General features: G+C 51.8%; 1 protein-coding gene, 1 long non-coding RNA gene and 1 other non-coding gene across 8 annotated transcripts; 2 read left to right on the forward strand and 1 right to left on the reverse strand.

Moving 5' to 3' along the window:
* Window positions 1-13,192: 13,192 nt before the first annotated feature.
* GPRC5C (G protein-coupled receptor class C group 5 member C) lies at window positions 13,193-32,502 on the reverse strand. Of its 5 annotated transcripts, none has more exons than XM_057536448.1 (4): window positions 32,415-32,502; window positions 18,656-19,741; window positions 15,791-15,885; window positions 13,193-13,801 (listed from the first exon to the last, which is right to left on the reverse strand). In XM_057536448.1, the coding sequence occupies exons 1-4, from the start codon at window positions 32,455-32,457 to the stop codon at window positions 13,622-13,624; spliced, it is 1,404 nt and encodes a 467-aa protein (XP_057392431.1). In that variant the 5' UTR covers window positions 32,458-32,502; the 3' UTR covers window positions 13,193-13,621. The 5 variants fall into 5 exon arrangements, with proteins under 5 accessions (XP_057392431.1, XP_007185682.2, XP_007185681.2 ...); XM_007185620.2 differs by lacking the exon at window positions 32,415-32,502 and adding an exon at window positions 26,879-27,023; XM_007185619.2 differs by lacking the exon at window positions 32,415-32,502 and adding an exon at window positions 26,466-26,605.
* On the forward strand, window positions 18,492-18,563 carry TRNAE-UUC (transfer RNA glutamic acid (anticodon UUC)). The gene has a single exon. It is a non-coding gene; the product is annotated as a tRNA-Glu (tRNA).
* LOC102997900 (uncharacterized) lies at window positions 25,595-58,704 on the forward strand. 2 transcript variants are annotated; one of them, XR_009006354.1, is made up of 4 exons: window positions 25,595-25,724; window positions 56,217-56,328; window positions 57,807-57,917; window positions 58,299-58,704. It is a non-coding gene; the product is annotated as an uncharacterized LOC102997900 (long non-coding RNA). The 2 variants fall into 2 exon arrangements; XR_009006355.1 differs by lacking the exon at window positions 25,595-25,724 and adding an exon at window positions 26,101-26,170.
* Window positions 58,705-70,014: the final 11,310 nt, after the last annotated feature.

A 70,014-nucleotide genomic window follows, 5' to 3' on the forward strand; every position in this document is an offset into this window, starting at 1 on the left:
CAGCCAAAAATAAATAAATAAATAAATAATTAATTTTAAAAAAAAATTAAAAAATAAAAAAAAAAAAGATCTACTTACTGCCTTGGCCTGGCCTCGACCCTCCGTGCACCCAAACCAGGCCTATCCGCTCCATCACACTCTGAATTCCAGTGCCTTCTGTGCTTCAACTCCTGTCTGTCCACCTGACTCCATCTCTGCTTGTCTGTCCCATCTCTGGTTGGTCCCAAGGGGACACACGAGGGCCCCCGGAGACTCAGTGTGACGGGGAGGGGAGTGAGCAGGGGCTGGACAGTGGAACTGGGGTGGACCAGATGACCAAACCTAGCCTTGGAACAGGCAGGTTATGGGGCGGTGCTGGGAGGTCCAACAGGCCTGGTCCTGATTCCCAAGGTGGCCGGAACCAAGGAATACCAGTCAGGCAGCCAAGAAGCAGTGCAACAGGGACTAGAGAAGTTGCTTTCTTTAGAACCTCGGCGAAGACGCAACTGGCCAGCCATGAGCAGCCTCTATCGCCATCTGTCGGTGATTGCCAGAACTGCCGGCTTTCTGCGGCAGGTAACTTTGCTCCCGTCTCTGCAAGTCAGGAAGTAGAGAGGCTTCTGTCCGGGTACCCAGGTGTGTGGCACTGATCCTTCCAGATCCCCCAGCCAGTAGACCAGGAACAAGAGGAAGGCTCCAGTCCCTTAGAAAGAAGATGTAGGGGCTTCAGAGAGGCAGGCTGGCCCTCCGTGGTGGAGAAGGAGGGGATGAAAGGAGAAGGGGTGGAAGGGATGGAGAAGGAAACGGGGCGGTGCCCAGCTCGCAGACCAGGAGGGATGGCAGATGCCAGAGCTCAGGCTCTGGGGTCTCTCGGGCTCCTGGTTCGCAGCCAGTGAGACCAGGAGGGGCTGAGATGCCCAACTAGACCACCAGCTCTCAGGCCAGCCTGGGACGGTCCAGCTGCCCCATTAATGTGGGCACGTTGTTGCTCCAATTCCTGCCTCCTTTGGATTATTCTAGAAGAAGGGTGGGGCTGAGGCTGCAGGTGTGGGGGAGGAGCAGCCTCACCTCTGGTTGGGAAGCAGAGACAAGGAAGTGGGTCTCACACACCCCTGCCCTCCCCTGCTGGTAACGTTCTCCACTATAAGGATCTGGGTTCAAGGCTGCACCACCCCAAGGCTCCCTGCTGACAGGAAGCCCTTTCTGCGTATGTATTTTGGCCACAGGGACCCGAGGATGAAATCTTAAACGCTGCTGAGGTTTCCAGGTTAGAGAACAGGAGGCTCAGCTCTTGTCATGGGCAGAGTGCATGTTTGTATGTACGTGGGGGAGAGGGCAGGAGAAATAGCACAGCACTGCAGAGGCCTGATGGGGTGAAGAAGAAAGAGGCATAATCCTGGTACGGCTTCCCAATCCTGTTCACCACGTTTGTTTACACAGAAGCTGGCAGGGGTCTTAACCCTGGATGCATATTAGAATCTCTCGGGGAGCTTTTTTAAAATTTTTTTATTTTTATAATGTTCTATGTCAATTATACCTCAAGCCTTCTTTTTTTTAATTAACCAATTTATTTATTTTTGGCTGCGTTGTGTCTTCACTGCTGTGCGCGGGCTTTCTCTAGTTGCGGCGAGCGGGGGTTACTCTTCGTTGTGGTGCGTGGGCTTCTCATCGCGGTGGCTTCTCTTGTTGCAGAGCACGGGCTCTAGGTGTGCAGGCTTCGGTAGTTGTGTCATGAGAGCTCAGTAGTTGTGGCGCATGGGCTTACTTGCTCCACGGCATGTGGGATCTTCCCGGACCAGGGCTCGAACCCATATCCCCTGCATTGGCAGGCGGATTGTTAACCACTGCACCACCAAGGAAGTCCCTTGGGGAGCTTTTTAAAAACACCCTTGCCTAAGCCACCTCCTCCATCTCCCTCCCCCTTTTCCCTACCCAACTGCCCATCGAGATTCACACTCAGCTGGTTTGGGTGGAGCCCTGGCATGGCATCATGCTCTGAGGAAGAGGGAGGAGGGAGGATGCTGCAGGGGGAGAAAAGAGGTTTCAGACAGACCCTGGACACATCCAGGAGCAGGTGGAGGGAGCACAGAAGTCTGCCGGGGAACTCAATTCAGGGAGCCACTCTCTAACCCCTAGACCACCAAAACTCTCCCGAGAAGGAGAGGGCTCAAACAGGGGGACTTGACGTGACTGGGTGATTTGGTGTCCCATCCGCAGTCCTTCCACAGGGTCAGATCCATAAAGGTCGCTCTGAAAATGAATGGGTGGATGGATGGATGGATGGATGGATGGATGGATAGATGGATGGATGGATGGATGGATGGATGGATGGATGAACGGATGGATGGATGGATGGATGGATAGATGGATGAATGGATGGATGGATGGATGGATGGATGGATGGATGGATAGATGGATGCTGAGAGTGATTAAGAGTGTAGACTCTGGGTCTCACTGTTTGGCCAGCCCTGCCTATCCTAGGAGAGCCACATCTTTCAAAGGCCCAGCCCATCCCTTCCCCTCAGACTTTGTCCAGGGACCCCTACCCCAGCCCCACGTGACATCACACTTGGATGGGCTGCTCTGAACCCGAGGGCCAGGACATGTCTCTCCAGGTTGACTGTTCCAGCCAAGATCCAAGATCCTGCCATACTCTCTGGCTCCACCAGGGGGCACTCTATGCCCAGGCACCATTTATTCATTTATTTGACAAATATTTAATGGAGATCTGGGTTGTACCAAGAACTGGGCCCAAAGACGGGAACATGAAGATAAAAATACAACAATTCTCCTTTCCAGGAGTTTGCGGTTCAGGGGCAAACACGGAAACAAAGACAGGAAAACAAAAGATTACCCTTAAAAGGTAGAAGTGATACTCAGGTCAAGGCAGAAACCCAAGTGGCCTGCATGAGGAGGGGCCACAGAAGATCAGACACAGGGGTCAGCACAGACAGGCGGCCCAGGGCCCTGAACCCTCCTTCTCAGTCCCACTTGATCTCTGCCCCCCTGGAGATATTCTGGGAGATGGATGGACAGAGCCCTTGAAAATTCCAGAAGGACGTTTGTCCTGTTCCCAGCTGGTTGTGAACACAGATCCCAGGTCTGCCTCAGACCTCCCGCATCAGGATTCTCCAGGGCTGGGGACCGGGAATCTGTCTTTTTTATTTTGGGGATTTTTTTTGGCCTCACCACGGCTTGTGGTATCTTAGCTCCCCAACCAGGGATTGAACCCAGGCCACGGCAGTGAAAATGCCAAGTCCTAACCACTGCACCGCCAGGGAATTCCTGAACCTTTCATTTTTAACAAGACCCCGCAGATGATGCCTACAATCAGATAAGTTTAGGAAATTACTGTGCAGCATTTGTGGGATGCCTGGGACTCTACTTGTGCTCAGAGGTGGCAGAGAGGATAGGACAGGATACGACTGTGCCTTACACATGGTGGCCAACTCAACAGATATTTATTGAATGAGATGAAATCAGTGGGAGTGGCTTAAAGAGCTCTCTGGTACCTGCACAGGGGAATGGAGATCAGCAGCTCCCCAGCTTTCCCCAGACAGTGTCAGGATTCCCATTGGGTTCCCAGAGGTCTGGGGCATTAGGGTGAGTGTCCCATCTAGACGGAGGGCCCTAGAGTCCTAGTAAAGAGTTTAATGCCACCGCACTCACATGCCCCTGCATCCCGGAGCATCAGAAATATTTGTTAAAGCATTGTACAAGCAACAGAAAGATAACTGTGCCTGTGGTGCTCCAGATTCTCCCAAAGCTGTGTTAAGATTAGACTAACAGGGGCAGGGTAAGGTGGCTCGGACCATCTTTTGGTCACTGGTGAGGTTGTGACCAGCAGCATCTTCGTTTACAGACTGTACAGCAAGGATGAGCTTGCCCAGGGGCGCTTGGAAGACTGGGTCCTGGTGGATTTGGAGGAAGAACGATGCTGGGAGATGGGAGACCCCAGTGAGGGGAAGTAAGTCCAAGGAAAGGGTGGGAGGGAAGGTGGAAGGTAAATAGGTTATGGCAGCAGAAAGGATTTCAGGATTTGAAACTTGGAAGAGGAAAGAGTTTGTAAAGAACGATCCTTAGAAAGATAAAACCTGGAACTTCCAAGGTCAGCATCAAACCAAACAAGATTCCTCCAGGAGGTCCTGACTCTGCCCCTGGAGTCCCCCTTCCCTGCTGCCCCGTCCAAGGATGGCCAGAAAACCTTCCCCTGGTCACCACTAGGACAGCAGGGGCAGGATGGCCATCTGAAAAGACCCCTCCTCAGCGCCTTGCACCCCGGGAATGCCAGGGTAGGGGCTTTCCCTCCTACCGGGCAAGGCTGAACTTCCTTTGTAATCTCAGTGAGTCCGAAACTGGCCAAGAGGACTGTGGTCCTTTGTGCCCTCCAGTTGGAATACAACACTGTGTTCCAGTGTTACCTGCAGCTTCTGTTCCTTGGAAGATGGATTCTTTAACCACCTGCCCAGGTGGCCTTGGGGGTCAGAGCTGGTGGGCGGTGCTCACTCCTGGGGTGGCCGACACTTACGGTGGTGCTCTGGACCCAAGATGGGGAGATGCCCATGGCTTTTATGGCTTTCCTCCGGGGCAACTGTGGGCCCACTGTGATAGCCAATCACAGCTCTCTCACCTCACTTGGGATGCTGGGGTGGGGGGGGGGCACAGCTCCTTCCCTCTTCTTTTATTGACACATGAAAGATGAGGAGGCACGTTTTCTAAACAGAGGGACTTTACATGTGGGGCTTGCTCAGTGCCGGCCCTCCCTTGACCCAGATCTGCAGCCCTTATCTGGGAAGGGGCACAAGGAACTCAACATTCTTGGCTTATGGACAAGGGAGATAATTGTCTCCGTTTATTTATTAATGCCACCTGCTTTCCTGGAGGAGAAAAAAAAATGTCAGCCTGGTGGTGTCAGGGAGTCTCAGCCCCCATGCAGGGGTGTCCCACCCCAGAGAGAATCAAACGAAGTCTGCACGGGGGTGCTTGAAACATAACAACAGCCATGCGTGCAAGACTGCACTTCTCAAGGCGGTCCTTTCCTGGGGTCCCTTTCCTCAAGCCGCCCCAGGGTACTGCCCACTCGCCTCAACTTTGCCCAAGACTAGCCCAGGGGTTATGGGAGAGTTTCATCCCCCCATCCCAGATTCATATGGTGAAGTCCTAGTACCTCAGAATGAGAATGATTTGGAGAGAGGGTCTTTATAGGAGTAATCAAGTTAAAATGAGGTCATGAGGGTGATCCCCAATCCAATATGACAGGAGTTCTTATGAAAAGGGGAAATTTGGACTCATAGACATGCCCAGAGGAAACGATGTGAAGAGACACAGGGAGAAGATGGCCATCCGCCCGTCAAGGAGAGAGCCTGGAACAGACCCTTCCCTCGCAGATTCAGAAGGAACCAACCCTGCCAACACCTTGAGTTTGGACTTCCAGCCTCCAGAAACGTGAGATGATGCACTTCTGTTGTTTAAGTTGCCCAGTCTGTGGTACCTTGGCAGATGGCAAAGTAGCAAATGAATATACCAGATTCTCTACTCATTGGTGCCCTTGGAGAATGGACCTTCTGATGACTCACAAACTCCCCTGTTGGCCTTCGTGATTCTGACCAAGGGAGAGACTCCCTCACCCCTGCCCAGGGGTCATGGGCTCCACTTTCTAATCTGGCAACCTCTCCCAGGTCAGCCCTCACCCCCAACACAGGTACTTAGACACACGCACACTTATGGGTGACTCTGTCCTCGCAGCCCAAGAGTATGGCAGCACCTTCTCGATGCGGTAAGGTAGCTGTAGAAATCACACAGACGGTGGGTGGTAACTCCCAGAGACATCTGACATGTGGCTGAAGTGACACGCAGAGATGGAGGTCACAGATTTGAGGCGTTAGGAAAATTGTGTGCCCGACAGAGTTCAGTGTGGAAACCGATGTCAATGAGCATGACGGCAGGGAACAGCCTTTAATAAATATTGATGAAGAGGTAAAGAATGAATGAAACGAACGAGCCAAATGTTATTCCCAGGTCTGAACTGTCTGCCCTGCGGGACACGGCATGCTTTATAAGGATGAGCTACATGCAGAAAAACTGAAAACTGCAGGAGAACACCAGTCTGCGGCCTGAATATCTAATTCAGAGTCCTCAGAATTGCAATTATTTAGCAAGGTAGGGGTGGGGTGGGCATGGGGTTCCCATGTCCCTGCATGCAATGAACACACTCTGCCTTCTCCAGGCCCCCATCCTCAGCCTCCTCAGAAACCTCCCCAGGGGAGAAGGCACTGGACAAACTAGGCAGGGTGAGAGCTGCCTATCTTTCTTAGGGGATGAGGAGTGAGAGGTGTGGCCGAGGATCGCTGGGTCTGGCCTCTGCAAAGGGCAGGGTAGTGACCACACAGGCCCGTGGGAAGGGGGCTGCTACAGGGCGAGTTCACTTTGGGGGCACCTTTTCTTTCTTTCAGATCAGTTGTTTTTAAATACGTAACTTTTTTTTTTTTTAATCTGAGCTGCGAGGCATGTGGGATCTTAATTCCCTGACCAGGGATCAGACCCGAGTCCCCTGCATTGGAAGGGTGGAGCCTTAACCACTGGACTGCCAGGAAGGTCCCAAAGATATGTAATTTGTTTTTATAGAGAAGGAAGGAATGAGGGGAAGGAAGCAAGGAGGGAAAGGTGGGGGTGGGAAACAGTGAAAAACCTTCTTGTCCCTCATCTGCCTGGTCCTGGGGACCCGCCCCCTACTCTTTAACCTGTTATGATGTCTTCTGTCTCTTTATGCAGATACTGGAAAATATGAATATGGGGAAAGATGGGACTAGTAAAACCTCCCCACTTCCGGCTGGGATTGGATCCTTTTGAAAATTCTGCTTTGCATATGGGGGGGGTACCCCACCCTCTCTCTACCCCCGACCTGGCTGTGAGGGCCAGCCCCAAGCGGGCCTGGTTAAGGGGCTGAACTGAATCTTCCCCAGCCGGGACCTATAGTTTTTGTGCTCCGAAAACCCCATTCCCCTACCCTCTAACTCCACGTGTGTACGTGTGTGTATGTGTGATGTGTATGCATATGTGTGTGTGTGCACGCTCGTGTGTAAGAGGCTGCCCTTCTGGTTGCCCAACTACACTGTTAGTGGCAGAAAAGCATCTGAGTCTCCCACATCCCCGGCCCCAGGGCCCTGCTCAGCACCCACCTCAGGGGAGGAGCTGAGAAGGGGTTTGCACAGTGAGAGGAGCTGGCTGGTCACGTGCTGCCTGAATGTCGCCAGGCTGAGGGGTCATAGTCCCCAGGCTGGCCTGAGGCTCCTGCAAACCAGCTCGGGGAGGGGAAGCCCATCAGAGTCCTGGACTTGGAACGGAGTGGGGAGGTGGGGAGCCGGGGGGGGTGCCCCCAGCTCCAGACCCAGGGCCCTGTGTGCCCTGGCTGGACGCCCACTGCAATACCCCCAGGAGCGGTTCTCAACCCAGGCGTTTGCCCCCAGGGGACACCGGGCAGTGTTCGGAGACATTTTTGGTTGTCGCAACTAAGGGGGATGGTGGCCTACTGGCATCTAGAAGGTGGAGGCCAGAGACGCTACCCAGTGTCCTGCACTGCATCGGACGGCCCACACCACGGAGAATGATCTGGGCCCAAACGTCAGTAGCGCCAGTCTGAGAAATCCCGCCCTAGAGGCAAGGCAGGCAGGAGGCAGTGGGGCTCCCCGGGCCCCATCACACCCACCCATCCAAACTTTATGAGCGCAGCGAGCCTCCCAGAGGGGATTTCTTCTCAAGGGAACAAGGACCCGCTTCCCTGGCCCCCGCTTTGTGCTGGGCCCAGAGATACAAGGATGAACGCTGTAGGTATCGGCCCGGGTCCGGGGCTCGCAGCCTGGGAGGGGGAGGAAAAAAGGTCCCCAGAGGAGAAGCTGAGTGGAAGGACCGGGTCTTGGCCGGGCCGGGCCCTGAAGGCGGAGAAGGGGCAGGACTCGGCGGCCCCGGGCAGGCCGCAGCCCAGACGGCTACACAAGTGGAGACAACCGGTCCGGGCCAGCTGCCCCGGCGGCGGGGATCAGGTTGCAGGGGTGTCGGGGCGGGGCCGGGGGAGGGGAGCAGCAGGCGGACCCGGGTTGGCTGGGGGCTGGGGGGGCGGGTCCTCGCTGGCCAGTGACGTCCGGGCGCCCGGGGCTCGGTCCTCAGCCCCACCTCCTGCCACCCCAGGTGCGTGGGAGACAGTGGGGCGTCTGCCGCCTTCGGGGGCCCGCTCCCCCCCGCCCCCCGGGGGCCCGCCCCCCTCCGCCCCCCTCCGCCCCCCTCCTCAGGGCAGGGCCGGAGAGGCGGGGCAAGGAGCACAGAGCTGGCTGGGATTCGCCGCTCCCCGACCCCGCCCCTCGGCCCCCCGCCCCCAGAGCCTCTGCTCCAGGCACCGCCAGGGGGGGGTGGCCCCGCGTCCGCCCAGCTCTTCTCCAGACCCGGAGTCGAGGCCCCTGGGGTCACCCTCAGCACAGCCCTAAGGTTTCGGGGCCCCTCTCAATCAACTGCTGGGGGCTCCAGATCCAGGGCTTAGGCAGAGCTGGAGGCTGGGGTCTGTTTTACAAATGAGGAAACCCTGTATGGCAGGGTGAGGGAAGCTGCCCAAAATCCGGGAGTTAGTAAGAACCGGGTGGCACCCGAGGAGCCCTGTTGACAGCAGAGGTGCCACTCGGAGGGACGGGGGCGGGAGGGGCCTGGTGGAAGTGTGATCCGCCTGCTTAATGCCAGCATGGATCCGGGATGGAACCCACCATCACCACGTCCACTTCAGCCCCTGGGTCTGACCCGGTGAAGGAGGAGTTAGGCTGTGAGCCCCCAGCGGGCAGGGATCAGCTCTTGCTAGGTCCCCAGAGTAGGGGCTTAATAAGCATCTGCTTACGGACTGAAAGCAGTTCAACCTTAAGCTCTTCAACCTGCCTTCTTGACTTCTTGTGCCCAGGTGACCCTCTTAAAATCTTGGTTGCCGACCCCTGCCAGTCAGGGCTCTGCCAAGGGTCTGTCCCTCTCCTTGGTGTCTCCCTCCAATCCCAGCAACCTGCTGTCCCACCCACTGGGCACCCGTGAGGGACGGCAGAGGGAAGGGAAGATGTGGCACTTCCAGAGGGCAGAAGGTGGTGGAACCTGGCCTGGAGGGCAGCCTGCCTGGGCAGGAAACAGGAGGCAGCCAGCTCCTGGATGCTTATCCTTGGCCGTGACTTCCACGGAGCGACTGTGAGGAGCTCAGCACTAAATATGAACTCAGAGTGTTAGCACTTCCATTTTACAAATGAGGAAACTGAGGGAGAGTCAAGAGGGCTGCCCCGAGTCACAAAGTTAGTAAGCCAGAGCCTGGATCCGAACCCGTGGCCATCTGATTCTTGGGGTGCGTTCTCTCCTCTGCAGAGTTGCCTCCTGCTACAAGGGCAGTTGGGCTCTGGCCCCCACCCACTTCTCTGAGGGTACTGATGTCCCCTCGGTCACCCACATCCCATAGGGACCCACGTCCCAGCCTCTGCCCTTCAGCAGCCTTTCCTCAAGGAGACCGAGGTCAGAGCCCCGCCCTGAGACCTAGGAGGATGAGGTCAGAGCATTACCGGGGCTGGTGCACATGCTAAATAATTCATGCGGCTGCTGTGAGCGGGGGCTGCAGCATCCAAGAGGGCCCAGAGTGCAGACGGCAGACAGGAAACAAAGTCTGGTCACTTGCACCTGTGCCTGAGCACCGCAGGTCCCCCTGGAGCTAGAAGTGCTAGACCTGGTGAGAATGGATTGGAAGGCTGACAGACCCTAACTAGCTGCGTGACCATGGGCAAGTCACTTAACCTGTTTCTTGCTCTTACAGGAACTGTGAGGTACCCTGAAAGAGTTCAGGAACCACATGTGTAAACTGAATGCTGGGCGTGGCATTTGGCAGGTCCTCCTGACTCAAGGGAGGTATTGGTTATACCCGGCTCCCGCCCGCCTTCCCATGAGCCCAGAAGTTTACCCAATGGTGCTCCCACCTCCCTCCCCACCAGTCTACCAGGCGGCAGCAAGATTATGATAAAGGTGGGTCCCCTCTCTTGCCCATGCCTGCATCACCAGGCCTTGTGTTTGGGGGGAGAGGGGGAGTGTGGGGAGACAGTGACCTTGGGCTTGGCCTGTTTGGGAGGCCTGGTTTCCCCTTAGAACAAATCCCCAACCAAGAAAAATATTTAGTTGGAATCAAACAGCCTTTGTTGGTCTAGAAGGCAAGGGGTTGGATTTAAAAATATATATTAATAAATCCCAGACAAATTAATGAACACACAGGGATTCTGTGGTAGTAATTCCTCACAAACAGAGAATAAGGTCATGTAATCCTGAGCAGTGATGAAGTCCAAACTACTCAGCCCCGAGCTACACGGTTTGACAGAAATGGGTGTGTCGTTTACCAAGGTGTTGGCCTGACGTCACCTGCAACAGGTCCTGGCCTATTCTGGTTTTTTCCATTCAAAGCTTGTGATGCAGCTGGAACACTTCTATCTTCTTCACTTGGCCATAGACTGGAGGAAGCAGGGCCACGGGGTGGGGGGGGTGGGTGGGTATTCTTGAATCCGGGCAGGTTCGCATCTTTCAGGAGCCCATCCCTCCCCGGCCTCACCCGCAGGCCTCCAAGGGACTCAGACTCTGAACAAACCCACATTCACTGCAGGCTGCTCCCCGTGGTCCCTTGGCGCTGCCAGGACTCACTTGAGACTATCAGCTCGAAAAGCGAGATAGAGCCTTTATTCACTGTGAGGGATTTGGGGCTACTAACCTAGATCACAAGGAGTCCGGGGCGCTCAGAGCTCCCCCCTCCCCTTCCATCAGTCTCTGCAGGGCCTGTTCACCCAACTTAGCCCTGGAGAAATACGCTGGCAACAAAGGCACAGGTGCTGGGGGCAGGGGGGTGGCGCTGGGGTCAGGGGGTGAGGGCTGTGGGGCCGCCTACGGGGTCAGCACCTGTGCTGTGCTCATCCTCTCTCGTCTCAGCAGGCAGAGGTGAGCTCCGGGGACACACCTGGCTTGAGCCCCTTGGATGAGCCAGCTCCGGTACCCAAGGGCAGGAGGCCAAGGAGACACTACAGGGATCTCGTTCCCACGAGTCTGGAGCCGTGTGCACATCTTGTCGGTGCCAGCATCGTGCAGGTCGCCAGGATGCCCCCACTTCCCTTGGTGGCCATCAGGACCTGGTGGAGCATGTCATGGGTGATGACAGCGGCACCAGCACTGTCGAGGTGCCCAAGGTGAGGCAGAAACCTAGCCATCTGCCCATCAGGAAATGGCACAATCTTCAGTCCTGGACACCACTTATCACAGGGGCTGCCCCCAGTCCCACAAGTCTCAGTCCTGGGAGAGGCCTAGACCCCGGTCCATCTGGCCCAGGACTCTCAGTTGACCCCTGAGAATGCAGCCCTACCCCCTACTTTGTCTTGATGGGACCTGGTTCAATGAAGGTATCAGGTGGTGATGCAGAGGGGCTCAGATCCAGGACCCACAGGCCAGGAAGAGAGGCACGATCTGTCCAGGTCTCGAGTGAGCTTTGCCCAGCTCAGAGGCCTTCCACCGTCCAGGTGGTGGCAGGAGGAGCTGGTGAGAAGGGCAAGGGCCAGCTTCGCCATGGTCTGGCTTCGCCTTGGAGCAGGGTGGGACAGGCTGAGGCTGGAACCGAAAGATGGCCAGGAAGGATGGCCATCTGGAGACCCACAGCAGGGGGGCACAGGGGCTGTGATGTCGGGGGAGGGCGTCCAGAGGGAGGCTGGGTGTCTGCAGACCGCTCCTGTGGTCTCAGGTCACTTGGGGACCAGGAGAGGCTGGGCTGGGCAGGAATTGCGGGGGCAGGGAGGGGGGATGGCCCATAGCCCCAGCCACATGCCCCAGGGTTTCACACGGCCCCTGACTCCACTGCTCCAGATCGGTGGCCTCCGGGCCCTTCCCGCTCCAGTGACAAGGGCCCTGCCCAGCCTGGACACAGAGGAATGAGGACAGCAGAACGACGTGCGGTCCAGGGAAGAGGGCGTCTACCATCTTGTATTATTTTTCGGGGACTGAGCCTAAAGTAACCAGAAAGAACAAGTGTTTGAACAACTAAGAAAAGGGTTCGAGTCTCCAGGGGAGTTGGTGTTGGTGCAATCTGACATCGAAGGAGAAGTTTGCTTTTTTTTTTTTCTTCCAGCAACCTTTCTCCCCTCTTCCAACAGAAACATCTTTTCCCTACAACCGGTGTCAGAAAATAGCTTCTGGCGAGTTGGGGAGAAACATTCCCAAACCTGGGAGGAGCCGACTTGGCAACCCCCTTGCAAAGGGTCAGAGCACCGCTGCGTGTCTGAACCCAGGCCACCGAGACCTGCTACAAGTCAGAGTCTTGCGAAAGCCTGGCCAGTCTCAGCATGGCCACTTCTAGAGGCTCTGTGGCCTCTCTGGGTCAGTCTGCTTACCTGTCAGAGGCGGTGAGAGAGCTACATTGATCACGTACCCCCAAGGCCCTGTCTAACCCTAAAATGGTCTGGTTCTGGGATTTTGACTCTGGAAAAGGGAGAGAAAGTACTTACTGTGCTACCCATCTTTCAGGGGCAGCCCCCAGGATTCAAATGAGCCACTGTGGAAAGGTTTTACCATAGAGGACTGAGCAAATGGGCATTTAAATTCCTGCCCAGGAGTGAAACCAACCAGAACCTGGCCCGCCCCTTCCCACCTTTGAAAACAAGTCCTGGTCCTCTGCGAATCACTCCCGGCCACAAACACACACACACACACACACACACACACACACACGCACAGTGTGATCTGAGAGATGGAGTAGTGGCTTCTCCACCCCATCCCCTGACGGATCTGCACCACCGTTCCCACTAAGGGGCTGAAGCCAGCCCATCTTCCCTTACAAATACCCTCCACAGAACTCCCTGCTCCGTTCCCCCGGCCCCGACCCCAGTGGAGGGCATCCCAGAGGAAAGCTGCCTCATTTCACACAAGCCCAGATACTGGACGAGACCCGAGACAGGAGCCGGGCCCAGAGGTCCATGCTGATCGCACGGGACACGGACCCAGGCTTAGCTGAAGAACTCTTCCCTGGGGAGAGGTGTCAGCTACTTCGTTGCACAGAAGGAAAACTCAGCAGCGACTTTCCTGGGAGCTGGATTCAGAGGGAGGAGGAGAAAGAGGAAAGGCCCACAGGCCAGGGTGGAGGAGCGGCTCGTTGGACACCGAGAGCCCAGATCAGACACGACACTCCCAGGAGAAGGGTTAATAAAGCAGAAACGTGTTTATTAGGCACCCTTGCCCCTCACAGAGGAGCGAGACCCAGGACAGAAGCGCCTGGGACATCTCTCAAGGTTGCAGGAATCTCTCCGAAGACTCCAGAGAACGTAGGTGCTGACTGGCCGCCACTATTTGGCTGGAGCGTGGCCGCCGCAGGTGACCTCGACACGAAGCCAGGTGACCCTGACACGAAGCCGGAGTTGGCTCCTGGACTCCACAACACTGAGGAGTGGGTGAGGGGCACGGGGACGCCCAGCCCAACACTGGCAGATGGGGAGGGCCTCCCGGCTGAGGCCCATGACCTGTCCTGAGCCGGCGAGGGGGAGGGGGAGGGGAGAGCACGGGCTCCCAGCAAGACCCTCGCCCGGGGCCAGGTCCCCAGATCTGCCCGCCTCCTCCTGGTGCCGACTCAGTCCCACACGTAGGGGTTTCTAAAGACCTGAGAGTTCTTGCCTTCCTTCGGCAGGGTGGCATCCTGGTGGCTCTGGGCTGCGTAGATGTCTTCGGCCCGCAGGGTGGAGTTGGCACTGCCCATCACCTGGCTGTTAGCAGTGGCCCGCGGGAGGATGACGTCGTAAGCTCCTTCAGACTGGAGGGAAGAACAGGCGGCCTCACAGCTGGGTTCCGCCCGGGCGGATGCACACACGCTCCCACTCCGCTTCCTGCAGGGCTGCGCTTGCAGCTCCCCCTTCCCTCCCTGTCCCCCCCCTCCGCCCCCTTCCAGCCGGGCCTGGGATGGATGACTCCGGGCCTGGGATGGATGACTCCGGGAGTCTGGAAACTGGAGGAGCTCACCTCTGACCTCCAGCCCCTTATCTCACCCTGCAGAGGGCCACCCTCTGGGCATGGAAATGAGGCTCCCAGCCACCTCTACAGTCCGGGGCTTCACACAGTGGATGGCTCTTTCCAAAAGGATCTTCCTCTCAAGCCCTGTCCCCCTCCCTAAACCTTGGGGCCCAACAGAGGGTGAAACACACGGGCCTTCTGTGACCCGCCCGGCTCCGCTCCCAGGCTCCCTTCCTCCAAGACTCTTACCCGAGTACCCCCGGTGGCATTACATCCCCCCAACAGCATCATGGCTGATGTGCTGGGCCCAGGACACCCTTCTGTCAGGCCCCAGGCATGTCACACGTTTCTTATCTAGCAGTCTGATTTAGAGACTTAAACCCCGAATGGTTTGGGGTTTGAGAGAGTTTTAAGTTTTGGAGACTTAAAATCCAAAGTCTCTGCCTGGATCCTGGTCGGAGCTGCGTTGGTTCTGTTCCTGTGCGGGTGAGGCTGAGGCATGGGTCCCAGGTCCCACCCTGGAGGGAAGGTGAGCCCCGGGCCCCGCCTGCCTCATCCCTAGGCAAAGAGCTGCCACCAAACCCCCGCAGCTCCAGGGCCCCAAGCTGCCTTCTGAATCAACTCAGACCCGGGTGGTCCTCCCAACCCATTTACCATCTCCAACTCCCCCTCCCCGTGCAGCTCCTGGAACATCTAGATGGAGGACGGGTTCTCCAAGCGGGCTGTGCGTCAGAATCACCTGACTGTTTATGAACCCACAGCCATGCCTAGGGGGCCCCACCCCGCGGTGATCTGGTGAATGTTTAACGACCCTGATCTGTAGTGTTGGCAGATCTCTGTGGGCGGTTATTCCCATCATGGCTTGGATAACTCCAAGTTGTCAAGGTGACATCGCTGAAGAGATGTAACTATTGGCTCCATCACACCCCTGGCCCTTGCGCCTTTTTAGCAAGTTCCCAGGGGATGGTAACGCTGGGGGTCGAGGGACCATGTTTTGGGAGCCGCCATTAGATAAAATATCTGTTAGTTCAGATCCTTCCTGAAGGAGCACGACTCCATGCACACAGGTAGGGAGGGGCGGCCAGGTGGGGCACCCTGGGTGTCTGGGCGCTGGCCAACTCTGCTCACGCCCTTCTGAGATTCATTCCTCGGCCTATCCTGGCTCCTGGCCACAGCCTCCCTCTCCTGGAACCTAGCTGCAGGTTCAGGCTCCGGAGAGCGAGGGGTCTCCCCAAGAGCGACTGCCAGCCATCCGGGGAGGAGGCACGTATATGGAGTGAGTAAGACTCTAACCCACTGGCTTCCTGTTCCCACCCGCCCTCCCTTGGCGAATGGAGCATCTGGTTTCCAGAACCCAGGGGAGGTGTAAGGTCAAGAGCTGCTGCCTGCTGGTGGGGGGAAGGGAGCAGGAAGCCCTCTTGGGACAGCTGTGGTCGGGCAGCTAATACCTACCCAGACCTGCCCTGTGGTCCTCTGTCCACCAAGAATGGCACCTACCTGGCTGAGGCCCCCCCTTGTCCCCCCCTAAGCTGCTTAGGGGAAAGCTGGCAGCTCCCACCAGCTCAGAGAGAGACTGTTCTGAGCAGCTGTCCTCAGTGGGTGTTTGACGCCCCGACGACACAGGGCAGACAGGTCCCGCCACAGTGTCGCGAAAGGCAGCAGGAACATCAACCCCAGGAAGAAGGCATCAGGAGTCGGGGTCCTGGGCTCCCGAACGCTGACGCATTGGATGCAGAGCCTGCCTTCTCCCTCCCGCTTCCACCCACCCTGCACACCCGGGGACCCCACTCACCGGGGCTTTGTGCATCAGGGTCATCTCAGTGGGCTGGTACACACCGGTCAGCAGCTGCCCGTTGTACCCGCTGTACGGTGACACTGGTCTCTTAGCTGCAAGGAAACACAGCAGCTGTTCCGGGCTGGACTTTCAGCTCCCTTTCCTGCTCTCAAGCAAGGCTCCCCAGGAGGCAGGGAGAGGGAAAAGGGGGCTAGGCCAGCCCTGGGGCTGAGGCTGTAGGTGTACCCCACCCCGTGGAGCCCAGCATCCCTTTGTTTGGATGCACAGAGAGCACAATGCTTGCCTTCCCCTTGGGCTTTCCTGCAGCACGAGACCCCCTCCCACCGAAAAAACGTCCCGTCAGCAACCTTCACATCCCCTTCCGCCCTCTGGGGCCAGAGGCCAAGAGGGGCACATGGACCTTCGGCCGCCTTCCAGGATGGCCAGCCTCCAGCTCTGGCCTCTCCTGCTGCGGGCCAGCTGCCAGGCGCCAGGGTAAAAAAAGCAGAGACCCCACTGCCCAAGAGTCTGCATGGGGCAGGGCTGGGTGCTGTTTGCCCAGGACCCAGAGCTCCACCAGGGGGACTGAAGGCACATTCTGTCCTGTGGCCCCTTGGCAAGTTTCCAGAACTATTTTCAGCTCTGGGAACACTTCCCTGCGCCTTCGGGGGTGTTGATTTCCCGATCTGTCCTGCGCTGCTGGGCGCTGGGTCGGAGGAAAGCTGCTGACCAATTCTGAGGGCCGGGGAGAGGGCTGAGCCGTGAGGGCCAGGGCAGCGGATGCCCGTCTCCTGCCGGCTGATGGCCCTGCGGCTCTAAAGGGACCACAACTCTATAGGGCTTCCTAAGTGCTGGGCTCACTCAATTGATTTTTCCATTTAGAAAAAATAAAATAAAAGGAAAAAAAACCCTTACAGGCCCAGAAGTGTTTGCCTTGAGGAAAAAGGCTGAGAACTCTCTGGCCAGGCAAACAGGCAGCGGGTGACAGCAAAGGTGGGGGCCGCCAAGGCTCCTCCCAACATTTGTCCCCAACCTCACCAGCTGCCCCACCCTCCCCCCTCACTTGGCACCAGGCTGTGCGGATGCCAGGGGCCACCCCGCTGGGCAGGTCAAAGATCAGGGCCTGACGGGGTGAGGATCACTCCTTTCCCCAAGGCAGGGATCACAGGGATCGCAGCTTGTAGAGAAAAGGCAGAGAGTTCTCATTCTGAAACCTCCCCTGCCTCTGCCTCTGACCCCTGGCAGAGGTCCCAGAGGTAGCGCTCAACAATCAGCCAGGTCAACTCTTAAGCCCCCAACACCTCGATCAGCAGAGTAGGGGGTCAGCGTCCAGGCTTTCCGGGTCACAGCAGATGAAGGGGCTGTGACCAGCCGGCTAAGAAAGCACGTGAGACGCATGCCACAGGGCATATCCGGAAAGGCTCAATGCCTGGCACTCAGTTTGTGCTCAATAAACGCTAATGGTCCTTACAATGAACAAATGCCAGAAAGAGGCTCCTTCCTTAGGGAGCTGGGAGCACGTCTGGCCAAGTCTCCTGGAGAATGGCCACCCCCCTCCTGCCTCCCAAGCTTTTTCCGACGGGGGCTTGACCCAGGCTGCAGGGGCTTCTCTTGCCTTCTTGCCGCTTCCACCTCCGAGGCGCCCTCAGCTCCAACCACCAAGGCTCTGGGGCTGCCTGGCACCTCAGGAGAGGCCCATCCCATTAACAAAGAGCCGGGGCAGGAGCTTGGGGACAAGCTGGCTATCGGATAGTGGGTGCTGCTTAGATCAGCATGTGGCACACGCGATTTTATGAAAAAGAAAAAATTGTGAACTGAAAAGACTTTAAAAGGAAACTAAGACTATGGATATGTACATAGTGGAAAAACAAGCTCTGGAAGGATAATAATAATGACAGTAAAATACTAGTAATACACAGGGCTAATAGCTAATACTTCTAGAGTATCTTCCAAGCGCCAGAAGATGCATTAATTGAATCCTCAAAAGAATCCTATGAAACAGGAACCATTATTATCCCCATTTTACAGATGAGGAAACTGAGGCTCCTAGCAGGAAAATATCAGTCAACAGTGATCAGTTCTGGGGATAGAACAGGAGGGAAGGGGGTAGAACTGACAGTGGAGGGAAATTTTACCTGTAATGTGTAAAATTTTACAACGAAAATATATTCATGAATTGCACGAGTATAGGAAAAAAATCCTTAAGAAAAATGGAATTTAGAGGACTTCCCTGGTGGCACAGTGGTTAAGAATCCACCTGCCAATGCAGGGGACATGGGTTCAATCCCTGGTCTGGGAAGATCCCACATGCCTCGGAGCAACTAAGCCTGTGCACCACAACTACTGAGCCTGCACTCTAGAGCCACAACTACTGAGCCTATGCGTCACAGCTACTGAAGCCTGCGTGTCCTAGAGCCCGTGTGCTGCAACTACTGAAGTCTGCGTGCCCGTGCTCCGCAACAAGAGAAGCCACCACAATGAGAAGCCCGCGCACCGCAACGAAGAGTAGCCCCCGCTCGCTACAACTAGAGAAAGCCTGCACGTAGCAATGAAGACCCAACGCAGCCAAAAATAAATAAAGAATTTTTAAAAAAAATGGGATTTAGGGACTTTAAGGCAGAAAATTCTGGATAACCTCAGGAACCTCCCATTTTGCTCAGGAGACCAGCCCCCTGTCCTGCAGTAAACCACCTGGAATAAAAGGGGACCTGGGGGGAGTTCCCTGGTGGTCCAGTGGTTAGGACTCGGCACTTTCACTGCTGTGGCCCAGGTTCAATCCCTGGCTGGGGAACTAAGGTCCCACAGGCTACATGGTGTGGCCAAAAATTTTTAGAAATTAAAAAAAAATAAAACGGCACCCGGGGAGGGTGTCCCATGACCCACCTGAGGCTGGCTCGTCCATGGAAAATGCCTTGTTTTCCACAAACATGCTCTGGCCCTTCTGCTCTTTCAGGATGGTCTCGTAGCCCACGCCCCGGGTAGGGTACAGGTCCCCCTGGTAGCTCTGCTCCGGGCTGGCCTTGGTCACCTGGGAGACCTCAGGGATGACATAGAAGAGCACAAAGGCCCAGGCATTGGCGGCGAGGGTGATGGCCAGCGTGGGGTCATCCCACGTGGGGCTCTTGCGCTGCTGGTTGCCGTAGGTGTACATGACGACCCACGCCAGCCAGATGGCGATGGAGGCGGCCGCGGTGAGCAGCACGAAGACCCCGTGCTTCCGCCAGCGCTTGAAGCGGCCGCACAGGGCGGGCCAGGCCCCCGTAAAGGCGCAAAGCAGCAGCAGCATGACGTAGATCAGCGCCATGACAAAGTCCACGTTGGCGATGGCACAGGGGGAGGCGGTGGCCCAGCCGGCACTGCCATTGGCCGGAGGGCCACCCTCGCCGCCCCCTCCCCGCACCAGCGTGATGATCAGCCACTCCGTGTTGATGATCACCTCCACGAGGCTCAGCAGCAGGGCCACGATGAAGACCACCCAGCCCCGGGGCCCGTGGTTCTTCCGGACCAGGAAGTTGAGGGCTATCACGTGGGCCACTAGGCAGGAGAAGCAGATGGCGAACAGGACCCCAAAGAGGAAGCGCCGAGAGGCACAGGTGGAGAAGTCAGGCTTCACCACGCAGGCAAAGACGAGGCAGAAGAGTCCCAGGGTCCCCAGCAGGAATAACACCTGGGTCCCCAGCAGGCTCCGCTTCTTGGTGTCCTGCACGAAGGGGAGGCTGGCCACGAGGATGATGGTGAGGACAAAAGTGGTGACGATGCCCGCCCCCGCCACTGCCTCCAAGACGATGCCCCAAGCCCCAGAGCGGTCACACAGGTTGTAATAGAGGGGGTTGAGGTCCGGGCTGCAGCCAGATGGGGCGTGGTTCTGGGCCCGGGCCCCGGGGAGTAGGAAGAGGGCCAGTCCCAGGCACATTAGCACCGCTTTCTGGATGGCCATGCTGGCTCCCAGGCCAGGCCCCAGCTGGGTCCCTAGAGGCGGAGGGGAGGAAAGGCAAAATCAGTCCTCCAGGTCAGACTCTGACACACAAGGCGCCGTTCCCCCCACCCTGAACCACGGCACACTGATCTTGCCTTTGCCTCTGGGCTTCAGAATCGTTCTTAACACGGAACTCCTGGGCCTTGTACCAAGTGACCAGAGAGGCAAATGAGATGAAACCCGAGTGTCATCCCTGTTCCCAGTCATGGAAAAGGAGGAAACTGTGCTGAATTTTCAGGCCCCTCTCCCTCCCCCAAATCATAACCTGGGCCCAGATATTCCCTGAGCTCTTGCAGGTGGGCTGGGGGCTGAGGTTTGTGAGCAAGTTCATTCGGCACTCAGTTCCTCTCTGCCCCGGGACTTCCAGAGTTCAAATGGCCAGACACCATGCCCCTCCACTCTGTCCCTGTGATGCCTAAGTCGACGGCAAATCAGCCACGCATTCACTCATTCAGTGAGTATTTAACAAGCACCTGTAACAGGTACAAACTGCAACTGGACAAAGTGAAGAGATGATTGAAAAGTTGTACGTATCAACACTTTTCCCCTGATGCCTCCGTACCGCTGCCCTTTTCTGCCCTTCATTTTCCCACTTTTAGTGCCAACGCTTCTCCTCAGAATCCAAAGTTCTTTGGAAGCTCAGTTGCTAGAGTCTCAAGAATAAAATCAACGAGTTTCTGGGACTTCCCTGGTGGCACAGTGGGTAAGACTCTGTGCTCCCAATGCAGGGGGCCTGGGTTCAATCCCTGGTCAGGAAACTAGATCCCACATGCCTGCCGCAACTAAGAGTTCACGTGCCTCAACTAAGGAGCCCGCCTGCCACAACTAAGACCCAGAGCAACCAAGTAAATAAATATTAAAAAAAAAAAAAAATCAACGAATTTCCCAGCTAGGGAGTTAATGACTTAATGCAAAAATCCTCCTACGAGGCATTAACACTTTAAAAGCAAGAACCAGGCAAGGGCAAAGCAATACCCAAAGAAATTAATTTATAATGGAAGACGTTGAGGCACTGTAGCTAGAAGGCAAGAAAGATGTCTTTTATTCACACCAGGAAGGTAACTTACTACGGCAACAACTCACTGGACCGGTCCCGGACAGCAGCCTTACTAAATGCTGTAGACTGGCACCAAAGAAAACCAAACCCCTGCTCTCAATATCAACTGGATTTTCCTTGTGTGAAGTGGAGGTAAAGAGTGTGGCAGATTAAGAGAAATTAAAGACCAAATCAGTGAGTTTTCTACCCAAAGACTTTAAATTTATCTGGAGAACAGAACATTTAAATGCTCTAAAAAGCAAGTCATAAATTCCAAAATCCTATGAAATGCAGGGACTCCACATTTAAATCACCCCTTATTATGTTCAAGTAACTAGTTGTAACCCTGCCTCTTCCTCTCTCACCTCTTGGACCCAGGAACTTTCCAGAAAGACAGCAACCAAGCTTTCCTGGGCTGATAGTGACCACTAGTGGCTGGGAGGGGAATGGCATGATCCGACTTCCCCACCACCTCTCTTTCTTCCCTTTTGGAGGTGGAGTGTAGATTTGTACACCGCTAAGCCCTTAATGTTTTCACCATTCCTGGTTAGTTAATGTATAACAGGCAAACAGAACTGTCTCTCCATGATTGAGAAAGGGAAGGACACTGTTACTAAGTCAGAGGAAATAAAACTCACAAATTAAGTGAAACTGACATAATAAAGATCATCAACTTTCAAAGTCCTTTAAGATATCCTACATGCTCCTTGAAAATATTTTAGGTCTCTCAGCCTTCCCAACTACCACCTCATCTGTCAATTAAGCTTGCTTTTCCCCAAACAACACCTACCATTAACTTTTAATAAATTAACACTCCTTTGTGAATTTATTATTGTTTTCCTAAATAAATCGTACTGTAACACAGCTAGTTTCTCTCGACTTCCAATGCAAAAGCATGTTTCCCCTACATCAAGATTTAAATAAGCTCTTGTAGGGGACTTTGTGTAATAGTAAATCAATAAAGCACAAACTGTACTTTATTTACAAGGGCTGGGAAGAGAAAAGAGGAATCGGAGAGGGCTAATGGATAAGGAATATTGAACCACTCCAGGAGATAATTTATGGATAACGTGCTATGGGATCCTAAGCATTCAACCCCATCATGAGTATTTCTGGCTCACAGCAAAACAGCTAGACCTTGGGGTGAAGTTGGAGATGTGGTATGAACCCTGAGAATGGTCACTCAGACTTAGCCTCTGGCAATCTGCACATCTTCAAGAGCTGCTCATTCCATCTCCCTCCGCCAGGTCCCAGTTTAGAACAGACAAATATTCCAAATCAGCAAATATTTACTGTGCGTCTAGGGGGACCAGGCCCAGTAGTTCCCCTAGACGCACAGTGGAAAATACAAAGATGAACAAACACAGTCCAAAAGGTAGGTCTACAAGAAAACTACCCAAAGAAAAATAAGGTGTCACACAAAAGAATTTACCTCTGGGGAGAGAAAAGTGTTACAGGAACACAGAGGAGGAAGCTCTTCCCAGCTGAGGTGGTCAGAAAAGACAGAGTGAAGAACACCTCTCAACAGCATTTTATTCAGTTCCTAATCAAATTCACCAAGTATGAACTGAGTCTGTAAAGGGAGGTTGCAGCTGGCTGGCTACAGATTAGAGACACTACACGGAAGGAGTTTAGGGCTTGATTCTAAAGGCAGTAGGGAGCCACTGAAGGCTGTTTTTTGCATGATGAGGGCATAACCAGGGTTGCGCTTTAAGATTTGATTCTGGCAAAAAAGCACAGGCAATCGATTTGTTGAGGACACATTCATCCCCGGCTAAAGACCAAGGCCAAAGGTAAGGCCTAATGGAGATCCTTTCCCAGATAAAGTCTAAGGCCTGGCTGGATGTGGGGGAAAGAATGCTAAAAGTCCACGCTACAAGTTCAAATCTTATAACGGCCATGTCATTACAAAAAACCAAGCCCGCTCGCATTTAGTCTGCGACCATTATGTCAATCCCTCTTCTTGGTCTATCTTGCTCTTAGAGTCATACCTGCCTGTACCTTGCTAGAATCCAACACCTCATAAGAACTTGGGCCAGGGCCAGAGAAGCTTCACAGCCCTCACCCCAATTTCCTTCTCACTTTGCTGTTGGCCCTGGACCTTACCCTTCAAGCCTGTCGGTCCCACCAACATGGGAACTTCAAAGTGGGGGAGTGGAGAGATAGGCAGACACCAACTCAAGTGGGGAAATTGGACCCGTTGGGCCTGGCTCTTGTCCACTGCCTGGGACAGCGACCCTTGGCGGCCAGCAGGAGACTTAAAGAAAGCTCAGCCCAGTGTCCTTCAACATCCAGGAATGCAGATTCAGCCAGCCAAGGGATGCTGTGTTTGAAGATGGCGGCCAAGGGGGAAAGGACTCAGATGAAACAGACCAGCTCAGCCTTGAGACCCTCCCTCCTGCGGGTCCCTAGAGCCTGCACTTCCAGGCTGTCTTCTGAGCCTTGATCGTTAGAATCGTGTGCGTAGGCGTCTCCCCTACCTGGCTGTAAGGTCTGAGGGGAGTGAACAAGACTTGTTTACCTTAGCATCCCCTGCAACATCTAGTCTTGCACTGAACATAGTAGGCATTTGAAAAGCATTCACTGAACGGATTTGGTGCCCATTTCTCCCCATCCCAGTCCGGCCTCTTCATTTTAGAGTCACGTCTCCTGCTTTAAGGTTCTCAGTAGGGGAGACTTCCCTGGTGGCCCAGTGGTTCAGACTCCGAGCTCCCAATGCAGGGGGCCCAGGTTTGATCCCTGGTCAGGGAACCAGATCCCACATGCCACAACTAAGAGTCCGCATGCCGCAACTAAAGATCCCGCATGCCGCAACTAAGACCTGGCACAGCCAGATAAATATTTTTTTTAAAAAAAGCTTCTCAGTAGGACCAAAGAGGGGGACCTCCTTCAGTTCCATGAGTCCCCCCCACACTATGGCCACAGCCCAGCCGAGCTGCAGATTATTTTCTGGACAAAGGGGCCCTTTTGCTTCACCTCCCTGGAATCAGTTATACAAGTATTTTTAATCACCTCTGAAATCGGCCTTTCCCTAGGCTCAGCCACTCAGCCCCCAGCTCAGGTCTGAGTCAGCCCAATCCAATTCCAGAAGCCCCTTCCTCCCTCTTTCCCTCTCCCAGGGGAGGCAGAGAGACCTCAGCAGAGTGGTGGCTCGGAGGCCCAGCCAGCCCCGACTGGGCTTCACCCAGCAAGGATGAGGCAGCCGGGCCTTCTCACCTTTCCTCACTCCCCGACCATCTACACGAAAGCCTGAGAACCATCCTGAAAAGGGCAACATGGGCTTCACACTGCGGCCTTGGTCTGTCTCCTGGGCTCAAAGGGACAGAGTAAGATATAGACCCACAGCCAGGTACCTCCAAGAGTGCCATGACCATGTAGAGGTCCCTCTCCGAGGCGCCTAGCAGAGCCACAGAGGAGCCTCCTTCCTCCCGGGTCTGCCGCCACTCAGCAGCCCATGGAGAGAGACGGATGGACCCACGGGCAGCCTTCCCACATCCTCCCCTTCTCCCATCCATCTCCTCCTTCCTCTCTGCCCCTGGTTAGGTCCTGTCATCTTACTCCTCTGTTCAGGGGACTCTGGTGTTTAAACCAACCAATAAGAAGAGGGGTCGGAGGTGCCTGTACCTGTACGGGGCTACTTCAGTGCCCAAGTTGGGGGGTGGGGTCGGGGGTGGGGTAGAGGGCTTCCAGGAACCCCAGGCTTAGCCCTTCACACCGAGGGCGGATATTTGGCCCCCAATTTCCTGAGCATTCTGAAACACGTGAGTCCTCAACCCAAGGGTCCGCTCTAGAAAGCCACTCCGGAATGCGCCCCACCCCCCAGCGGCACGCCCTCCCCCAGCCACAGATAAAGGCCCAGGCAGGGAACCTCCAAGAGCACAAAACCCGATTTCAACATATTCTGGTCCTTGAGCTTTAGGATCAAGAGCGTGGAGTTTTTTTCAATGACTGCGTTTTGCTGGGTTCAAAACTGTGGGTCTGGGGCTGGAGAGGCGCAACTCCACCTCCGCGGCTGGGAAGGGCGCAGGAAACCCCGTGGGGCGTGAGGGAGGAGCGGGGAAAGGGAAGGGATCTAGAAGCCACGCCGCCAAAGGTACAGGGTCTACGATTGACCGAAATTCCGAACTTCCCGCAGGAAGATTGAGCCCTCCCTTCCCTACCTCTCGCCGGGACCGGGGTCCACACCCACGCTCCCCTGGATGGCGGAACAGAAAGAGCAGGGAGGCCAGCCTCTCTCCCATTTCCTCTGGTCCCAGAAACCTGCCCTCCCCATCCACGGTAGCGGGCCGCGGAGAGGACGCCGGCCCCCCAGTCACTATTGGCCGCGGAGTCACGCAGAGAGGCTGCGAGGGCGGAGGGGGTAGTCCTTGGAGACCCCGATCGTGGAGCTCTCCCTCGCCGCCAACTCCGAGCCCAGCGCCGGGCTTCCCACACCCCCAGTCCCCAGCCTGCTCCGGTTTGGAAAGTTTCTGCGAGTGAGCGAAGTAGGAGCGGTGTCCTCCGCCCCCCGGTTCTCCACCCCTGGGCCTCAGCCCTCGCCCACTCCCCACCAGCCCGACCCCACTCTTCCCGGCGGCCGAGGGGAGGGCGGAGCGAGCAGGCTGCAGCCCTTACCTGGGACGCGTCGCCGGCCCAGCTCCGGCGCGGCGTTTGGGGCCAACTCCAGGCGGGGCGCGAGCGGGGGTGGGGGGTGGGAGGGACTCGGCGCAGAGAGCGGGGCCAGGCCCAGCCCTGGTCTGAGGTGGCGGGGCTCAGGCGGGGGATCGGGGCGCAGGGCCTGCCTCTCCCCGGGACTCGGAGCTGGCTGCGCTCCGTCTCTCGCCCTCGCGCTGGCCTCTGCCCGCGCTCGGCTCCTTTCTCGCCGTGAGGGTGGGCCGGCGCCTGCATCACCGTGACATCACCTCCATTCAGGGGCTTATCGGGCGCCCGCGGCGCTCCAGGTACGTGCAATCCGCTTACACAGTAACAAAGCCCGGCCGGCCCTCCCCCCACCCATCCCCGACTCACCTCCAGGCTCCGACTAGACGCACTTTCCGGCAGGGGAGGGAGATCGGAGTTTCTGGCCAAGCCGGCTTGTGGGTTGCTGCTGTTTACTGCCACGCCCCCGCACGCGGGCGCGCGCACACTCACGCGCACTTACTTTCGGGACTCCGTTTTCTCTCCGGAAAGCGGTTTGGGGGTGCAGCCCAACACAATTCACGGGCGGGCTCTCCCTCTCCGCAAGTCCCAGCGCGCGCGCACACAAACGCGCGCGGGGGCCACCTTGGTGCGTCTCTCCGGGGCGGACACCTAGTCTTTGTCACCTTCGTCGTGGCTCTCCCGTGAGACACACGCGGGGCACAGTTCGCCGCTCCGGACTAGAGCGAGGCGCACGTTCAAATACCAAGTATGTCTTTGTCGCGCCTTCTGCGCCCCCTGCCCTCCCCGAGCTTGCACACGTGGACACACCACACACCGAGCGTCCACCTCTTGCACGCGCGATCCTTCCCCGGCACCCGGGTCACCAAGTGTGCGTGGGAACGCCACCGCGCGCGCCCCTAACGCCGTGGGCCGGGCCCAGAACCACTCGGGACCGTGGGCAGAAGTCGCCCTGGGTCCGACTACCCCGCGCCTGGGTTTCCTGCGATCGCCCGGGACTCGGTCCTCCTTAGCGCGCGCTCCCCTCCCCGTGTCCCCGTTACCTGTTCGGACCTGTCCTAATTAGCCTTCACGGTTCAGTTCCCCGAGGTACAGTGTTTAACCCGGCCCCCGCGGTCTCTGCGCTCCGGGACACATCGGCCTGGCCACCGAGTCCTGCCCCTCCCGCCGCCCGGGGACTTTTCCACGAGTTCGAGTTCCCCCCTCCCCGTACCCCAACCTCACTCCCTCTCCCGGGGTGCATCAGCGGGTTGCCACCCTTTCCTCTCCGGCCCCAGGAATCAGCAGAAGGGGAACTGCAGAAATGGGGAAGCGAATCCAATCTAGGATCACCCCGGCCCAGTAAACAAGAGATTTTCCGGCTGCCTTCCCCCAGGGCTGCGGGCTCCGCGGGAGGTGGGCTACGCAGCGGGGCCTAGTTGGCAAGCGCCGGAGGCCCGGAGGGGCCGCGGCGCACCGAGAAGGGAGTGCTTGTTGCGCCTGGCCGGGACCCAGGGGACGCGGAGGCAGGGCCGGGCGCCGGGTCTCTGGGGTGCTGGTTCTCGTGACGCCGAGTTGCCTGGGGGATCGCCAGCGGCGCGCGGTCGGAGTCAGTCGGTGGCCGGGCGGGCGGCTGGGCGTGTTGGTTCAGCCCGGAGCGCCCGGGAGGAGGGCGGGAACCGTGGGGGGGGGGGCGGCTGGTCTCGGGCCGGGGGTAGCAAAGTGGGGGAGGGCGCAGGCAGAGGGGAGGGGTACCTCCCGGGCTGTTTGTTTGCGTGCTTCCATCTATGACAACCAGAAGTCAAACTCCCTGAATCACCCGGAGCTGCCGGAGCGATAAACCCCAGGCCGGCTCCTCCCCTCGCACACCAGTTTTCGGACTCCTGGAGGGATTGTTTGCTTAGCAGCCTGGGCTGGCGGTGAGGCCCTGCTTTTCTAGAACCCTATATCTCTTCCTGCGCCTGGCCCTCTCTGGCTGGCCTGGAAAATGTGAGGACTGAATTGTTTCAATTCTTTTCAATGTTGAGAGGAAGAGCGCATTGCTCTGCCTTTGGTCTCCTTCCCCTAACTCCACCTCCTGCATCTCAGGGACACCCCCCCCCCCCCCGCACACACACACACCGGACGTGAGCACGTGCAGACGTGTGTAAGGGCCAGGCGGTGGGGGGCCCACCCTGAAAGGGGGAGCAGCAGGTCAGACCTACGCGAAACAGATCAGTCACTCTGACCTCTGACTAGTTTTCATTAACTAGGCAACCAACGCTGAAACCAGTTTGCTGGGAGGGGTCCCTCATTAGCATACGTTTAAAGCCAGATCTAGGAGCCTGGGAAAGGGGTGGGGAAAGTAGTGGGGAGACCAGGATACAAGTGACCTCAGGGAGACACAGGTGAATTCGGGATCCGTCTGGATTCGTGGAGAACCCCTTCACTCTCCAGAGACTTCTCCCATGAGGCAAGTCTCCCCCCTCCCTCCGGGCCCAGGCAGGGGCCAGGATGGGGTATCCGGTGCCTGGCCACCCACTGGCGGTGGTCTGGAAACAGGCCTGGACACCTCAGTGGATGAGCTCCGCCCCCAGCCAGCCCTGTGCCGTGACGGCAGCGGAAATGTAGGGCCGTTTTCTGAGAACGGTTTGCTCGCCCCCTTTCCACCCCATCTCACTCTGGAACGGGATATGCCTTCAGGACAAAGCAAGGCCCTCAGGGCAGATGACCTGGGGCTTCTGAGGCTCCAGGATCCCTGGTGCCCTTGGCTTTAATCCCCCAGGGCCTGTCAAGAACAGGAACACTGGAGGGTGGAAATCCTGAGAGCCCCACCCCCAGCCCTGGGAGCCGGATGGCTGTGGGTCCTGATGGACACGGCCAGTGGCCGGGAGAGAAGTTCGGTGGGAGATGCCATTGCGTCAAAGACTCCAACCGCAGACTCATCTGCGCCCCCAGATACCCTTCGCCCGATGTAATAATACATAGGCATGTAATACATAGGCCTTTATAAACTCCCATCTTCACCAGAAGGTAACACTTTGAGAAGTGGTCCCATAGGGACACTGCCCCCCCCCACTGTTCAGATAGATCTTGGATTAATGAATTGTGTGGATATTGTCTGTACCCCTCCCTCCCAACATGGTGCGTGAGTTCCTGTTGGCCGCCGGCCGGTCGAAACTACGTTTATTCATTGGAACAATTCCTTTTTGAGCTGCTTGAGTCTAAGCTAGTGACAAGGCCCAAGGTGGGGTGCAACTTTGCCACTTGCCAGTTGTATGACCTGGACAAGTCACTTCACTGCTCTGAGCCCCACTTTCCTCTACTGTAAAGAGGTCAGGATAGCACCACCCCCAATCCTTGCTGTAACATCCAAACGAAGCCATGTCTACAATGGGCCTCGCACAAGCTTGGCACTCAGATGCTCAGTAATCAGCCTCTCCTTTCCTGGTCCATCCCCTCTGAGCCTTAGCCCTGACAGTTAAAAAGGCCTAGAAATGGGAATTCTCTGGCGGTCCAGAGGTTAGGACTCCACACTTCCACTGCCAGGGGCGCGGGTTCAATCCCTGGTCAGGGAACTAAGGTCCCGCAAGCCACGCATCGTGGCCAAAAAAAAAAAAAAAAGTCCTAGCAGTGTTTAATACAAACTCTTGTAGAAGCTGCTTCTCCAACATTCTTTCGGTCCTGTTTTACCACGATCAGAGGAGCCTCGCTGTGCTGTGCTCTGGGCTTCTCCTCTGCTATTCCTTTCCTCCCCCAACCCCCTCTCCCTGTCTGACCAAAGGTTTTTAAAACCTGCCCTGCCTCAAAGCTCAGCTCCAATGTCCCTTTCTCTGCCATGCTTTCCTCACCTTCCCCAGAATGAGCCGTTGTGAGCTGCCCTGTTTACCCACAGCCTAGTATGCATTTGTTTATTTATCATTTATCTCAGTGTATCTTAGCCTTCTCAGTTCTCATCTTCTCAAGAGCAGGGACATGTCTCACTCATTTTGTTGTTTCCGGTATCTGGCACCGAGCCTGACGCTCGGTAGATCCATTTATTCTATGGTTTGAACCCTAGCAGCAAGAGTTGAGACATGGCCCCTGGAGGGCAGCCCCCTGCTGACCTTCCCCATCACCCTGGGGTGGAGAAGGGGGGGACCACTGCAAACACCATGCAAACAGGGCCGTACCTGCCCTGCCCACTGGCCACAGGCCTTCCTGGGAAGCAGGCGAGCCCAGTACCTGCTGGAGACACCACCTCCCCAGCGCCAGCAACGCCTTGCATTAGAGTGCAGTGTAGGGGGCCTTGGCAACCCAACTTGGGGCACTGGAGGAGCAGGTGAGCCGACCCCAGGGGTGCTTGAGGTCAGTTCTGCTCCCTAGAGGGGCTTCCCTATTGCCTGGGTAGCAGGAGTCCTGGATTGCCGGTTCAGTGTGCAGAATCTCTTTCAGGAGCCATTTCCTCCTCCGGGGACTGGGAGGCCTGCTTCCCCCTCCCTAGAGGGTTGAGTGCCCCTGGTCTTGGCGCCTGGCCCCCTGGGCCCCGTGGAACAGGCGTAGTCCCTCGCTGAGCTGAGGGTGGGGCTCTTGGCCCCCTGACAGGTAGGCGCCTGGAATCTTGCGCTAGGCAGCTGGGTGCCCCCAAACCAGCTGGTAAACAGATTTTGCATTTGACCTCTCCTTGCTCCCGGGCCCCGCATTAACTGGCTACTGCCCAGGCTGCGGTGTCTGGCTAAGTTTCCTCTTCTCTTCAGCTCCTAGGACTGCCTGCTTGGAGCAGCCTGGTACCAGCTGGCATTTTGAGAGGACCCAGGTACCAAGGTGGCCCCTTAAGAAGCAGGAAGCCAGGGGCCAGGTTGCAGGCGAGATAAGCACCTATTCACCACAACCCGCTGCCCATGGATGATCCCCCTGGGAGGGTACCCGGAAGCGGGCCTAGGGCAGAACCTGCTGGAATGTCACCTGACGCTGAGCCCGTCCATGGCGGCCACAAAATCTGCCTCTCCCTCTCCCCCCTTCCCTGCCCATGGCTCAGGGGCCACTAACCAGCTCCCTGTGGAAGGAGAGAGCTGCATTTTCTGAGCTGCCCAGGTCTGGAGAACCTCCGTCAATAGACTGAGTGAATCTAGGAACCAGGGTCAAGGCCAAGGGTCCAGGGATTCAGGCCCCTCAACCTGCCCCTCCCAAAAACAGAAAAGAAATGTGTACACAACAGTGTTTAGTCCCCCTTCCCTTCCTTGAGGAAGAGTCTCTCCTCACACCCCCCCGCGCCCCCCTTGTGAGAACATTTCAGGGCAAGCGCACCCTCCCACTGGGGTTACACACACCCAACCTAATCACCCTGCCTGCAGTCTTCCTTCCGTTCCCTGACACCTCCAGTCCCCTGCAAACCCCCTCTGCTGTGGGGCATTCACTGACCTCATTCTCGGCTCCTAAGACCTTCAGTGGTTCCCACTGCCTCTAAGTAAAAGATCTAACTCCCTTGCCCAGCATTTGAGGCCCCTGCAGGCTGCATTCAACCTGGACTGGCCATCTCCTCTCCCTCCTCTTCCCCACAGGAAACGGCCACTCCAGCCTGAGAGGTCAGCTCTGGGTCTGGCCACCGGACTGACCTTCCTGTGGTTTCACTCACAATGTCCCCCACTCTCAATCCAGGACGCCCCTTCCCGGCCTCTCTGAACCGTTCCCCCTTTAAAGCCTTCTGCTTCTCCCAGAAGCTTTTGCTGGTGACCCCGCCCCATAGACCTCCTTCCTCTGCTCTCCCAAAGCTTCCCCTCTAGCATGAATTTGCCAAACTTGCGCTGCTTTGCACGGTTAATTATATTTTATACATAGATATCTGGCCTCCGTAATTCCATGATAGGCTCAGTGGGGAACAGATTTCACGCCTAGCCTTCCCTGCAGCCCCTGGGATAGTTCTCTGTACGCATAATAAAATGGGTGGAATGATGGGCCAGACCTGAGGGATGCCGTCAGCCTTTTCTCGGGGGAAGGGGTGGGCTCTGGGTCTAGGCTTGGCCTTGCTGCTGTCCTGAGACTCACACTCAGATCCCTGGCTCCCAGAATCCCAGGCCGAGAAGCTCAGAGATACACAAACACTGGCTGATCTAATAATGCAACAACACCCATATTAGTTTACCTCTGTGTAGCACTGTACAATTTTCCATGTCTTTTATATATATTTGATCTTGACAACCCTAGGAGTTCAATTTAAAACTGAGGTTCATAAAGGCTAAGGGACTAGCCCTGGATTAGAACCCATTGGTTCTAACTCTGCTGGACTGGTTTTAATTTCGCTGTTCTATGTCCCAAAGCGCTTTCGTATCTCTTATGTAGCTCATTTTCTGCTCTACGAATGTTTGTTTATGTACATGTCTTATTTCTTCAGCCAGGGTGTAAGCTCTTCGAGGGAAAGATGTGTGCCCGATCCGTCCTTGCCCGTGGCAGGGCCTCGATCAGTTGCCAGGGGGACTTCCCTGGCGGTCCGCACTTCCACCGCAGGGGTCACATTTTACATCCCTGGTCAGGGAAGATCCCGCATGGCGTGCAGTGCAGCCAAAAAAAAATTTGCGAGGGAATAAATAGATGAAAGATCTACATGGGCCAGTGCAGGAGAAGGACACTGGAAACAGAGCTGACCAGCTGTCTAGTCTGCAGCTTTCCTTCTCAGCCACTCTCCCTTCCCCCAACAATCCCATCACCTTCAGAAGCCAGCCTCACGACAGCGCTGCACTGGGCAACCGCCTGGCCTGTGGCAGGGCTGTGTGTCTCTCTCTCTGCCCTTTCTCCCTTCTTCAACCCGGTTCTCCTGGTGGCCGCCAGCCCGCTGTGGTCGTGTCCTCTCTGTGCACACCGCAGCCTGCCCACCATCAGGAACCCTCAGCCCTTCATCAGCCTCGCCAGCCACCAGCCTAGATCACCCAAAGCCCCCACCCCTTCGCCTGGGATTTGAGGGCACCCTGAGGGTCCCTCCTGTCAAACTCAGCCAGGACCCCAAGGGGACGGGGGGAGAGTCACGGTGCCACAGGAGAGCCAGACTTGCCTGCACTCACCAGAGATGGTACCTCCAGCAGGGCAGGGCCAGCCGGCTGGCATCTGGGTGGAGTTCAGTCCCAGCTGTTCCGGCTGCTGCTTGAGGCTTGACTCCAGCTCCGTTGCCGGAAGCCCAGCTGCGGTGCAGCCCGAGGCTGCTGGGAACCGAGCTGCGCTATTCTGGGACTGTGATGGAGCTCCGGGACGCCTGGCAGCAGCTGAAATTTCAGCCCCTTCGGTAGACGTGCTGTTTGCCTTCCCTCGGATGATAAGGCAGAGTTCAAATCATCATCCGAAGTTCAGAACCACTGATGGTGCATTTGAGTGTCTTAATAGCAGTTGTGGTTTTGCTAAAGTGGGCACTGGCCATAAACAATCTATACTTCAGCCCTTGGATACGACAGCCTTCATTCTTGCTGTCACTCACACCACACAACCCGTAGTCATTTTCCTTTAGTTTTATAGTTTGTCCTCATACCCACTCTGCCACATTAACCCATCCACTGGCATTCTGGGGCAGTCCCTCAAATTTAAATCCAATGATGGATTTCCTCTGAGAGCCTTCTCCCTCCCTCCCTCCCTCCCTCCCTCCCTCCCTTCCTTCCTTCCTTCCTAAATTGAGACTGGAAGATTTGATTCTGCAGTGCAAACAATCAAGTATGAAGACTGAGTTTGGGTGACAAAAGATTAGGGTCATAGTCAAACCCAATTTACAACAAAGTTAAACCCCCGTGATTAACCTGTTTTTGGAGAGCCCTCAGAGAAGCCCCCTGAGATCATGCCTGGTTTTATTATCCTCATGTGGGAACTGGAGGCCAAGTTGGGAAGAGAGCCTGCCTAAGGTCACAAGTGATGGACGTAAAGCTTAAACCTGGTGTTTTGATCTCCTGCCATGAAATCATCGAGTTTTAGAGCTGGAAAGGGCAACAGAGTTGTCCAAAGAGCACAGAACTTGCTCCTCTGTAAAATGAGGTGATAATCCCTGCCCCTCTTCCCCTGCTGATTGCTGTAGAGATTACATGAAACCACGGATCTGAGAACCCTTGGCTGGAGTGACCAGTGATTTGGGACCTTCCGGTCCCAGGCTCGTCTTCCTCCACTGCCGTTCCGTGTAGGGAGAAAGCAACTCACAAAAATGGAAACAAGCTGGTCCTTAGGCTTTCCCAAACTTCAGCGCACAGCTTCAGGGTCAGTTGTTGTGTTTGTTTAAAAAGCAGATTTCTCGGTTCCATTCTGGACTATGGAATTTGAGTCTCTAGCCAAGAAGAAGCCTAAGTGCCTGTTTTTAAAAATCCCCTCTTCCCACTGCCAAATATGATTAATGATGCACACTGCCCTTGAGAACCAAGGTTAAACCAAGAATTGTTCAAGTCACCTCTGAGGAGAGGAAGGTGGAATAGAGGCAAAACACAACTGGCACGGATGGCCCATGAAGGATTCTGTGTCGTCGCAGCCAGGCGGGCAGGTTCCCTGCTTTTTGGGGAATGAAGGCCATTGGAGGATGAACGCGTTAGGGGAACCACTGGCCGAAGCCACCTGCCCTGACCAGGCAAGATAGTAATCACTTGCATGAGTTCTCTTAACAGGAGGTCCTGGTAAGGAACGTGGAACTAACAAGCTACCAGCAACCGGAAGGATTTGGGAAAGGTCAAAAGGAGAGAGGAGACGCCAGCCCATATGTCCTACCAACCTCCCAGAATCCTTCTTGCCGTAATTCATCTTGGCTGAGCCATGCTCGAGACACCAGGAAGGATCCTGCATCAGAGTGATTGGCCAGAGCCAACCCGGAAACTAACCCCATCACCATAAAACCCGAGACTGCGAGCCATGTGGCAGAGCAGTTCTCCCAGGTTCCCTTACCCCACTGGCTCTCCACCCGGGCGCCCCTTCCCATTAAAGTCTCTTGCTTTGGGCTTCCCTGGTGGCACAGTGGTTAAGAATCTGCCTGCCAGTGTAGGGGACATGGGTTCGATCCCTGGTCCGGGAAGATCCCACATGCCATGGAGCAACTAAGCCCGTGCACCACAACTACTGAGCCCTCATGCCACAACTACTGAAGCCCGCATGCCTGGAGCCTGTGCTCCGCAGCAAGAGAAGCCACTGCAATGAGAAGCCCACACACTGCAACGAAGAGTAGCACCCGCTTGCCGCAACTAAAGAAAGCCCGCTAATAGCAATGAAGACCCAACACAGCCAAAAATAAATAAATAAAATAAATTTATTAAAAAAAATAGGTTTAAAAAAAAAGTCTCTTGCTTTGTCAGCATGTGTGTCTCCTTGGACAATTCATTTCCAAGTGTTAGACAAGAGCCCACTCTTGGGCCCTGGGAGGGGTCCCCCTTCCTGCAACATAAGGGTGGAGCCAGGGTGGGAAGCACAGAACAGATCCACAAGGGATGCGTTCCAGGAAATGAGAGCCTTGCAGTTTTCTGTTCCTTCGCACATCCACTCTTTGGCCCTCCTGTGTTGAAGGCATGACTAAGGATCAGGAAGTCACTATTAGGCTTCTCTTCCTTCGTCTTGTGCTCCTGTCCCAAATCTTTTCCAGTCTGGTCTGAAATCATCCCAGTTAGGGCATGGTTCCTCAGAGTTCAAGTCTCATCATAACCTAGAGCTTATTATGAAGAGTATAGATTTTCTGTAGCACAGGGAACTCTGCTCAATATTCTGTAATAACCTAAATGGGAAAAGAATTTGAAAAAGAATAGATACATGTATATGTATAACTGAATCACTTTGCTGTACACCTGAAACTAACACAAGATTGTTAATCAACTATATTCCAATATAAAATAAAAATTAATGGACTTCCCTGGTGGTCCAGTGGTTAAGAATCTGCCTTCCAATGAAGGGGACACAAGTTCAATCCCTGGTCAGGGAACTAAGATCCCACATGCCGCGGGGCAACTAAACCCGCGCTGCAACTACTGAGCCCGCACGTCCTGGAGCCCGTGTGCCGCAACTGAGACCCAAGGCAGCCAAATAAATAAATAAATAAATAAAATAAAAATGTAAAGAAGACTATAGATTTTCTGAATCTGCCCCAGATTCTGTATTTTAACAAGTTCTCCAAGCGATGCTTGTGTCTAATAGAATTTGAGAGTCACCGAAATACAAATCTATCTTGAAGACAAGCAGATGCTTCCCAGGAACGTAAAGTGATGAACAGAACTGGGGCTGAGGAGTAGCAGCCAGCTGGAGGGTGAGTGGTTGGAGAGCAGCATGATTAAACGAACACACTCCTGGGAGCGGGGTTTTCATGGAGAGAGAAGTAACGAGAGTGCATTAGAGTGCAGAGTCCTTAGGGGGGCAATGCTGCAGTGAGAGGCATTGGCCAGACCCATAATCTGAAGCCCCCAGACTCTTGTCTGTTGGAAGATGAGGATCCCGGAGGTCGGAGGGGGGCCAGAGCTCAAGAAGAAAGTGTGAGCCAGCCCCCAAAGACCATCCCTCAGAAACATTTTTCAGGAGCTGACCCCTTGTAGGTTTCCTCTCCCTGGAGGTCAGAGGCAGTTATCTTGAATTATTTTCTGTTGATGTCCAGTCTTGCCCCTTCTCACCCAGACTCCTCACTGTGGACATGGTAGAGCTCCAGAGAAAATGCAAGTCAGATGAAGTGAGGGCCTTGGATGCTGTTATGGGCCATTTTAGGTCTTGGTGATGTAGAGCAGGGAAGAGTAATTTTCCCTCTACTCTTCTAAGTTCTCTGCTGGGAACTCTGTAGCAGAAGACACATTAACAAGAGAAAAACAAACAGATGTTTATTAACATGTTTACCTCATGTATACATGGGGAATAACCAGGGGAAAAGTGAGTAACTCAAAGAGGTGGCTTAGAATTCAGACTTAGATACCATCTTCAGCTTAAGACAAAAGAAAGGTGTGTGGGGACTTCCCCGGTGGTCCAGTGGTTAAGACTCCACGCTGCCAATGCAGGGGTCGCGGGTTCGGTCCCTGATCGGAGAACTAAGATCCCACTTGCCACGTGCCATGGCCAAAAGATTTAAAAAAAAAAGAAAAAAAAGGAAAAAGGAAAAGCATCGTGATAAACAAGAGTAAGGTTATGCAGATTTCTGTCAACACCTTCTCCATTGATAAGATTGTCAGGATTTAGAACCACCCTTCTTTTCCTGGCACAGAGAAGGAGACACCACTACAAATGGAGATTTCCTCTATAAATGTAGATTTCTCTTGCCAAAGGGTAATTGTGGCTCTGCTTCTAGAGTTTCTCCTCTGTGCTGTTTCTCAAAATAACCCTTGTGCCTAAGAGGCATATTTTGGAGTGGCATATTCTACCACTCTTCAGGGACAGTTTTGGAAAAACCACACCCAGTGACCTCACTTGATGTTTTCCAAAAGGCTACACTTGCCACGAGGAGTCTTTGGAAAGCTACAAGCACACCTGGAAATTCTTTGCATCCAATTTTCATAGGTGACACTGCTCATTCAAAGGTAAATTTCAAATGCCACTGCTTTTTCTTATTTCTGATTTTTTTCCCCGTTGCCTCATTTACTACAGGCATTCACTGTTTCCTATTATCAGGTGTGGGGCAGGACCAACAGACTTAAGAGGAAAAAAGGGGAGTGGGTACTTCTTCTAGGGGGAGCCTTTGGGTCCTTGGCCTCTGCTTGTCCGAGGTCATTTTGATCTGCTTAAACGAAAGCAGCCGTGCAGAGAGATTTACTCCTGACAACACTTTCGCCCTAATAACCGTATTGCATTTCAAAACGGTTGTCCCACTCTCCTGGCCATTCCTAACCAAGGCTCATTCCTGTTCTTGGACCCACCCTGGCAGCGAACGAAATGTGATCCAGAGCAGCCCCCTCAGATGGTAGTACCCAGCCTGCTGCTGCCTGCTCTTGCATGCCTTTCTTTTTTTTTAAATTAATTAATTATTTTTTTTTGCCGCGCAGCACATGGGATCTTAGTTTCCCGACCAGGGATTGAACCCGTGCCCCCTGCATTGGAAGCGTGGAGTCTTAACCACTGGACCACCAGGGATCCCTCTTGCATGCCTTTTTAACACTCCTCCTGCAAAGGCTGAGGAGTTCTCCCCGGGGCTGGACCACAGTCTGACCCCTACTGGCTGTCTCCCCACGACCAGCACAATGTGTGCAGCCAGCTGTTGACAGGGCTTTGCAGCTAAAACAGCCAGCTGCAGGGGGAGAGAATGATAGGAATTATAGACTCACGGGGCATCTATCCCCAGACATTCAATTAAACTATGAACACTGGGCAGGAAGTCAGGAGACCTGGGTCCAGGACGCAGCCCAACCGCTGAGCAGCTCTTTTCTCACCCATATAATAACAATAGCTAATGTTTACTATGTGCCAGGGACTGTTATAAGTAATGTATTAACTCCTTTGTTCCTCCCAACAGTCTCTAAAGTGGATATAATTGTTCTATATGCTTATAAAATGAGGAAACTCAAAGAAGCCAAAGTAACTTGTTCAGAGTCAATAACTAGTAAGTGATAGTTGACTCCAGAACTTGTACTCTTAACTACCATGCACACTGCCTCGGCTGAGATAGGAAAACACATATTTGCTACCTAGTGCTACGTAACAAATTACTGTGAAATTTAGTGGCACAAGAGCAATAAGCATTTATTATGACACAGTTTCTAGGAGTCAGGAATCAGGGAGTGGATTATCTGGGAGGTCCCGATTATTTGAAGTGTCTCATGAGGCTGCAGCCAAGATGTCTGCTGGGAGACTTCCCTGGCGGTCCAGTGGTTAAGAATCCGCCTTCCGAGGCAGGGAACCCAGGTTTGATCCCTGGTTGGGGTACTAAGCCCACGTGCCACAGCTAGAGAAGCCCATGAGCCTCAACAAAAGATCCCGAGTGCTAAGAGCCAAAGCAGCCAAATAAATAAATAACTGGACTGGGGCTGGGGGATTTGCTTCCAAGATGGCGCCCTCACATGGAGCTGGTTGTTGGCTGGAGGCCTCAGTTCCTCAACACAAGAACTCTCCACAGACTGAGTGGCCTCAGGCTGTGGGCTTTTCCCAGTGCAAGTGTTCCGAGAGAGGGCAAGGCAGAAACTGAACATAGTGACTGAATCATGGAAGGCATGCACTGTTATTTGCACGAGATCTTATTGGTTATGTTACCCAAAAACTGGGTTCGCCTCTTGGTGGATGTTCAAGCCGAAAGACACAACCAAGCCAAAGATCAGGAGAAGAAAGGATTTATTACCTGCAGCAAGTAAAGAGAACACCAAGGATCTTTCCCAAAGCAGTGTCTCTCCGAACAGCAAAATTGTGGAAGGTTTAAGCTAAGGGTACATGCATTCTCATGAAGGGCTTGGGCAGCGGACAGAGTCCAAGCTTTAGTGGATTGAAGTCACAAAAGGTCATCGTCACCCCTTAGGTGCCATTGATTTGGTGGTTGAGCACCTCAGGCTAATCTTTACCATTGAAACAGAACTGGCAGTCTTTACAACTGATATATTATCTTAACTATTGTTAATTCTCTTGCCCGATAACAGTCCTTTGTCTCTGCATTCTTTTGTTCCCTTAAGACCATTAAATACTGTGACCTGTTCAAGGGCAAGCACTGTGGCCAGACTTAGATCACGAAATGGCTTTGACCAAAAATGGCTTCTCGGACTTCCCTGGTGGTGCAGTGGTTAGGAATCTGCCTGCCAATGCAGGGGACACGGGTTCGAGCCCTGGTCTGGGAAGATCCCACATGCTGCGGAGCAGCTAAGCCCGTGAGCCACAACTACTGAAGCCCGCGTGCTCTGCAACAAGAGAAACCACCGCAATGAGAAGTCCGCGCACCACAAGGAAGAATAGCCCCCGCTCACCGCAACTAGAGAAAGCCCGTGCGCAGCAACAAAGACCCAACGCAGCCAAAAATAAAAATAAATTAATTTAAAACATTTTTTAAAAAATGGCTTCTCTTCTGTCAAGAAAGCCATGCCTGGTTCTCTTTCTCCAGGGCCCCCCTACCCTATCTGCTTATAGTGACACAGGTCAGCCCTATTCAGTGTGGAAAAGAACTACACAGAGAAGTGAATGCCAGGAGGTGGGACCGCTGGGGCCATCATGGAGGCTGGCTATCACAGATAGTAACATGCAGTTGGGAGGATCAAATCAAAGAATAGATGTAAACATGCTGTATGAGTTTGCCAGGGCAGCCGTACCACGAAGTGGGTGGATTCAAACAACAGAAATGTACCCTCTCACAGTTCTGGAGGCTAGAGGTCCAAAATCAAGTTGTCAGCCAGGCCATGTGCCCTCTGAAGGCTCTAGGGAAGAAGGCTTCCTTGTCTCTTCCAGCGTCTGGTGGCTGCTGGCGATCTTTGGCATTTTTTGTTTTTTTTGTTTTTTTTGGCTTGCAGCTGCATCACTCCAATGTCTGCTTTGTATCACATGGTCTTCTTATAAGGACACTAGTCATACTGGATTGAGGGCCCACCCTAATCCAGTATGACCTCATCTTAACTTGATAGCATCTACAGAACCCTGTTTCCAAACAAGGTTACTTTCACAGGTACCGGGGGTTAGGACCTCAATATATCTTTTTTGGGGAGTGGGGGGCTTAATTCAACCCACAGCACATGCTATGTAATGTGTAAATCCCTGTGTATGTATGAGTTGGTATCGTCCTTGATTACAGTCGTATAGCAATAATGGGTGTCGATGGTTAGAATGGCCAGCCTAGTCGATGGCATTGCCATTGTGATGGCAGCACAGGGAGACAGTTCTTTAGGTCACTTTATTTATTTATTTTTTAATTTATTTTTTTGGCCTTGCCGCCCAGCATGTGGGATCTTAGTTCCCTGACCAGGGATCGAAACTGTATCCCCTGCATTGGAAGCGCAGTCTTAACCACTGGTCCGCCAGGGAAGTCCCAAGTTCACTTTAAAAGTCCTTGATGTCTCAGTCATTTTCCCAAGCCTTCACATTGGAACTTTCTCATGGGTTCCAGTGGGTTTTAGATTCTGGTCACAAAATTTGTCTATCAAATTCTTCCTTGGCTGTGCCAGGGGCATGGGGTACAAAGGAAACTGAGTCAGTCTCTGCCTCCAGACATGTGTAATCTAATCAGCAAGGTCAATATCAACCAGTCGCTGGGATATGGGGTGATATCAGTCACAGACGTACATTAAGTCCACGGGAATGAAGACGGGGGACTACATGGACGCCAGGAATGAGGGTGGGAGAATCCAGGAGAGAATAAGAAAAGAGGTGAGATTTGAGATGGGCCAGGACCTCTGAGAGGAATTCAAAGGCGGGAGGGAAAGGAATTCTAAGCAGAGAGAACGGCATGAAAGGAGACTTGGAGGCCATGGGGTCCTGGTGGGTTCAGAAAGCAACGAGTAACCCAATGTGGCTCATGAAAGGGACCGTGGGACTTCTCTAGTGGTCCGGTGGTTAGGACTCCCGTGCTTCCACTGCAGGGGAACTAAGAGCCCTGGTCAGGGAACTAAGATCCCACATGCCAAGCAGTGCAGCCAAAAAAGAAAAGAAAAGGGACCATGGAAGGAGAGAGGAGGACTGAAGGCTGGTGATGAGGGTGGGGCAAGACCACCGAGGCCTAAGCTGGCCCCCAAAGGGGTGCCTCTTGGGATCCAGGGTTGCTGGTCCAGGTGGGAGAGGATGGGGAGCTTGACGGCACTGGTGGTGGAGAGGAGATGTCAGAAGCACGCCCTGTTCCATGGTGGAGTCAGAACTTCCAGAACTGATGACTGAACCGCTGTGAGGAGGGTGAGGAGACTTGCAAGGCATCTGTGGTGCCAGGCTGGGTTAGATGGTCACAGATGCAGATGTCACAAACAGCAGCTCTCAGGCCCAATCCCGTCTACAGACACGGCTCATTTTAAAAATTATTATTATTATTAATATTTATTTATTTAGGCCATGCTGCGGGGCTTGTGGGATCTTAGTTCCCTGAGCAGGGATTGAACCTGGACCCTTGGCAGTGAAAGCACGGAGTCCTAACCACTGGACCACCAGGGAATTGCCAGACACATTTCATTTTATCCACCCAATGTTTAAAATTTGCATTGATCACTAGAACTTAAAAAGCAGATGTTATATGGAAATCTAGATTTCCAGCTTCTCTTAGAAAACTGGAAGATGTGGTGGCTCTGCGTCCACGTTCCCACACAAGAGGCATCAGCTGGAGCCCTTCCGTTTGCCCCACTCTTCACCCCTCCCTATTGTCTCCCACACTCAGCCTTCTCTCATTTATGCTACCTGCCTGGCCCTGTCGGCACTGAAGTTTGCAGCCCCTTTTTTCAAAACCTGTTGCCACTGCAGATGTCCGTGCTTCTGTGAAGCATCGTATTTTAGTTACACCAACTCCAGCTGCATGACGATTTCATTCCAAATCCGCACAAGATTTTTTTGGGGAAGGATTTTTTGGCCACCCTCTGCCAAAAAGTTGAATTATGAGGATTAGAGGGAGGTAACCTGAACTCTAGGGTCAAGAGACTGAGACCCCCGCCACACACACACAGGTCATTCATACTTTTGCTTATTTTTGTTTTAGGTGAACTTTTCTGTAAGGAACTACGACAGATAGACAGCTCCTGTCTGCCTCCTGCCCTGATCTTTTGTCTGCTCTGGGTCTGGCTGTGACAAACAGGCATCATTCATCATCCAAGAGGTCCTGACCACACAGCTTCTGCCCTCTTGTTCCCACGAGGAACAGAGGAGCACTTCTGTTTGTCAGTTCTGCGTCTGATTCAGGAGTCATAAAATACAGTTACTGTCATGATAACAGCAGGTCCTGAACTGCCTCTCACCTCTGTGTTAGTTTCCTAGGGCTGCCATAACAAACTACAACAAACTTCATGGCTTAAAATGACAGAAATTTACTTCCTCACAGTTCAGGAGGCTAGAAGTCCAAAATCAAGGTGTCAGCAAGGCCATGTTCCCTTTGAAGGCTCTAGGGAGAGGATCCTTCCTTGCCTTTTTTAAAATTTATTTTTCTTTCTTTCCTTGGCTTTTATAGCTCTGGTGACTCCAGGCATTCCTTGGCTGGTGGCAGCTTCGTTCCAATCTCTGCCTCTGGCTTCACAGCACCTGTGTCTCTGTGTCTTCTTTTCTGTCTCTCATAAGGACACTTGTCACTGGATGTAGGGCCCATCCCAATCCAGGATGATCTCATTTCAAGATCTTTGTCTTTTTTTTTGGCTGTGCCGTGGGGCTTGCGGGATCTCAGTTCCCCAACCAGCGACTGAACCCAGGCCACGGCAGTGAAAGCGTTGAATCCTAACCAGTAGACCACCAGGGAACTCCCTCAAGATCTTTACCTTAATTATATCTGCAAAGACCCTTATTCCAAATAGGGTCACATTCTGAGGTTCCAGGGGAATGTATCTTTTCTTATTTGTTTGTTTGTTTTTTTGGCTGGGGAGAAGGGGAGGTAGAGACACCATTCAACCCACTAACCGCCCCCCGCCAACCCAGTCTCTTCCAGTTATCTATTGCTGTGCAGCAAATAACCCCCAGACTTAGTGACGTCAAGCAACATCCGCCATCTTCTTATCTTTCATGGTTTCTTTGGGTTAGGAATTTGCAAAAGGCTTGGCTGGGCGGTTCTCCCCATGTGGGCTGATTTGGGCTTCCTCACAGCATGGCTGCCAGGGGAGGTCACACTACTCATGCAGAGCAAAGCAGAGAGCTTGCATTTGGTGACCTAGCTTCCAGAATCCCCGAGGGCCACTTCCACGTGCTCTGTCCTTGGAGACAGTCGCAAGAGCCTGCCCTCCCCCTGGGTTCACAGCAGCTCTCTGCAGAAGTGCATCTCCCTTTACAGGGGCAGAGACAGGCTCAGAAAGGTAAGTAACTGCCAAGTTATTACAACTAAGGGCAGAACTCTGGAAAGTAAATTTAGGGCCCATAATTATAACACATATGTTGCACCTGTGGTCACTTTCTCTTCCCCAGTTTTCTGTTCCTTTGACCTGGGAACATGGGCCTGATCGAGCCCCAAACTGCTATCTGGATGGTTTGGGGACAATCAGGGTACAGCGCAAAGGAGGGCTGTGGACAGGTAGTTAGCCAGGTGACTTGGCTCTCAGCCCTGGCTCTGCTGCTTCTATTTGTGTGGTCTTGTGTACTTTCCTGTTCAGGAACAAAAGGAACGATGCCTGCCTTGCTCTTTCATGGTTGTCATGGGTAAAATGATGTTCAGTAAGTTAGCATGCTTGCTAAGCTATTTAATGCTCTTCAAACAAAAAGTGTTGTATGTCTCTTTGAGCTCCTCAGAGTGCCACAGACCTCCTAGCTGCTTTACAGATATTTGTTGATTTTAATGTATAGATATCCTACCAATCCTAGGAAGAGCAGCACCACCCAACAACTCAGCCTCATAACCAGGGCCAGTTACCAGGGACACCACTGGGCCAAATCATCAATGAGGGATCATGGACTTGGAGTATGGGGTGGGGGGGTTCAGTTGCCCCAAAGTAGCCAGTGAATAAGACTGGGGTTACTCTTTCAGAGTATTCCTACCACTGAGAGCTGTGTAAACAAACTACCGCCAAATGTAGAGGCTTAAAACAATATTTTTATCTCTCATGGTTGTGTGGATTGATGCGGTTCAATTGGCCCATTCTTCCTCGGCCGTGGGAGCGGGGCCTCTGTGCAGCTGTATCAGAGAGCACCTGGGGCTGTGGTCATCTGAAGGCCCAACTGAGCTGGATGTCCGAGGTGGAAGCTCAGGGCTCCCCCACGTGGCCTCTCTGTCCAGCGGTATGTCCCTGGCTTCCTCTTTTTTTTTTTTTAAATTAATTAATTAATTTATATTTGGCTGTGTTGGGTCTTCATTGCTGCGAGTGGGCTTTCTCTAGTTGAGGCGAGCAGGGGCTACACTTCGATGTGGTGTACGGGCTTCTCATTGCGATGGCTTCTCTTGTTGTGGAATGCGGGCTCTAGGTGTGCGGTCTTCAGTAGTTTTGGCACACGGGCTTAGTTGCTCCGTGGCATGTGGGATCTTCCCGGACCAGGAATCGAACCCGTGTCCCCTGCATTGGCAGGCAGATTCTTAATGTCCCTGGCTTCTTTTTCTTTTCCTTTTTCAATTTTTGAATTTTGTTTTATTTATTTTTTATATAGCAGGTTCTTATTAGTTATCCATTTTATACATATTAGTGTATATATGTCAATCCCAATCTCCCAATTCATCCCACCACCACCCCCACCACCACTTTCCCCCCTTGGTGTACATGCATTTGTCCTCTACATCTGTGTCTCTATTTCTGCCTTGCAAACTGGTTCATCTGAACCATTTTTCTAGGTTCCACACATATGCGTTAATATACGATATTTGTTTTTCTCTTTCTGACTCACTTCACTCTGTTTGACAGTCTCTAGATCCATCCACGTCTCTACAAATGACCCAATTTCATTCCTTTTTATGGCTGAGTAATATTCCATTGTATATATGTACCACATCTTCTTTATCCATTCATCTGTCAATGGGCATTTGGGTTGCTTCCATGACCTGACTATTGTAAGTAGTGCTGCAATGAATATTGGGGTGCATGTGTCTTTTTGAATTATGGTTTTCTCTGGGTATATGTCCAGTAGTGGGATTGCTGGGTCATTGTATTTTTAGTTTTTTAATGAACCTCCATACTGTTCTCCATAGTGGCTGTATCAGTTTACATTCCCACCAACAGTGCAAGAGGGTTCCCTTTTCTCCACACCCTCTCCAGCATTTGTTGTTTGTAGATTTTCTGATGATGCCCATTCTAAGTGGTGTGAGGTGATACCTCATTGTAGTTTTGATTTGCATTTCTTTACTAGTTAGTGATGTTGAGCAGCTTTTCATGTGCTTCTTGGCCATCTGTATGTCCTCTTTGAAGAAATGTCTATTTAGGTCTTCTGCCTAAAAGCTTTGCAAAAGCTTTTAAGTTTCATTAGGTCCCATTTGTTTATTTTTGTTTTTATTTCCATTACTCTAGGAGGTGGATCAAAAAAGATCTTGCTGTGGTTTATGTCAAAGAGTGTTCTTCATATGTTTTCCTCTAAGAGTTTTATAGTGTCTGGTCTTACATTTATGTCTCTAATCCATTTTGAGTTTATTTTTGTGTATGGTGTTAGGTAGTGTTCTAATTTCATTCTTTTACATGTAGCTGTCCAGTTTTCCCAGCACCACTTATTGAAGAGACTGTCTTTTCTCCATTATATATCCTTGCCTCCTTTGTCATAGATGAGTTGACCATAGGTGCGTGGGTTTATCTCTGGGCTTTCTATCTTGTTCCATTGATCTATATTTCTGTTTTTGTGCCAGTACCATATTGTCTTGATTACTGTAGCTTTGTAGTATAGTCTGAAGTCAGGGAGTATGATTCCTCCAGCTCCGTTTTTTTCCCCTCAATACTGCTTTGGCTATTTGGGTTCTTTGGTGTCTCCATACTTTTGTTCTAGTTCTGTAAAAAATGCCATTGGTAATTTGATAGGGATTGCATTGAATCTGTAGATTGCTTTGGGTAGTATAGTCATTTTCACAATATTGATTCTTCCAATCCAAGAACATGGTATATCTCTCCATCTGTTTGTATCATCTTTAATTTCGTTCAACAGTGTCTTATAGTTTACGGCATACAGGTCTTTTGTCTCCCTAGGTAGATTTATTCCTAGGCATTTTATTCTTTCTGTTGCAATGGTAAATGAGAGTGTTTCCTTAATTTCTCTTTCAGATTTTTCATCATTAGTGTATAGGAACGCAAGAGATTTCTGTGCATTAATTTTGTATCCTGCAACTTTACCAAATTCATTGATTAGCTCTAGTAGTTTTCTGGTGGCACCTTTAGGATTCTCTATGTATAGTATCATGTCATCTGCAAACAGTGACAGTTTTACTTCTTCTTTTCCAGTTTGTATTCCTTTTATTTCTTTTTCTTCTCTGATTGCCATGGCTAGGACTTCCAAAACTATGTTGAATAATAGTGGCGAGAGTGGACATCCTTGTCTTCTTCCTGATCTTAGAAGAAATGCTTTCAGTTTTTTGCCATTAAGAATGATGTTTCTGGGCTTCCCTGGTGGTGCAGTGGTTGAGAATCTGCCTGCTAATGCAGGGGACACGGGTTCGGGCCCTGGTCTGGGAAGATCCCACATGCCGCAGAGCAGCTAGGCCCGTGAGCCACAAGTACTGAGCCTATGCGTCTGGAGCCTGTGCCCCGCAACGGGAGGGGCCGCCATAGTGAAAAGGCCCGCGCACCGCGATGAAGAGTGGCCCCCGCTTGCCACAACTAGAGAAAGCCCTTGCACAGAAACGAAGACCCAACACAGCCATAAATTAAAAAAAAAAAAAAAAATTTAGAAAAAAAAAGAATGATGTTTCCTGTGGGTTTGTCATATATGGCCTTTATTATGTTGAGGTAGGTTCCCTCTATGCCCACTTTCTGGAGAGTTTTTATCATAAATGGGTGTTGAATTTTGTCAAAAGCTTTTTCTGCATCTGTTGAGATGATCATATGGTTTTTATTCTTCAGTTTGTTAATATGGTGTATCACATTGATTGATTTGTGTATATTGAAGAATTCTTGCATCCCTGGGATAAATTCCACTTGATCATGGTGTATGATCTCTTTAGTGTGTTGTTGGATTCTGTTTGCTAGTATTTTGATGAGGATTTTTGCATCTATATGCATCAGTGATATTGGTCTGTAATTTTCTTTTTTTGTAGTATCTTTGTCTGGTTTTGGTATCAGGGTGATGGTTGCCTCACAGAATGAGTTTGGGAGTGTTCCTTCCTCTGTAATTTTTTGGAAGAGTTTGAGAAGGATGGGTGTTAGTTCTTCTCTAAATGTTTGATAGAATTCACCTGTGAAGCCATCTGGTCCTGGACTTTTGTTTGTTGGAAGATTTTTAATCACAGTTTCAATTTCATTACTTGTGATTGGTCTATTCATATTTTCTATTTCTTCCTGGTTCAGTCTTGGAGGTTATACCTTTCTAAGAATTTGTCCATTTTTTCCAGGTTGTCCATTTTATTGGCATAGAGTTTCTTGTAGTAGTCTCTTAGGATGCTTTGTATTTCTGTGGTGTCTGTTGTAACTTCTCCTTTTTCATTTCTAATTTTATTGATTTCAGTCCTCTCCCTCTTTCTCTTCCTTCCTTCCTTTCTTTCTTTTTTCTTTCTTTCTTTCATTTATTTATTTTTGGCTGTGTTGGGTCTTCGTTGCTGCATGAGGGCTTTCTCTAGTTGCGGCGAGTGGGAGCTACTCTTTGTTGCAGTGTGCAGGCTTCTCATTGCGGTGGCTTCTCTTGTTGTGGAGCACGGGCTCTAGGTGCACGGGCTTCAGTAGTTGTGGCACGCGGGCTCAGTAGTTGTGGCTCATGGGCTCTAGAGCACAGGCTCAGTAGTTGTGGTGCACGGACTTAGTTGCTCCGCAGCATGTGGGATCTTCCTGGACCAGGGCTCAAACCTGTGTCCCCTGAATTGGCAGGCGGATTCTTAACCACTGAGCCACCAGGGAAGTCCTCCCTCTTTTTCTTCATGAGTCTGGCTAATGGTTTATCAATTTTTTTTATCTTCTCAAAGAACCAGATTTAGTTTTATTGATCTTTGCTATTGTTTTCTTTGTTTCTATTTCATTAACTTCTGCTCTGATCTTTATGATTTCTTTCCTTCTGCTAACTTTGGGTTTTATTTGTTCTTCTTTCTCTGGTTCCTTTTGGTGTAAGGTTAGATTATTTATTTGAGATTTTTCTTGTTTCTTGAGGTAGGCTTGTATAGCTATAAAATTCCCTCTTAGAACTGCTTTTGCTGCATCCCATAGGTTTTGGATCGTAGTGTTTTCATTATCATTTGTCTCTAGGTATTTTTTTATTTCCTCTTTGATTTCTTCAGTGACCTCTTGGTTATTTAGTAAAGTATTGTTTAACCTCCATGTGTTTGTGTTTTTTACGTTTTTTTCCCGGTAATTGATTTCTAATCTCCTAGCGTTGTGGTCAGAAAAGATGCTTGATATGATTTCAATTTTCTTAAATTTACTGAGGCTTGATTTGTGACCCAAGATGTGTTATATCCTGGAGAATGTTCTGTGTGCACTTGAGAAGAAAGTGTTATCTGCTGTTTTTGGATGGAATGTCCTATAAATATCAATTAAATCTACCTGGTCTCTTGTGTCATTTAAAGCTTGTGTTCCTTATTAATTTTCTGTTTGGATGATCTGTCCATTGGTGTAAGTGAGGTGTTAAAGTTCCCCACTATTTTTTTAATTAAATTTTTATTTATTTATTTATTCATTTTGGGCTGCATTGGGTCTTTTTTATCTTATTTTATTTTATTTTATTTTTAAGTTCCCCACTATTATTGTGTTACTGTCAGTTTCCTCTTTTATAGCTGTTAGCAGTTGCCTTATGTATTGAGGTGCTCCTACGTTGGGTGCATATATATTTATAATTGTTGTATCTTCTTGGATTGATCCCTTGATCATTATGTAGTGTCCTTCCTTGTCTCTTGTAACATTCTTTATTTTAAAGTCTATTTTATCTGATATGAGTATTGCTACTCCAGCTTTCTTTTGATTTCCATTTGCATGGAATATCTTTTTCCATCCCCTCACTTTCAGTCTGAATGTGTCCCTAGGTCTGAAGTGAGTCTCTTGTAGACAGCATATATATGGGTCTTATTTTTGTATCCATTCAGCAAGCTTGTGTCTTTTTTTTTTTTAATTTATTTATTTAATTAATTAATTTATTTATTTTTGGCTGTGCTGGGTCTTCGGTTCGTGCGAGGGCCTTCTCTAGTTGCGGCAAGTGGGGGCCACTCTTCATCGCGGTGCGGGGACCGCTCTTCATCGCGGTGCGCGGGCCTTTCACTATCGCGGCCCCTCCCGTTGCGGGGCACAGGCTCCAGACGCGCAGGCTCAGCAGCTGTGGCTCACGGGCCCAGCCGCTCCGTGGCATGTGGGATCTTCCCAGACCAGGGCTCGAACCCGTGTCTCCTGCATTAGCAGGCAGATTCTCAACCACTGCGCCACCAGGGAAGCCCGCTTGTGTCTTTTGGTTGGAGCATTTAATCCATTCATGTTTAAGGTAATTATTGATATGTATGTTCTTATTACCATTTTCTTAATTGTTATGGGTTTGTTTTTGTAGGTCCTTTTCTTCTCTTGTGTTTCCCACTTAGGGAAGTTCCTTTAGCATTTGTTGTAGAGCTTTTTTGGTGGTGCTGAATTCTCTTAGCTATTGCCTGTCTGTAAAGCTTTTGATTTCTCCATCGTATCTGAATGAGATCCTTGCCGGGTAGAGTAATCTTGGTTGTAGGTTCTTCCCTGTCATCACTTTAAGTATATCATGCCACTCCCGTCCGGCTTGTAGAGTTTCTGCTGAGAAATCAGCTGTTAACTTTATGGGAGTTCCTGTGTATGTTATTTGTCGTTTTTCCCTTGCTGCTTTCAATAATTTTTCTTTGTCTTTAATTTTTGCCAGTTTGATTACTATGTGTCTCGGCGTGTTTCTCCTTAGGTTTATCCTCTATGGGACTCTCTGCACTTCCTGGACTTGGGTGGGTCTTTCTTTTCCCGTGTTAGGGAAGTTTTCGACTATAACCTCTTCAAATACTTTCTCGGGTCCTTTCTCTCTCTCCTCCTTCTGGGACCCTTATAATGCGAATGTTGTTGCGTTTAATGTTGTCCCAGAGGTCTCTTAGGCTGTCTTCATTTTTTTTCATTCTTTTTTCTTTATTCTGTTCCGAAGCAGTGAATTTCACCATTCTGTCTTCCAGGTCACTCATCCGTTCTTCTGCCTCAGTTATTCTGCTATTGATTCCTTCTAGTGTAGTTTTCATTTCAGTTATTGTGTTGTTCATCTCTGTTTGTTCTTTAATTCTTCTAGATCTTTGTTAAACATTTCTTGCATCTTCTCGATCTTTGCCTCCATTCTTCTTCCGAGGTCCTGGATCATCTTCACTATCATTATTCTGAGTTCTTTTTCTGGAAGGTTGCCTATCTCCACTTCATTTCTTTGTTTTTCTGGGGTTTTATCTTGTTCCTTCATCTGGTACAAAATCCTCTGCCTTTTCATTTTGTCTGTCTTTCTGTGAATATGGTTTTCCCTCCACAGGCTGCAGAATTGTAGTTCTTCTTGCTTCTGCTGTCTGCCCTCTGGTGGATGAGGCTATCTAAGAGGGCTGTGCAAGATTCCTGATGGTGGGTAGAGCTGGGTGTTGCTCTGTTGGGCAGAGCTCAGTAAAACTTTAACCCACTTGTCTGCTGATGGGTGGGGCTGGGTTCTCTCCCTGTTGGTTGTTTGGCCTGAGGCGACCCTGCAATGGAGCCTACCTGGCTCTTTGGTGGGGCTAATGGCGGACTCTGGGAGGGCTAACGCCAAGGAGTACTTCCCGGAACTTCTTTTTTTTAGCAACTTTTTTTTTTTTTTTTTTTTAAGATTTCTTTATTGACTGATTGATTGCTATGTTGGGTCTTCGTTTTTGTGCTATGGCTTTCTCCAGTTGTGGCAAGTGGGGGCCACTCTTCATCGCGGTGCGCGGGCCTCTCACTATTGTGGCCTCTCTTGTTGCGGAGCACAGGCTCCAGACGCGCAGGCTCAGTAGTTGTGGCTCACGGGCCTAGTTGCTCCGCGGCATGTGGGATCTTCCCAGACCAGGGCTCGAACCCGTGTTTCCTGCATTAGCAGGCAGATTCTCAACCACTGCGCCACCAGGGAAGCCCCTTCCCGGAACTTCTGCTGCCAGTGTCCTTGTCCCCATTGTGAGCCACAGCCACCCCCTGCCTCTGCTGGAGACCCTCCAACACTAGCAGGTAGATCTGATTCAGTCTCCTGTGGGGTCACTGCTCCTTCCCCTGGGTCCCGATACACACACTACTTTGTGTGTGCCCTCCAAGAGTGGAGTCTCTGTTCCCCCAGTCCTATCGAAATCCTGCAATCAAATCCTGCTAGCCTTCAAAGTCTGATTCTCTAGGAATTCCTCCTCCCATTGCCAGACTCCCAGGTTGGGAAACCTGATGTGGGGCTCCTTCACTCCAGTGGGTGGACTTCTGTGGTATGAGTGTTCTCCAGTTTGTGAGTCACCCATCCAGCTGTTATGGGATTTGATTTTATTGTGATTGTGCCCCTCCTACCATCTCATTGTGGCTTCTCCTTTGTCTCTGGATGTGGGGCATCTTTTTTGATGAGTTCCAGTGTCTTCCTGTTGATGATTGTTCAGCAGTTAGTTGTGATTCTGGTGCTCTCGCAAGAGGGAGTGAGTGCACGTCCTTCTACTCCACCATCTTGAACCAATCTCCTGTCCCTGGCTTCTTAAGTGGCAGCTCACAACTCCAAGAGCAGGTAGAAATGGCCAGTGCTCTCAAGAGTTGGGTGTGGATATGGCTCAGCGTCCCTTCTGCCATATTCTCTTGGTCAAAGCAGTCACAGGGCAGCGTGGCTACAAGGGAGTGGAGAAATGAACTCTACTTCCCAATGGGGCAGTGGTATGAACATAGGAGGGCAGGAATTGATGGCCACCATCTCTTTTTTTAGTTAATTAATTAATTAATTTTTGGCTACACTGGGTCTTTGTTGCTGCACGTGGGCTTTCTCTAGTTACATCTAGCGGGGGCTACTCTTTGTTGTGGTGTGTGGGCTTCTCAATGCGGTAGCTTCTCTTGCTGTGGAGCATGGGCTCTAGGCTCATGGGCTTCAATAGTTGTGGCACGTGGGCTCAGTAGTTGTGGCTTGAGGTCTCTAGAGCACAGGCTCAGTAGTTGTGGCACATGGGCTCAGTTGCTCTGTGGCATGTGAGATCTTCCTAGACCAGGGCTCGAACCTGTGTCCCCTGCATTGACAGGCGGATTCTTAACCACTGTGCCACCAGGGAAGTCCCTGGTCACCATCTTTGAGACAAGCTACCACTCGGATTAAGGAACAGTCCCACTACTCAGGCTCCTGAGCTGTCCAGCTTAGAAGGGCTGTTGCTATGACAACAGCCTTTGGTGAAGTGTGGGGACAGGAAGAAACCTCTCAATCGAAAAGCTACTGGGGGGCTTCCCTGGTGGCGCAGTGGTTGGGAATCCGCCTGCCAATGCAGGGCACACGGGTTCGTGCCCCGGTCCGGGAGGATCCCACATGCCGCGGAGCGGTTAGGCCCGTGAGCCACAACTACTGAGCCTGCGCGTCTGGAGCCTGTGCTCCGCAACAAGAGAGGCCGCAATAGTGAGAGGCCCGCGCACCGCGATGAAGAGTGGCCCCCGCTCGCCGCAACTGGAGAAAGCCCTCGCACAGAAACGAAGACCCAACACAGCCAAAAATAAATAAATAAATTAATTAATTAAAAAAGAAAAAAAGAAAAGCTACTGGGAAAACTTAGTCCCCTCCCTTGTCACCCAGGTGCTGCTGGCTTGCCCTGGACAACGGGAATCCTGGTAGAGCACAGGCCCTGGGGCACCAAGATCAGAGCCACAACATAGAGGTCTATACATGACCACCATCTAGCCCGGTTTTACTCCCACATCCTAACCACAGCTCTGACCTAGAAGTTGAATGGCTTCGTGGGAGTGGTTTCAGATTGTCTGCTGGACAGCTGTGCAGGCACAGGCCCTGATGTGGGGGTGGTGAGGGCAGCTTGAAGTGGAAGAGGGAAGCCGACCAAACAATGCATTCATTGAATGCGCCATCTTTTTTTAATGAAGAACTTGTCACCAGCCCCATTTATTTGCAGTTCTCAGGCAGAGAGGAGATGGATCCTTGCTCAGCCAGCCTCGCCTCCCATTTATTTCCTGACTTCACCCCTATGCCTGGCTCCTAGCAGTGGCTTCCCTTAAACTTGCATTACACTCCCTGGCTTTCCAAACCCACCCTGGCCCACCAGTGGATTTCTCCCTTCTTGTGTCCTTTCCCTGTCCCTTCTCTTATCCTACTAACATCATTGTGGACCTCAGAGTGTGCCGGGCACCTGGACACCAGGAACTACCCTCAAAAGTTCACACATGGTGTGTAAATTTCCTGCAGCTGCTGTACCAAATTATCACAAACTGGGAGCCTTCAAAGAACAGAAATTTAATCTCTCACAGTTCTGGAGGCCAGAAGTCTGAAATCCAGGTGTCGTCAGAGCCACACTCTTTCTGAAGGCTCTAGAGAATGATCCTTCCAGCCTCTCCCAGCTTCTGGAGGCTGCCGGCAATCCTTGGCTTGTAAGCACATCACTCTAGTCTCTGCCTCCATCTCCACATCACCATTGTCCCTAAGTCGCCTGCCATGTTTCCTTTTCTGGTTCTTACAAGGACACTCTCATCTTAATCCGGTCTGATCCCATGTCAATCCTGACTGTGATTTTGTCTGTAAAGACCCTATTTCCAAATAAGGTCATGACCTGGGTTTCCAGGTGAGTGGATGTGAATTTTTGAGAGACACCACCCAACCCAGTACAGGGGGCACTGGGATATACACCCAACAACCCCCAAAGAACCTGTCCTTTCCTGGGAAAGACTGGCAGGTGTACAAGAGACAGGCTCAGAGGCAACTCCCTCTTCCTCCCCAGAAAGTGAAAACGCAGTTATTCCAATGGAGCTGCTTCCCTGCCCACTGCCTGCAGACGTTCCGCAGCTCCCTTGCCCACTCCCATCCTTTTCTTCTCGTACATTTCTTCTTGTATATCATGCTTCCCTTTAAAAAAAAAACCCTTATTTGTTTTTATTGAACTATAGTTGATTTACAGTGTTGTGTTAGTTTCAGGTATACAGCAAAGTGATTCAGTTATACATACATATATAGCTATTTCTCTTTCAGATTCTTTTTTCACACTTCCCTTTTGACTATAACTAACTCTGTGTGCCCTGGGGCAAATTATTACTTCTCTGAGACTCAGTTTCCTTACTTGTAACATGGAGATAATAAGAGCTACCTCATAGGGTTGCTATGAGCATTAAATAAGATTTAACCTAGCAGTTCCTAGCACAGGTCTGACACATGGAAGATGCCCATTGAGTAAGTTAACAGCCATAGCTGCAGGTACGGCCCTGCCCCCAAAATGTTAGGTGTTAAACGCTTTGCATGTATTATCTGATCTAAACCTCAGGGCTCCAGGAACCAAGGACTGTTTTTATCTCCATTTTATAAATCAAGGAAAGTATAAAGCTTAGAGAGATTAGGGCTTCCCTGGTGGCGCAGTGGTTGAGAATCTGCCTGCTAATGCAGGGGACACGGGTTCGAGCCCTGGTCTGGGAAGATCCCACATGCCGCGGAGCAGCTGGGCCCGTGAGCCACAGCTGCTGAGCCTGCGCGTCTGGAGCCTGTGCCCCGCAACGGGAGGGGCCGCGATAGTGAAAGGCCCGCGCACCGCGATGAAGAGCGGTCCCCGTACCGCGATGAAGAGTGGCCCCCACTTGCCGTAACCAGAGAAAGCCCTCGCACGAACTGAAGACCCAACACAGCCCAAAATAAATAAATAAATAAATAAAGTAGCTGTAAAATTAAAAAAAAAAAAAAAAAAAAAAAGAACACAACACAACTGTAATTTAAAAAAAAAAAAAAAAAAAAAAGCTTAGAGAGATTAAGTAACTTGCCCAAGGTCATTTGGTTAGTGAGTGACAGCAGCTCTGAGACTTGAACCCATTTTTCCCACAGCAGCTTGATCCTAAGCCCCATGGTCCCTCCTCAGGCTTCCAGCTTTTTCTCTAGACTCACATACCCCCTGCAGAAGGGTCACTCCTTGTTCATCTCTGCAAGTAAGGGGCCTACCTTGGTGATTTATAGAGGCACAAACACGTGTTCACTGGGGAGATATCTGATCAGGTTTAATTAAATTGGGCAAAGGTGAAGTGATTTCCGGGGTCGGGGTGGAGGGCTCAGTTCAGCGAACATCTGCTTCCTCTCCCCCCATACAAACTCTCCTCTCTGCAGTGATGGACATCCGGGCTCTTGGGGGATACTGCAGGTCCAGAGTTTAGGGAGGATGGCCAGTCTTAAAGGCTAGTCAGACCTGCCCGAACAGGGATCTGGTGAATTACAGCAGGGGTCAGCAAACTATACTCTACAGGCCAAATCCGGCCCTTGGCCCGTTTTTATAAATAAAGTTTTATTGGAACACACCCACAGCCATTTGTTGATGTATTGTCTGTCTGTGTTCATGCCGCAATGGCAGAGTTGAGTAGTTGTGATGGAGACCACGTGGCCACAAAGTCAAAAATCTTTGCTCTCTGGCCCTTTACAAAAACTGTTGGTGGGCTTGCCTGGTGGCGCAGTGGTTGAGAATCTGCCTGCCAATGCAGGGGACACGGGTTCGAGCCCTGGTCGGGGAAGATCCCACATGCCGCGGAGCAACTAAGCCCAAGTGCCGCAACTATTGAGCCTGCACTCTAGAGCCCATGAGCCACAACTACTGAGCCTGTGTGCCACAACTACTGAGCCCGTGTGCCACAACTACTGAAGCCCGCGCGCCTAGAGCCCGTGCTCCGCAACAAGAGAAGCCACTGCAATGAGAAGCCTGCACACCACAACGAAGAGTGGCCCCTGCTCTCCGCAACCAGAGCAAAGCCCACGTGCAGCAACGAAGACCCAATACAGCCAAAAAAAATAAAATAAAATAAATAAATTTATAAAAAAAACATAAAAAACACACTGCTGGCTCCTGAATTAGGGAAGCCCTCAAGCTGCCCTCTGCATGATGATTTCTGTTTGGGCTGATAGAGGAGATTTGTGTTTTGAGTAAGCGACAGTCTGTTGGAGGGGATGTTTGGGTGTCTCTCCCAACCTGATGGGCTGGACTTGTTCAGAATGAGAGAGGGTTGAGGTCTTAAGTGGTGCTGACTCAGGACCTGGGTTGTTTCTTACTCCTGCCCTGAGCCATTGGTCACTGGGCAGCTGCAGTCCCCAGCAGAGAACCACCGGTTCCCTCTGTCCAACAGGTCCTGGGCAGCCCAGGAGGAATGGATAGAACTTGTTCCCAGCACATGAAGAATTTCCGGTGAGCTGCTGTCACTTACTAGCCAAATGACTGCGGAGCCTGAGGGACAGGAGGTAAATTCCGGAGGGGTGAGAGCCACTGTTACTTGAGCTCAGTGTGACCGGGTGTACTCAGCTCGCTGGAGGGGCCTGGGCTCCCTGCCATCCCTGCCTCTCTCCCACTTCTTTGGAGTCATCCTGGGGACCTGCCCTCCTATCATGAGCAGAGTGACAGTGGGTGGGGACCGCCCCTGTTAGGAACAACAGTAGTCTCCTTATCAGGTCCCTTTTCTTGCTCCTGTGGTCTCCTGGGTTCTCCATGGACCGTGCCCCCAGCCACCTTCCCAGACCTGGGAGGGGCTGTGAGCAAGGAAGTGCTTGTCCTGGGCGGACTCCAGCCACATGGGGAAATTCACACCCACATCCACGTGCGAGGAGCTTCAAACAGCAAATAAACAAGTACAAATGCACACGGCTCCGTTCCTCCTCACTTCCTGGTGAAGGTGTGCCAGCCCCCGGCTGTGCCCTTGGGCACTGAATACAGTTGGCCAAGGCTGGCCCTAGTGTCTGCTGAGCCATCAGTATGCCCAGAACCCGCAGCTGCAAGCTGGCTTCTTGGGATGATGGCCTTGGCGCCCAGCTCCCTTACTCTGGTGGGCTGCTGTCCCGGCGATTGATTTTTTTTAAAATGTGTTCTGTGCTGACTCCATTCTGTTCTGTATCATCCTTCTCTCTGGCACCGCAGCTCCTGCCTGCAAGCTGGTCTGGCCAGACAGCCAGGGAGAAACACATGTCCCATACCTGGGAGCTCAGAGGGAGGAAGGAGGAGCCATCCTCACAGCCCCCACCTCCCCTGGAACCCAGGCTCCACCCCAGCTGATCTCATTGGCATCCACAGCTGGGCCAACCGACCCCCACACAGGCATAGCAGAGTAGCTGGCAGCTTAACAAGGCTGGAAACTCTTGGAAGACCACAAAATACATTATTACAGTAACATATTTAGTCACTGTAAACATTTCTAAACTCTTTTTTTAATCACGAAAGGAATTCATAATTGTTAAAAAAAATTTTGAAACAAGATCAGAGTCGTTTGAAGACGAGGCATGTCCCTGATCTCTCTTCTCCACTTCCCCCTTCCATTCCCTACAGGAGTCAGTTTGGGCTATAGCTTTCCAGATGTTTTCTGTGCTTGATCATTTGAACCTCACCACAATTCCACGAGACGGGCAGGGCCGATAGCAAAGTGGACAGTTTACAGGGGAGCAGCATGGGCCCCAGGTCTAGCGCAAGAGCAGAGGACTTGGGAGCGGAGGGGCTGAAGGACAGTGAGGGCTCCAGTCCCAGGAAGGAGGCCATGGGGAGAGGGTGGTCCCGACTCCGGGCTCCAGGGGGACCAGTGGAGCAGGCGGGACCTACTCCCACTTCAATTCCGCCCTTAGCTTCCGTGTTGAGCTGCAGCCTTGTCTATTCTAGAAATCAGAGAATTGGGACCTACTCCCACTTCAACTCTGCTCTTAGCTTCCGTGTTGAGCTGCAGCCTTGTCTATTCTAGAAACCAGAGAATTGGAGAGCAGTATATTCAGACCTGACAATCACAGAAGACCACACAGATTCCCACTTCACCTTAGCTCTTTGACCTTGATGAAAAACATGTTTCCAATGGGTAAGTAATATCTTGCAGGTGAAGTCAGAAGTGTTGTGATCATTTTGCTGTCAAAGAGTGAAGAGACTTGGCCTTGCAGCCTAGAGGGGAGCATTCAGCAGTCTGTGAATCTTGTTGTAACCACTTACCAACTCAGTGAGTAAAAGAAAGCAAATTTGCATTCCTTGTGTTCCTCAGGTAAAATACAATCTGTTCTCCCAGGAAGCAGGTGAATGTCCGCTTTTGAGTTTTTCTATAAATTTCGCATTTCTCCCACCCTTAGAACCCCCTCAAAGTCTGATCTGAGTGTCAAAGTCCTACCTAGAACAAAGGGAGATGGGGTATCACAAGTCTATACCTGGTGGTATAATAAATATATTTGGTCTTTGTCTTCTGTTCTAGACACAGAGCTCCTGAAACACTTTTAATTTCCTAAGTGATAGGAGTATCTTTTGTGATTCATAACAAGCCCTTTGGAACACAACTGAGTTGGTGCTGATGAGGTGACCTAGGGTGGGATCCCTACATAGCCTCTGGATGGGGCTGGTCACCAGGAAGACCAAGCGAGTAGAAGGTTGCAGCTTTCAGCTCCATCTACCACTGGGGAGCAGAGCTGGAGATAAGCTGCAGAAAAACTCTTGAACAACAAACTTGATGAGCTTCTGGAGTGGTGCCTTCACGTGCCAGGAGGACGGTGCACCCCAGATCCACAGGGATAGAAGCTCCTGAGCTTGGCACCCTTCGGGACTTCACCCTATGTACTTCTTCACCTAGTGGTTCATTTGTATCCTTTATAATGTCTTTTGTAATAAACCAGTATTCTACTAAGTAAACTGTTTTCCTGAGCTCTGTGAAGTGCTTTAGCCAATTAATCAAACCCAAAAAGGGAGTCATGGGAACCTCGGATTCATAGCTGGATGGTCAGAAGTACATGTAATAACATGGACTTGCAATTGGTGTCTAAAGTGGGGTGGGGATGGCGGGGTGGGAGTTGGGTGAGACTGAACCCTTACGCTGTGGGATCTGATGCTATCTTCCGGTGGATAATGTCAGAACTGAGCTAAAGTTGTAGGGCACTCTGTTGGTGTCCTCTGGGGACTGGAGAATTGCTTGGTGTGTTGGAAACACTCTAGATCTATAAAAACAAGGAAAGATTGTATAGAGACAAGATGTTTGTAAAATTTATATGGACAGGCAAAGGAATCGGAATAGCCAAAACAATTTTGAAAAAGAAGAATAAAGTGGTAGGACTTAAAATCATTCTACCCAACTTTATTTTTTTTTAAATAGATTATTCAGTTTTTTAAAAATTTATTTATTTATTTGGCTGTGGTGGGTCTTCGTTGCTGTGCGCGGGCTTTCTCTAGTTGCGGCGAGCAGGGGCTACTCTTCGTTGTGGTGCACAGGCTTCTCATTGCGGTGGCTTCTCTTGTTGCAGAGCACGGGCTCTAGGCGCGCGGGTTTCAGTAGTTGTGGCTCGCGGGCTCTAGAGCGCAGGCTCAGTAGTTGTGGCGCACGGGCTTAGTTGATCCGTGGCATGTGGGATCTTCCCCACCCATGGCTCAAACCCGTGTCCCCTGCATTGGCAGGCAGATTCTTAACCACTGCGCCACCAGGGAAGTCCCTACCCAAATTTAAGACATTATAAAACCACAGTTATGAAGAAAATGTGGTGTAAGCAAACAGGCAGACATCATCAGTCGATGAGAGAGAACAGAGAATCCAGAAACAGACAAAAACCCAAGGGGCAAAAGTAATATCTTAGAAGAGGATGGTCTTTTCAACACTTGGTGCTGGAATAACTGGACATTCGTATGCAAAAAAAGGGGGGACCTAAAATTCACACCTTGTGCACAAATTAACTCAAAATGGATCATAGATCTAAATGTAAAACTATAAAATTTTAGAAGAAAACAGGAGAAAATCTTCATGACCTGGAGTTAAGCAAAAGAGTTCTCACACATGGCGCCAATTGCACAATACAGAGAAAGAAAAACATCACAAATTAGACTTCATCAAAATTAGAATATAACACACCATGTGAATATAAGACAGAATGACCTCCACCACCTCATGATGTCCTGGAACTAGTAGCTGCCTCTCAAGTACTGGAGTTATTCCTTTCCATTATGGAGGTGGGGAGCACATACTTTAAACTGTATTTTCTTTTTCAATAGGTCATATATTCACACAGTTCAAAAGTTTGAAGTTACAAAGAGGTAGATAATGAAAATGTTTGCTTCTAGAAAACCGATGAAACCAGTTTCCTGGGTATCCATCCAGAGAGATTCTTCGGTATATACAACCAGACAAGCATATATACTGTTTTTCTTACCCTTTTTTACCCAAATTGTAGCATGCCATTTCATTCACTCATCGAGAATTGAAACCAGATAGCCTCATAACCTGTTCTTCTCCTGCTTTGCTTTTCTTGCGTTTTCCCACATTACAATGCATCTGGGTGTGTTTCCAAATCCATACATCCATGGTTCTAATTCTTTGTTCTGGCTGCTGTATTCCATCACCTGGGCATACCATGAGTGTGGACCTATGGAGGATACCTCCAATCTCTTGTCATTCTTACAAACAATGCCACTTGTCATTTCACCAATGCACAGGCACAGCTAGACGCCACATTTCTAGAAGTGGAATTGCTGGGTCAAAGAAACTGTGCATTACATAAAGATTGCCAAATTACCCTCCATGGAGGTTGTATGGTTTTCCAATCCCGCTAGCAAAGCATGAGAAGTCCTTTCCCCACCCTTGCCAACTCAGTGCGTGATCAAACCTTTGATGTTTGCCAATCTGCTTTGTGGAAAACTGGACCTGGGTATAGTTTTCATTTGACTGCTCTTAATCTAAGTGAGATTGAGCATATTTTCAGCATCCAGCTCTGCCGCTAGCCTCAGTACCTCTCCCTACATAGCCTAAGGCCATGGCCTTGCCTGCTACCCCTTCTGCAAGATCCAGGACTAGATTTGTTTTCGTCTGCCAGCTTCTTGCTGAGTCACTCACAAGAAGGAAAGGGCAGCCGGCTCAGGTTATTCTGTCCCGGGAGCCATCTGAGCTGCAAGTCCTGGGAAGACCTTGGTCTCTGGCATTCCCTGTGGGCACCCAGCACCCGTGCACTGGATCATTACACCTGTCAAACCCCGGCCCCCTGGTACCTTTCGGAGAGATGGGGCTTGCAGGTTAGGATCAGGTCAGACATGTTTGCAAACTAGGCATGGAAAGGACCCAGCTAGATTCGGAGAGGGGACATTTGGAAGGAACTAATGAGAGCAGAGTCCAAAGTTCTAAGTGACAGAATGAGGGGAACCAAGCTGGGTGTACAGAAGGCAGGATTTAAATTGTTGGAAAGGACTTTGGGCAGAAAGGGTGGTGAGCCACGATGAAGGAATCAGGGGAAGTTGGGAAAAGATTCTCACTTGAAATCTCTGAATGGGGACTTCCCTGGTAGTCCAGGGGTTAAGACTGCATGCTTCCAAGGCAGGGGGTGTGGGTTCGATCCCTGGTCAGGGAACTAAGACCCCGCATGCCGCGCAGTGCAGCCAAAAAAAAAAAAATCTCTAAGTGTATCTCGCATGAGATGCGCCCAGCCCTGTTTCCTCAGCTCATCGCCACTTCAGGGTTAGTGCCAAGAGCTGCCTGGGATGGGAAGCAGGGGCGTCCCTTTGGCTGCACATGGAGGATTCAGGGCTCTTGTGTGACCACCTAGAGGTATGGGGAGGCCAAGGGACCCTCGCCGACCCTCTCTGAGTGGGTTCTGGGCATCTGTAGGGCAGCCCAGGTCGGGTTGTTGTCATTTAACCTCTGTGCCAGGCTATGCATCTGGTTGCATCTTGCTCACGGACTGGAAAAGCCAGGAGGAGCCAGTGGCTAGATTCCTGGGCCCCGGGGAGTCTGCCATTGTTATTTCCAGACTCAAATCGAAAGCAAATTTGCCCTGGATATTGCTGAGGCAGAGTCATCCTGGAGCCCTTTGAAGCATGGGCTGCTGTGTAAGTTTATGACCTCCAGGGCATCTAGATCCCATACGGGAGCTGGGCTGTGGCATCCATGAGCTACCACAGAGCCCCACTCCTGTTGGACCTGTTCTAGGCTGCGTGACTGTTCACAGTCAAGCCTGTCCTCTCTACTGGGGCTGGGGATCCAGAACTGTACTCGAGGTATGGACAGTGGGGTGGCGCCCGCTTGCATCTCGGTCCCCACTGCAGTCCCTTCCAGGGCTCCCCGCGCTGCTGCTTCAGGCAGAGGATGGGGTCTTTGTACCGGGAGACCCGCGGCTGGTGGGGGAGCGCGCATCCCCAGGCAGAGGGCAGGCTGGGGCTGCCTTTCTGCGGAGAGCTTCTCGGAGTCTTCTGAATGCCACTTCACCAAGCAGCGTTTTCAAGAGCCGCAGCTACAGAGGCTCTCCTCCCCCACGCCTCCGCCTCCCTGGGGGGAAAGTACAAAAAGTTGAGGTTGTCCCTGAGGCTACCGAGGAATGCTTAATTGCTTTCTGAGAGAGTAGAAAGTCACCTCATTCTGGTTCCCTCCCTCCCTCCTGGTCCTCCTCTTCTCCAAGCGCTGGCACCTTTCGCTTAGAGAGCTGGGTCTGAAGAGGTCTGCTCCCTGGCTGCGTCCCAAAGTACCAGGGGCCCGGCTGCTGAAGAGTAGCTCGCTTCTCCAAATATATTGCTACACCACCTTCGCTGAAAAAGGAACCCTGTTTTGGGGGAATAAATGTGCATTTTTCTGTGAGCCAGGCACTCACCGACAGCAGATGGATGGTGGCCCAGGCCAGCTGAGTCAGCCAGACTTTGGAGCAGACAGTGTGAACCAGGACGGGGATGGGAGCCAGCCAAAGGCAGTGAAATGCAGGGATATTTGGAAGTTTTCATCCCAGGAGTTTAGTCAGCACCTTGTGCACTTTGATTCAGGTCGCGGGCCTAGTAGAGGGGTGTGTATTGTAAAAGGTAGGCTAAAAAGCAGTAATAAATAGATCCCCAAATGTATAATGGTCTAAATATCTTAGAAATTTATTTCTTACTCATATATCTCGTATAACACACCGAGGCAGGCATTCTTTTTTTTTTTTTGGTAATTAATTAATTATTTATTTTTGGCTGTGTTGGGTCTTCGTTGCTGCACGCGGGCTTTCTCTAGTTGTGGCGAGCAGGAGCTACTCTTTGTTGCGGCACGCAGGCTTCAGTAGTTGTGGTGCACGGGCTTAGTTGCTCCGTGGCATGTGGGATCTTTCCGGACCAGGGCTGGAGCCCGTGTCCCCTGCATTGGCAGGTGGACTCTTAACCACTGTGCCACCAGGGAAGTCCGAGGCAGGCATTATTTATTGGCCAGTGGCTTTCCTCCATATGGTGATCCAGGGACTCAGGCTCTCTCCATCTCGGGGCTCTGCCATTCTCCAGGGTCTCATTGTCATGTACATCCAGCTGGCAGAAGAGGAAATGGTGTACGGGTGAAGCACACCTGCTTCTTACCCTGCTTCTTATGGGGTTGGCATACATTTCTTCTGCTCACATTCTATTGGTGGGAACCAGTCACATGACCACCCCTAGTTGCAAGGGCAGCTGGGAAATGTAGTCTCAGCTCCTTAGTGAAAACTCTATACTATGGAAGGGGAGCAGAGATTTGGATGGACGGCTAACCATCTTTGCCACAGGATGAATCAAGTCATTTAGGTCATGGGACCAAGAGAGAGACAACAATTCATTCTGAGTTTTAAGGGACTCTCTGGAAGAATAGTCTGGGTCCTGACAGGGAGTCCTAGATAACTTGCTGGAAGGGATTTTTGCTTTTGTCAGGGACTGAGAGATCCAACAGTTTCAGAAATGGGCAGAAATATAGGAAAAGTTAGCAGAGAAGCAAACGTATAAGAAACATGGATAATTAAGCCTAAGAAGCTGTGCCCTTCACCTGTAATTTGTCTATTGATAAATAGTTTGTTCCCAAACTTCCTAGCCCAGTGATTGGAGCTGGGGCCTCTAGCAGAGGCTACATGGACAAAGATTTTGATGCCTCTGTGTGGAGGAGGGGCACAGCCGGAGTGCAGGAGGAGGCTGCAACCCCAAGGTTGTGGGTGAAATCAGAATCATGCCTTTTCCTTCTCACTTGCGTCAACATGCATGACCTGGAACCTTCACCGTGTAGGCACTTATATTGCCAATAACAAGTCACCACAAGCTTAGAGGCTTAACAAGCCCCGTTTATTAGCTCCCAGTTTTGTAAGTCAGAGGTCCGGGGTGGGCTTGACTGGGTCTCTGCTTAAGACTGAAGACCAAAATCAAGGAGTTGGCCAGGCTGAGCTCTTACTGGAGGTTCTGGGAAAGAATTCACTCCCAAGTTTATTTAGGTTATTGGCAGGACCAGTTCCCTGTGGTTGTAGGACTGAGGTCCCTGTGCTTTTGCTGGATGAGACAGAGTCTCAGTTCCTAGAGTCGGCTCTCAAGTCCTTTCCTTGCAGCCCTCCATCTTCAAAGCCACTGACTGTGCATCAAATCCTTCTTTTGCTTAGAGTCTCTGACTCTCCCTTTGCCATCAGACAAACTCAATTTTTTTTTTTTGGCCACACTTTGCGGCATGAGGAACTTCCCTGACTAGGGATTGAACCTGCGCCCCCTGCAGTGGAAGAGTAGAGTCTTAACCACTGGACCACCAGGGAAGTCCCAAAACCCTCTGCTTTTAAAGGGCTCTTTCCCTGGTGGCACAGTGATTAAGAATCCGCCTGCCGGGCTTCCCTGGTGGCGCAGTGGTTGAGAATCTGCCTGCCAATGCAGGGGACACGGGTTCGAGCCCTGGTCTGGGAGGATCCCACATGCTGCGGAGCAACTGGGGCCGTGAGCCACAATTACTGAGCCTGCGCATCTGGAGCCTGTGCTCCACAACAAGAGAGGCCGCGATAGTGAGAGGCCCGCGCACCGCGATGAAGAGTGGCCCCCGCTCGCCGCAACTAGAGAAAGCCCTCGCACAGAGACGAAGACCCAACACAGCCATAAAAAAAAAAAAAAAAAAAAAAAGAATCCGCCTGCCAATGCAAGGGACACAGGTTCGATCCCTGGTCCGGAAAGATCCCACATGTCACAGAGCAACTAAGCCCGTGCGCCACAACTACTGAGCCTGTGCTCTAGAGCCTCCGAGCGAGCCACAACTACTGAAGCCCACTCCCCTAGAGCCCGTGCTCCACAACAAGAGAAGCCACCGCAATGAGAAGCCCGTGGACCGAAGAGTAGCCCCCACTCCCTGCAACTAGAGAAAGCCTGCGCGCAGCATCGAAGACCCAACACAGGCAAAAAAAAAAAAATATATATATATATATATATATATGTATATATATATATATATATATATATATGTATGTATGTATAAAGGGCTCTTTCAATTTAGGTCAGACCCACCCGGGTAACCACTCTATTTGAAGGTCAACTGATTAGTAATCTTAATTCCACTGAAAATCCCTTTTGCCATTTAATGAAAAATAATCTCAAGGGCAACACCCAGGGGACACCTTTGAATTCTGCCTTCCACAATGCCTGTTGCTTTGGGTCTGGGATCCAGAGTGGTGTCCTTTGGAGCTAAAGAGACTCTCGTCTCTTAAGCAAAGAGCTGCCCCACTTGGTTCCACCCAGCCATGGTCGGGCGACCAATGTGCCTGGCCCCAGCTCTTTCCAGATACACTCTGGAATCTAGGAATAGAGAGGAAAGGCACTCCTTTCCCTCTGCTGCAAATTCCTTTCTCTGAAAGCCTCGTGGAGGCAGGACCGCCCCCCACCCCCCAGCAGAAGCTCAACATTGCACATAGCTCTCTAACCCCCCAAGAGAAAGCTGGGCCCTGTCTGTCGGCTCCAGGCTTCCTTGAAGGTCTGCCCTTAACTTGCTGCCATTTGTAGCTCCTTTCAATGCCTGTTCCTTGTAGCAAGGCCAGGTGAGGTGCCTCTCCCTGCCCCCAACTGGGGCCTGCTCCCCTTTAGCTATTCAGGAATGTAGGTGCCTGCAGCAAAAACCACTAAAAATGTTTTCTTAGCTGCAGGCCTCCCCGCTGGGGCCCCTCGTTGCAGAAGGACGCTTTGTGCAGATTTCTCCTCCTTCCCGCCCAGGAGCTGGCATCTCAGACCCATCTCAGATTCGACCTTGCTCTCTACTCCTGTTGGTGAGTTTCATGGCCTGGAGGACTCAAAGGGGCCCCTGTCCAGGTAGTCAAACAATGTAATCCAGAGCTCCCATCAAAAGCCATCTGTTGGGCCTGCAGCCCTTCCTTTCCTCTGGGACCCCATGGAGGGCATCCAGTGACAGACAGGGAGCAAGGGATGGAGGTGGTTGAGGCCCAGGCGGCCGCCCACTTCCCTGGGGCCCAAACACTCTCTGCAGCGTCACTGGACAGAGTAACACAGCAAAGGCGCTCAGGCTGGTGTGCATGCAGGTGCCGCCTGCCCTGCCCGGAATTCCAAAACGAAAAGGAAACTCTCCAATTGGCCAGATTTCCTGTTATCATTTGTGCACTTGGTACGAATTTAATGGATAGTAACATCCATTTGTCAGGCACTGAGGAGGTGTTGGGAATCTGACAGCTTGGCTGGAGTGTGGTTGGGAGGGAGTATGTGGGGAGAGATGGGCTGAGAGGCTGGGTGCCAGGCCCAGGAAAGGGCAGGACCTCACCCGAGGCAATAGGAAGCCAGCAGAGGGCTTTGTGCAGTGACTATATGCAGGGTCAGGACTGCGTCGAGAAAGATGACTCTGGAGGGACTTCCCTGGCGGTCCAGTGGTTAGGACTCCACGCTTCCACTGCAGGAGGCACGGGTTTGATCCCTGGTCAGGGAACTAAGATCCCACAAGCTGTGCAGCGTGGCCAAAAAATTAAAAAAAAAATAAATAAATAAAATAAAATAAATAGGTGACTCTGGCTGCAGAGAGAGGAGGGGACAAGCCTGGAGGAGAGAGGCCAGGGGACCCACTGCTGGAAGCCTGGAGAGGTGACAGAGGCCTGTGGACCACGGCTCCCTTCTCTCCATCAGCACCAATAATCCACAACTGAGTCTGTAATGAAAACTGCATGCCCTTTGCCAGATCTGATTTGGCAACAAGCAGCTCCTCTGCCGAAGGAGAGGTTTGTCTCCCAAGTCCAGTTTCTTTTTGCATCTTCTCATCCTGGCTGCTAAACGGATTACGACTTCCTTTTCTCCCAGAACTCCACCCTCTGCATCCTCAGCTTGTGTTCTGTGTCTCTCCTCCGTCTGCCCAGCCTACATGACGCTTTTTCTTTTTCTTTTCCAAAAAGAAAAATTTCTTTTATTGAAGTATAGTTGATTTACAATGTTGTGTTAATTTCTGCTATACAGCAAAGTGACTCCGTTATACATATACGTACATTCTTTTTTATATTCTTTTCCGTTATGGTTTATCCCAGGATGTTGAATATACTTCCCTGCGCTATACAGTAGGACCTTGTTGTTTATCCATTCTATATGTAATAGTTTGCATCTACTAACCCCAACCTCCCAATCCTTCCCTCCCTCCCCCTTCCCCCCCTTGGCAACCACAAGTCTGTTCTCTATGTCTGTTTCATAGATACTTTCATTTGTGTCATGTTTTAGATTCCACATATAAGTGATATCATATGGTATTGGTTTTTCTCTTTCTGACTTACTTCACCTAGTATGATAATCTCTAGTTGCATGCTTTTTTCTTTCCTTAGCTTTTCAGGGACCAAGCCCTCTGTGGGATGCCTTTCTGGAGACAAGAAAGAAGAGAGAAAGCTGAAGCTGGCAGAGCCACTGAGATGTCTAAAGGCGGCTGCTTGGAGGGCCCCGCCCACTCCCTTTCTCCTGCAGCGAGTTGTGTCCACCCTGAAGTCAGAAGGGCCGTGATTTGGGGTCACGAAGGGTCAGTCACCTCCCCAGCCTGGGCTCAGACTCCCGATGCACAACTTTGTGTGCAGTGAGCCAGGTTCCTGGATGCTCCCCAGGCTGTGGGATTCAGAAGGTCTTTATCAGGGCACCTCCCTGACGGTCCAGTGGTTAAGACTCCGCGCTGCCAACGCCGGGTAAACGGGTTCTATCCCTGGTCAGAGAACTAAGATCCCCCATGCCGAAAGGCATGGCCAGAAAAAAAAGTCTGTCAATTGTGACCTCATCCCTCCTCTTGTAGGGCCCGGGAGGAAAGCAGAGCCAAGCCCTGGGAAATATCAATGGCCACACATCTTTTTGCTTCCTAGGTGTGGCCCTTCTACCCTGAGGCTTTAGAGGAACTGAGGCTGTGGAGGGCGGGGTCGGGGGCTGGGGTGAGGGGGTGAGGGGCCCTGAGGGAATCACACGGGCCTGCGGACACCACACCCACATCCGGAAATGATTTCTTCTGCTTGTCTCTTTCCCCGGGGACCGAGGAGCCACCTACACCCACCTGACCTGCGTAACCCTGGGGAGCTGGCCTTAATCCTGGCCTCAAGGGAATCTGGATCATAATTGGTAGGGTTAGATTACTCAGGCCAACGCCTCCCTTCACAGATACAGAAACTAGGGCTCGGGGAGAGTCTCAGGGCAAGTACAGAACCCGCTGGCAGCCAGGTCACCTGACCCCCCCACCATGTGTCTGAGCACCCCCATCACCTGACCCATCAGGCCACCTGCCCTCAGGCCACTGCCTTTGCCCTGCGGTGTGGTTCTCTCCACACTAGGAATCTCTCTGACTGTGTAACATGATATAATTATGGAATAACTCTTGAGGACAGGGACGAGGCCACCTTAGAATTCTGCCTCCAGTGGGGCCCCAGGCTCCCATCCCCACCACCTGGCCATGCCCCCAGGCCAGCTCCTGGGAGGAAGTGTCCTTCTCAGCTCTTGGCTGTCCCTTTCACTCAGCGAGGTTGGACCAGACCCCCCAGTACGCTGATAATAACAGAGGGGTGGACAGGCCCGTGGGCAGACAGCTCTTGTCTCCCAGAGGCCGGTTCCCTCCCGGTCCAACTGGCCCAGACTCACAAGTCTCAGCCTGTGGTTTCAGCTTCCAAGCTGAGAGTGCAGAGATGCTTGCGGGATGCCAGGGGGGAAGGTGGCCAAGAGCTCGGCAGTTCTAACTGCAGGTGCCTCTTCAGCCAGGATCCCCCACTCTTTACTATTTTATTCTATTATTTTATTTATTTTTTTGGCCACGCCACATGGCTTGCGGAATCTCAGTTCCCCAACCAGCGATTGAACCCGGGCCATGAGAGTTAAAGCCTGGAATCCTAACCACTGGACTGCCAGGGAACTCCCCGCCCCCGACTCTCTCTTTGCATTTCTACTTGGTTGCCTCAAACATTAGTATGAGTTCCTTTAAATAAATATTTATTGAGAGCGTGCTCAAAGTACTGGCATAGGAGCTGGAGACTAGGGGGCAGGACCCTTGCCTTCAGAAGACTGAAGGGGAAAAAACATCAGCACAAACCAGTGGGCTCCTGTCCAAGTTCTGAAACTTACTGGCTCTGGGACTTCGGCAGGTCAGTTAGCCTTTTCAATTCCTAGTTTGTTTGCCTGAAAAACCAGAGTGATATTCACGGGTTGTTGTTGAGAGACTGGCTATACAGATGGATAATGGCCAGAGCATCTATAAAAATAGAACTCTGACCCACAATCTGCAGCAACCAAGCCAGGAAGCCGGCCTGCTAGCTGTAAGTCGGACTTGCAGGAAATCAGACCGCCATCTCGAACAACCGGTCCAGGAAGCCAAACAATAACCCCTGTAGCAATCGCCCCAAATGGCCAGAACTGATTAATGATTGACAGCTTCCCTAACTCTCATCCCTGCTTCCAACTTAGGACCAACCAGAGAAAACCAGGTATGCACCTGTAACCAGTCACATAGGACACCCCATTTCTATTATTCTTATTCTTATTCTTTTCGCCCGGCCGTGCAGCTTGCAGGATCTTAGTTCCCCGACCAGGGATTGAACCTGAGTCCCAGCAGTGAAAGCGCCAAGTCCTAACTACTGGACCTCCAGGGAAGTCCCAAGGACACCCCACTTCTAGTGAGCCCCCCTAAGCTTCCCTGTGCCCATAGCCTCCAATCAGGGCACACCGGACACCTTCCCTTTGCCCCACTAGGACACCTTTCCCCTCCCTGTCCTGCGCAGGTGATGGTGGCCGACTTC

Source organism: Balaenoptera acutorostrata, chromosome 20 (genome assembly GCF_949987535.1).
Source record: "Balaenoptera acutorostrata chromosome 20, mBalAcu1.1, whole genome shotgun sequence".
In the NCBI taxonomy this organism is placed as follows: Eukaryota; Metazoa; Chordata; class Mammalia; order Artiodactyla; family Balaenopteridae; genus Balaenoptera; species Balaenoptera acutorostrata.

Coding starts and splice junctions, on each gene's coding strand:
- GPRC5C (XM_057536448.1), bottom strand. CDS start 32,457: ATGCCAGCCGGCTGGCCCTGCCCTGCTGGAGGTACCATCTCTG. Junction 15,886..18,655: donor CATGGACGAGCCAGCCTCAG/GTGGGTCATGGG, acceptor GTTTCCTTGCAG/CTAAGAGACCAGTGTCACCG. Junction 13,802..15,790: donor CCCTGATGCACAAAGCCCCG/GTGAGTGGGGTC, acceptor TCTTCCCTCCAG/TCTGAAGGAGCTTACGACGT.